Source organism: Chlamydotis macqueenii, chromosome 1 (genome assembly GCF_036417535.1).
Source record: "Chlamydotis macqueenii isolate bChlMac1 chromosome 1, bChlMac1.mat, whole genome shotgun sequence".
NCBI lineage: Eukaryota > Metazoa > Chordata > Aves > Otidiformes > Otididae > Chlamydotis > Chlamydotis macqueenii.
Genome location: NC_141556.1, coordinates 102,340,167 through 102,410,658, shown reverse-complemented (window position 1 = coordinate 102,410,658; position 70,492 = coordinate 102,340,167). Strand labels below are relative to the sequence as shown.

General features: G+C 46.2%; 4 protein-coding genes across 6 annotated transcripts; 2 read left to right on the top strand and 2 right to left on the bottom strand.

The window, feature by feature from the left end:
- Positions 1-2,942: 2,942 nt before the first annotated feature.
- Positions 2,943-21,823, top strand: GJA5 (gap junction protein alpha 5). 2 transcript variants are annotated; one of them, XM_086763596.1, is made up of 2 exons: positions 2,943-3,219; positions 20,370-21,823. In XM_086763596.1, the coding sequence occupies exon 2, from the start codon at positions 20,423-20,425 to the stop codon at positions 21,530-21,532; it is 1,110 nt and encodes a 369-aa protein (XP_086619722.1). In that variant the 5' UTR covers positions 2,943-3,219; positions 20,370-20,422; the 3' UTR covers positions 21,533-21,823. The 2 variants fall into 2 exon arrangements, with proteins under 2 accessions (XP_086619722.1, XP_086619730.1); XM_086763604.1 differs by lacking the exon at positions 2,943-3,219 and adding an exon at positions 8,298-8,488.
- A 17,693-nt stretch (positions 21,824-39,516) lies between these two features.
- ACP6 (acid phosphatase 6, lysophosphatidic) lies at positions 39,517-47,272 on the top strand. Its single transcript, XM_086739508.1, has 10 exons — positions 39,517-39,736; positions 40,459-40,587; positions 40,681-40,811; positions 41,435-41,514; positions 42,314-42,401; positions 43,983-44,115; positions 44,836-44,936; positions 46,297-46,392; positions 46,602-46,767; positions 47,095-47,272. The coding sequence occupies exons 1-10, from the start codon at positions 39,545-39,547 to the stop codon at positions 47,233-47,235; spliced, it is 1,257 nt and encodes a 418-aa protein (XP_086595634.1). The 5' UTR covers positions 39,517-39,544; the 3' UTR covers positions 47,236-47,272.
- Positions 47,273-53,207: 5,935 nt separating this feature from the next.
- BCL9 (BCL9 transcription coactivator) lies at positions 53,208-66,504 on the bottom strand. Of its 2 annotated transcripts, none has more exons than XM_086763572.1 (7): positions 66,372-66,504; positions 63,307-63,623; positions 62,191-62,380; positions 61,623-61,722; positions 58,945-61,174; positions 56,814-57,074; positions 53,208-55,396 (listed from the first exon to the last, which is right to left on the bottom strand). In XM_086763572.1, exons 1-7 carry the CDS (start codon positions 66,422-66,424, stop codon positions 54,279-54,281), a joined length of 4,269 nt encoding a protein of 1,422 aa, XP_086619698.1. In that variant the 5' UTR covers positions 66,425-66,504; the 3' UTR covers positions 53,208-54,278. The 2 variants fall into 2 exon arrangements, with proteins under 2 accessions (XP_086619698.1, XP_086619690.1); XM_086763564.1 differs by having other exon boundaries at positions 63,307-63,620; positions 66,372-66,498.
- On the bottom strand, positions 66,475-66,666 carry LOC147602237 (uncharacterized). Its single transcript, XM_086763584.1, has one exon. The coding sequence runs from the start codon at positions 66,664-66,666 to the stop codon at positions 66,475-66,477; it is 192 nt and encodes a 63-aa protein (XP_086619710.1).
- Between the last annotated feature and the right edge of the window lie 3,826 nt (positions 66,667-70,492).

Sequence of the window (70,492 nt, the reverse complement as noted above, 5' to 3'; positions counted from 1 at the left end):
ACATTGTGGGAGTTAGTCTAGCTTGTGAGCTCTTGCCAACAAAAGAAATGTAATTTTATTCTATGTCTACGTGTGTACATGCACACATGCAACTTAGTGCATGGATATTTGGTCTTCTAATAGAAAATATATCCTTATAATCTGGTTGGGCCACCAGTGTCCTCCTGCCCCCTCCATTTGCTGTAATTTGCATTGTTCACAGGAGACTTCAGACCCAGCAAACACAAATCACAAAATTAGTGGGAAGGACCATTACTCATAAATTTGTGCAGTTAATTAAGTTCTTAATTTTACCCAGGAGGTCATGTCTTGAAATGCTTTCAGACTATCACAAAAGAGAACAAGCTGGCTAGGAGGAATAAGCACCATCTGAGAATCCTCCCATAACTCAGACTGTTTACTTTTCAGTTTCACTCACCACCGTCCAAGCACATGTCTCTTTTCCTTCAAATTCTTTTACTGTTTCTTCCTTTGAAGCTGACTTACAGGGAAAGCTCTAGACATCGTAGCCTTCAGAGCAAATTTAAGTCATGATTTCTCTTCCTCCTGTGAAGAATGTATAGAGCAGGCTGAGGTCCTTCTACCCCACAGGAAAGCTAGCTTGCTTTATGATGAGACGTGTGCCTGTATTCTTTCCATACTGGCAGTATTGCTTAAGCAGCCTTTCTCTAAAGCCTCAAGCTTTAGAGCTGTGAGATCTCGCAGCAGCACAGCTATCTAATCCCACCACGGGACAGCATGTCCCAGGAACTGGGTGCTGGCACTGGCACCACACGGCAGCATGTCGCAGCCTTCTGGGGTGAAAGGTCCGCCAGCATCTATGCATTCAGCCAGCTAGTAACCTCTGTCATCTCAGAAGTTTCTGAGCAACCATATTGGTTCCAGGTAAAAAAAAAAAAAAACAGGAGCTTCAACAATCAACAACATTTTCCAGTCCATGGCATTTGTCCATAGAGAGACCTTTACCCATTCAAATGGCCCCAAGCCATAACTATATCAAGTCACTCACATGACCAAGTCTTTGCAGGATCCCAGCCTCAGGGACTAGGGAGAGTGCAACAGTCCTGAGAGACTGACAAAAAGACTCTCACAGCATACATTTGGGCTTGAAACAGTACTTACTTGAACAAAGTGCAAATTAAGTGATACCAGTCCAGATGACACAGATTCCAAGGAAGTGGTGCCAGAACACCATCATGTGATTTGCACGTGGCATCCCTTACAGCAGAGGCGATTGAGAAGTGTCTCAACTAGCTGCTGTCTGCCTCAGAATTCCCCCAGCAAAGCCGGCCTGGCTGGTGATGTAGGGTGCTTAACTTCCAGGCTATTAAACCTCATTGAAATCAATGCAACTCAAGAAAGTACTTAAAATTAAGTAAATGCCTATGGACTGTGATGAACTAGGATGCCACACTGCTCTGTGTGCTTCTTTGGCTGATTTGTTTACCAAGGAAATATCTCAAAGGAATAGAAATTAGAGAAGCCTTCTAAAAACTGTACAAATACCTTAAATAAATGCAAGATTGTTGCATTTACATTAAAACTACCAAGTTTAAGACCCAGTTTCTTAGGCCTTTCCAGAGATCACATAGTCACTTTGACCCTGTTATAAGCATTTAACCCACATATATTAAAAGGAACAAATAAACTGAGATCTTCTACCACTTACCAATGCACTACTGCCCTAGGCCTCAGAAAAAAAAAACTGTAGCTTTGCATTCCCACTTTTAGTTAAGGTAATGAGGAGAAGAAGGAAGAGTATTTTTGAGGTGGACTCTTCTTCCTTTCATCTGAAAAGCAGTTACTGAGTTGTTGACAGCTTGTGTGCATAGCTCTGCGTGCTCAGTAGCTCTCAGCGCTTGACTTTCTGGAGACTACTACTGCACCGTTGAAAGAAGAGGTGAGCTTTTCCTATATGCTCCCTGGAAGCAGGTTAAACACTCAGTTAGCAGAGAGCCCTCTGAAGAAGGGGTATGGTTTTGGATTAAGTCAAGTCTGTAAATGCTTCTCAGTTACTTGTCCTACTCTCTTCTTGTTTCCTTGCAAACGATGAAACTCCTTAGAAAGGCTTGGGCAGCACAAACACTTTCTGCTTGTGAGTCTAATGGTTTGGCTGTCCATTATTCTCCCCAGCCACATGCCAGTGTGTTTTCAGTGACTTAATGGCACTGCTACTTTGGGGTGGCTGAATGGGGAAGCAGACTGCAGCTGCTTCGAAGGATATAAATATTTTTTACAGTCGGGGGGCTCCAGCAGCCCAACAGGATCAGGGACACCTGGGCTCTATTCCTGGCTCTTCAGTAGACCTGCTGTATTGTTTTGCTCCTTTCAGTAACTCTAAATGAAGATCTTTTCCTGCCAAATTTGTAATCTTAGGTGTGAGGCTTCCATTTGAAAATGTGAGCCACAATAAGGAATTTTGGGTGATGGGGCTAGCCTATGAATGCAAGCCCAGGCATTTATTTGATAACAAAGTCCCACGAAAGCCATTGCACTGGTGAACACCACAAACGGCTCACAGGCCAACCTTACTTGCACCATTTACCAGTTAGCCATCTGCTCCCTTCAGATAGTATTTTATGGTTTTCTTTTGTTTTCACCGAGGCCTAAACAGGAATGAAATTGCGAGTCTTGTCGCTAGCCCTTTTAAATAATAGCTCTGCCATTGCTCTAATAAGTTTGACAAGTTGGTCCCAGGCCCTGGGCAGGAAGCTAATAAACTTCAAGTTGCTTTTCTATTGTTTTCCTAAAACAATTTGACTTCCTTTCTGATAGCCTCAAATTCCTTCAATAAAAATAGAGTAGCTGGGAGCCAGAGGAAGAGCTGAACTTGAGCCAAGTTGCGCTTACAATGCCGTCTGCGTAAGATCACATTTTTATCCTGATCCACGAAGACTCTTTAAAAGAGTAGCAGGCAGACAGCTGCCAGTGCATGTCAGGAACAGCCTGGGAGCTAGTCTCCCCCAGCATCGGTCCTCCAGGCTTGAGGGACTCTCCATCCAGTGATCCAGTGTCAGACCATAGCAGGAGGCTGAGCTCCTGGGAGCTGACCGGGGTTTGCTTACCCTGTCCAGTGTCCTCCCTCAGACACGGATCTCTTCTGGGAGCCAAACACTGACAGAGGTGGGCTCCAGCAAGACCAAGGGGCTGTGCTAAAGCTCACCCTTCAGTTAGCTTCACCTGCTCCTCCCTCTACCTGTGCAGGCTCAGCAAAAAGAGGTAAAGATCTGTTCTTTCTTTTCTTCTCACTTTGGGAAAAGTACATATGTATATATTTATACACAAATATATTTCTGTAAAGCAGCAATTCATCTAGCTGGAAATTTACAAGCAAGATGAATATCTGGTGGCTAGGTAGATGATGACTCCTTGCTTGAAAATGACTTGCTGATCCTTTGGACAAATCCTTTACGCTCTCCATGGTTTGGTTTCTCCACCTGTAAAGCAAGGAGAGTGTTTGTAGGAGCTGTAATTACATTAGCATTTGCAAAGCACTTCTCAGCTATTCAGAGATGCTGCAGAGTTGAGAGGTGGAAGCAGTAGCTGTGAGAGTGCTGTGCTTTATTTCCAGTAACATAAAGCTGAACTAAGCATTTACTTTGGGATAGATGGTCATTTCTCCTCAGTGAGACAAAATCCTCTTCCAGTTTTTCTTGCTGAAAACTTACTGGCACACGAAACTGACACATAGTGACATTTCACACCTTGCTGTTGCTTGTTCCTCTTTTCTCACTCTGTGCTAGTTTGGTACTCTGGGATGGGAAGGGGAAAATATCCATCTATAATGGAATAATTTGGGAATTTTTTACTAAATAAGGAACTGTGACTATAAAACTGTTCCCCCTTATTCAGGGGCCCATCGTCACATGCTACTCCTGTTCCCTTGGGAGTTTGCCTCCTGCTGTAGGATGCCTTCAAGCTATCTCCAGAGGTCTAATGTATAAAAGAGAACTTCCCTCTCCCTCCTTCTCTTTCAATCATATTCATGCATGGGGATTTTAGATAAAATGTTTCACCAGGAAAGTAGCATCCATTGGTGCTTTAGAGAAGACACTAGAGGTGCCTGTCAAGCATGGGACAATATGAAGAATCAGAATAAGTGCAGTGCTGTAGCCAGCCATCATACGAAAAGTTTATATCTCAACTGCTGTTGGGTGGTGTTGTTTTCTGAAATTTCCCAATGTTGTAAATCTGATATCCCCCCCAGCACAAAGTCCTTGGTAATGGCAGGAAAGTACAAGACATTTTCCCTTCAGATAGTCTCTTGACATTCTCAAATCTCAGGGGAGCATCTACCCGCATTTGAAACAGCCTTCCAACAAAGCCACATGCTCCAAGAATATCTGTTTTATGTGAAGAAGCTCTTTCCTATGTAAGCTCTCATCTATACTACTGCGTATTTACAGACCTTCTCTATGCATTGTGTTGGCTTGCTCTGTTTGTTTGTTTAAATCACTGACACAGAATGAGTCCTCCATTAAATATCCATGGGATCAACACCAAAAAACTCATCATACAAACTCTATTCAGGATCTACCTGGCTTTTGTGTGAAAGGCAGCAGCTCTGATAAGGCAATAAGGCAAGTATAGGAAATAGAATGAAAAAGGGACCTCTTGGCTTATCAGGTTTAATCCCTTTGAATAACAGGCAAGTACAAAACAAATGGCCTTTTCTAAACTTACTAAGCTCTGTCCTAAATCTCATTAGGTTTCCGCCCTCACTTGTGCTACTAGAATGCTGTTCCAGCACCTCCTTCTTTGCTCCGTTGCTTAGAAACCTTCTGATTTCCAACTTAAATTCATTCATGGCCAATTTATATCTATTTATTCTTGTGCCACATTGTCCTTTAGCTTATGTAGCTCTCCTCTCCTCTCTCCTTAGCACTTACTTTCCCAACCCCCAATTCCTAAAAGTATTTATAGGCAACAAATCTCTCCTCTCTTAACCTTTGTTCTGCCAGACTAAGTAGCTAAGCTCCCTTATAGTATTCACCCTGTGGGCATATCACACCGTGTTTTAATTACTTTGGGTAGCTGTACTAGCATGAAGTTCAGCACAAAATAATTAACACAGAAAAGCTGAAAGTGGTATCACATCTATTTTCAAATCAGCTCAAATATCTCTCTGCAGTCACTTCTGTGATCGATAAGTAAACATACTCTTGGCTGAGAGACACCCTCTGTCCCTCTGATCACCCCATTGCTTTTCTTTGCACCTGTTCCAGGCTGAATATCTTTCTTGAATGTGAGGGAGCAGCACTGCACACACTATTCTGGTGGGGTCTCACATCCTTTTGGATGACATTAATCTCACTCGCTGCAACTGGAAATACTGCTACATCCTGAAAGCTCACTTGCCTTTTCCAGCCCCATATAGCATCGCCTTTGGTGACCTTCACTCAGCACTTTCCCTGTCTTGGTCCTGCCAGCTAGGAACTCCCAAGAGTTGCAGAGTTGAGATGCCTGTTGCTAAGTTGCTAAGAGAGATGCCTGTTACTCTCTGAGCAACAAGTTCCTAGAGTGTCATTTTGCACTCTCCCATTTAACCTCACCTCAGTCACTCCAGTCGCAAAGAGCCTTCAGCTCTGCTAGTGCTGGAATCCACCTCTGCCCTGATACCTCTCAATTTTGTTCCATCAGTAGACTTCATTAGCATTTCTACTTTCAGTGCCAAGGTAATTAACACAAATATTCAAAAAGATCAGTCCTAAAAGCAATCTTTGAGCAGCCTCACAGATAACTTCCCTTCAACCTATTAGGGAACTGGTGTCTCAATTCTGTCAGTCTCTTACCTGCTTGAGTATTTCTCTAATAATCCCTTCTTCTTCAGCTGAATCTTCTCTAAGAATTTGCTTCTTCTGGGACACCATATCATACGCTGTACTGAAGTCTGGGTACATAAGGTCTGCTGTGTTTCTTTTACCTAGAGAGTCAGGAATCTTACTGCAAGAAACCTATTTACCTTTGATCAAAGATGGTACATGTTGTCCTATCTTCCCCTTACCTCCTGGCTTTATTTCTCCTTTCCTTCAAAATCTGTTCCACAGCACCATAAACTGTGGAGATCTGCAAGCTGCACGTGGCAAGCTGTCAGCTGTTTTCCTCATTCTCCCTGCCTGGGAGAGGACTCTCTTCCACTTGCTCTCCTCACTCAAGTCATACAAGTTTTGCATAGCAGTCTCTTGGGGAGGGGAGGAAAAATCCTTCTTCCCAGCTTACCAGTGGGCAAAACAGCTGTTTCTCTAGCTGTGGAGCTGGAGAAGTTGCCATGACACCTCTGTTTTCGACTGAACAGGGTGCAGTAGAGAAGAGAAGGGACGACACATTGAGGGGCTGGCTGAGGTATCCATACAACACCTCTACTAACATTTCTGTCTTTTGCTTCCCTGTCTGCCTTCACCCATTTCCATCAAAATTCAAATAGTTGCCACTACCACCAAAAAAAAAGTGCTCGTAACAGCTACCTCACATGCATCATGCATGTATTGGACAGAAGCCTTCTCCCCTCCCTCATTCATTCAACAGAACTAGCCCGTACCTGCTGGATTCCGAGATTAACTCTGTAGGAGAATGAGTATGCCAGTCAGGAAGAATACTGGGATAGGAAACACAAAGGAGTGAGCAGGGAGAATCAGACCTGATCACTCTGAGTGCAGCAAGGTGTCAATCACACAGGAAGGGGATTACAATTCAGACAGCTCACTCATAGGACCTGCCTCTCTATGGCACGTCAGAAACACTTGACGAGCCTCAGCTAGCCTATCCTAAAGCTATCTGTGAACAAGATCTGTAGTATTAACACCTTTTTTTGGGTATTTCTATGATGAAGTCCTTGACAATTTCACTGGCATAAAATTAACAGGAGTTTACATAACAGTGCTTTATGGAAACTACGAGAAAGATAAAAGAGCATAGTAATATTCTCCTTCCCATGAAATTCCATCACAGGTATACAACTGCCAGGCAGGAAAGGGAGAAACAAGTCCAGAAACATTCCCATTTTCTTCGAAGTCATAGAAGGCCTTTCAATAAAGTTAGAAATTAAGCAACAAATTACTAGGGATTTCTCCATACCAGGACTTTACTGAGCCACTAAGGGAATTTACTCTGCACTGTATGTCCTGCAGTAACCATCAGTAGAGGGCTCAGCCCTCTTGGAAAGGAGTTGCACTCTTAACTTCAAAGTGAAACTGTCCACATAGGAAGTGCCTCCACACACCACTGTCCCTGCGTAGGCTGGCTTTCAATCTTGTGACTACAGGTGATACTAAATTAGTGGGAGAACAATTATGAGATTAGAAGAGTTGCCAGCCATGTGTTTTAGTCTCTGGACTGCTTTTGCTTCATGATCTACACTAGCAGCTGCATAGGAACCACTGGGAAATTATGTTCTGGATAGCAGATACTCAGCCCAGGAAGGACTGCTGGAGGGACACCCACCAGAGCTTGTGCGCAGCAAGCCAGTTCTCAGGGTAGCAAAGTCTTCTGTTTAAATCTCACTCTCCTGACACTGGTTCTTTGAGACCAGCCTTTATCAAAGCCAGAAGGCATCTCTGACTCACCCGCCTCTCTAGGGCCTCATGTGCAGGAATCAGAGGCTTGACTTGACACATATATGAAATACAAGACCTTCAGACACTTAATGTGCCAAAAGCATTTTTTAGAAAGGCACAAATGCTCATCCATCAGATTCTGTGTGTGTGGGGAGGTGGCGTTTCAAAAACTACCTCTCCTGACAGGCAGGTTATTCTCTATTTATGAGTAAGGGAGCCTGTAAAACCCTCCTGAGAAACATCAGGTGCCCTTTGGGACAAGGCTGCAGCTGTGCTGGGCCTCTAGTCCAAACCAGCAGAGCAAGCCCTATGTTACTTGAAGAGGTGGAAAACCCTGTTTCCACATGAACTCTGTTTTGCCAGATCGGACTTGAACGAGTCAGAAAAAATGCCCTTTGTTGATGTCCTGCATGGAAAAAGCTTTCCAGGGTCTGGCTGGTGTAACTGTGGGGCAATCCTGTCTCTTTTCATTTAAGGAAGGCTTAGACCATGGCATGTTATCTGAGGGAAGAGGTGCGAGGAACAGAGGTAGTGGCAACTGGAAGGGACAGCGTGAAGCCAGCAGCGAGTGCATCCTGTCGGCATGGGGAGAGTGGCAGAGGGAGAGGCTGAGAATGGAGAGGGAAGAATGAGATCCATGGTCTTTAAAGAAAAAACAACAGGAAACTAGGTTTGAAAATAGAAAGATTAAGCTGGAGGGGGTGGGAGAGACAAGAAAAGTAGGTGAAGAAAGAAGAGGGGGAAAGGCAGAGAGGCAGTGGGGAAGACAGAAAGTGACACAGAAAGGGGGTGGAGAAAAAGAGAGGAAGAGAGAGAGAACCATATTAAAGGAATAAAACCAAGCAACTGAGAAGAACAAGGAATCCAACTCAACTACAGAAAGGAAAAGTGCTAAAGCAAGGAAAGGAGACAGAAGATAAGATACTGGAAATCAGGTGAGTAACCACGCGGGGGAAATAGCAGAAGCATCGATGGCAGATCAAGCTGTTACACTCAAGGGGAGAACAGCATGAGGGGGGAGAAGGACTTGGTGAGGCAGGAAAAGAAGGATGGCCAAAAATTACTTAAGAAATTTACTTTTTCTTTCAATTTCTCTCTAAGACATTCCCACTAGTAACAAAATGGGCTTGGGACATTTTAAAAATTAAACTCTTTTTGCCACAAGCAGCTACAGAAATGACGAGGAAGCCTCCCTGCAATGAACACGGATACCAATAGATTTCGGTGTGCAGGAAAGCAGGATAAGAGCCCCACGTATGCTCAGACAGTATAATGTGCAAATTGCAGTTTCTGTCAGATCCCATTTCAGCATGCTGTCAGACCGCTCAGGGGAAGGTGGTGAAGGGATCTCTTACCTATAAGAGGCTCTTAGGGTATAAACACTTTATCAGGTGTCTGCATGAACCGCCTATATTCCGAAGCACGCAGGATGGTTTCAAAACATTGCAGTTTCTTTTCCTTGAGAATACTGCATCCTGGCTGGTCTGTGACACAGAGCCTGGGAAGGAAACTCAAATATAGAGAAGTGCCTTGCTTGTATCTCCCAGTCACGCATACTGCACACGCCGTTCAGGGAATGCCTTTCTTCTCCATCCCGACACTGCCCAGGGCAGGCTCAGCAAAGAGGCACACAGACCTAAAGGGACAAACGCCCTCTCTCACTAGCAGCTGCTGCTTCGTTTTATTTGCCTTCCTAACTTTTTTTCCCCTTTTTGTACTTGGAACAATTATTCAATTAAATTTCCATAATTTAATACTTCTAGCATTGCCACTGTGTGTTTCAAAGGATAGCCCAGCCTGAAGTCACAGTACTTCTTATACATCCACCTGGAAAGAAGCAATCGCAGTGATTGTAAAGGCTGCCTGCTAATAGCCACCTCTGATCTGTGGTGACTCCTTTGATTTCCTAAAGGGTCATTTTAGTGGCCATTTATCATATCTAATGAGCTTTGTGGCGCTCTGATTTTAACAGCTCAGGTAAACTGAGGCAGTGCCTCTGTCCCTGAAGTACCATAAAAACTATCAAAGGATCATAAAAGTAGCATTTCTGGACAAATCTTAGCTAAAAAAGTCATGGGCTGAATAAGCCTTAATCATTGAACTCTTCCTCCCTGCTGATAAACCTGTTACCTTGGTGAAGCAGTATTTGTGAGAGGTTTTCCCTACTGCTGCCTATGTAATCCTCTCTTTAAGCCTAAAGAACTTAATGCATGTAATATATCTGTGCATACACGTGTGCAGCTAGGAGCAGGTTAAACTGTTATTCAGAAGCCTCAGAGTATTCAGTATTTGCATCAGAAGTCAAAATATTCTGCATTTGCTGGTCTGTTCAAAATCTAGTCTGAGAAGAACACAGATTTCTAACTTTCTTCCCCCTTTCATTGGGAGCAGAACAGTAGTTTAGGAGAATTCCTGAGGCTTCAGGGTTTAAAATACTCATCAGGCTCTGGTCACTTGGGAACTATGTTAAGTATTCCTGCTACTATAACTATTTGGGGTTGTTGGTTTTTTTCCACTCAACAGTATATATTATAACAATATTTTAGTATTTTGGGCTTTCACATGAAAAATTTAAACCTTGCCAGAAAACACCAAACTCAATACCCTAGCCTCTCTTCTCTTTTTGACCTTCAGACAGATTTCACCCATTCTGCTTGTTTGCCCTTGTTTTCTGATTTATCTCGCAGCATTGAAAATAGACGAGAAGGAATGAGTAATTCAGCACTGTACCGTGTCATTAGGGAGCACATTTCAGAGACTGCTCCACACCTCGGGTGCTGTTGTATGAGGCACGAGGACAGAAGCTTAAAATTAGAAACAGTTCCCAGGAGGCATAAGAGAAACTTCAATCTTTGGGCTAAGAATTCATGAAGAAGGGGGGAAAGAATCAATTTTATGGCTATTGATAAGCAACAGAGAGATCTCTATGAACAATATTCTAGCATGCCAGTTCTTTCATGAAACAAAGAAATATTCATGCCACGCAGTAAGTAATGAGCACAGAGATGCATGCTTCTCAGTCTCTCTAGTGTATCTTTGAAGAGGGGACAGTGGTTTTTAATGTGAGAACTAAGGGGTTTACACTTACATTTCCATCTTTCTTCATTCTTTTTGTCATTATGGACATGCCTTGAGAATGGCTGAGAATTTCCATATGAAACTGCTCTTAGAAGCAGAAAAGCTGACGGCTGCCCCTTGGTCAGGGCACAGAGTCACTCAGGAAGCGAAGCAGCCTGGCAAGGGCGATTGCTGCAGAGCTCCAGGGTTTTTGGCTGCATTCAGATGTTTGGTGAAGAAGGGAGGGAATAGCGGAATGGGAGAAAAACTGTCTTCGGTTTTTCAGATAAAGCTATCCAAGAGGACTGAAGTTAATTCTTGCTTCTTAGTCCAATTTCCTCTGTCATGATGGGGCAAATCACTTAAGCCATGTTTCTTCACAAATGCCCCCTCAGTGGTGTCTCTCATTTTCTCGATATCAGACTTCTAGATGTAGTCCAGCTGGTGGAAGTGATAAATTCTCCCACTCCAGCATTAACCAGAGAGACCTCTGCTTTGAACATACATTATATAGTGCTAAGTACACTGAAAGAAAACCCAGATTAGCAACATGGCCACACAGCTTACAAAATTAATGAATATTTTTTATTGTAATCTCTCACTGCCCTAGTTCCTCAGCTGTAAAGTTGTTCTAATACCATCTCCTCACCTCCGGGTGGTAATGAAAATACGTAAATTAATAATTGTGAAGCAATCAGATACTGTTGTGATGAAGGCCATAGGAAAACCCATGAGGAAACTAATAATTCTGTCTTTAGAATTGGATTTGAATAACATACAGTAAATGAGGCGCAGGCCACCCACTGAACAATGAGGAGAAAACAAAACATTGAATAGCTGCTGTTCAAGAAAGCCCCAGTCAGGCTGGCACAGAACAAGGCAGGCATCCTGTGCAAAGAGTGAGGTGACAATGTGAGGATGTGGTTAAAGACTCATAGCTATGAGGCACAGGCACAAAGAGATTGAATTAAGATTTCTGAGAACAGTAACTCTAGCATTTCCTAACTCCCTGCTGCTGGGTTTTGCAAATTTAATATTAGTTGTTTTTAAAGTGTGTGTGTGTGGCGGGGGCGGGGGGGGGTGATAGGGATGGTGCATATATATATATGTACAAGCACTGAGTACATAAAATAATCCACTCACAAGCTATATCAGACTTCACCCTGAATGAGAGATTAAATATTTGAGGCAAGGATACAGCCGTGCGGCTGGAGTGTGAAGAGAAACCTACAGATTTTTTGAAAAAAGGAAGAAATGAGATTTGACAAGGTAGTACTAAGTGAGAAGTAGATAGTCACAGAAAATTTCCCCTTTCGAAAGCTGAAAGCATTAGCAATCTGGGTGCTGTAGAGAGTTAAGCGGTCAAAACTGCCAAAAAGATGAGGCAAGGCTCTGCAGGGGGAGCTTGACTGTAGGAGAGCAATGGCGAAGTGATAGGCAGGGAGACACTGAGGGGAGAGAGGAGGGAAGAAAGGATGGGGAAAGTCTGAATGAGAGCCCTCTCCTCCCACTACCTCTCCAGTCTGTTTTATTTCAACACTATAACAAGTTGCATCTATGAACCAGCCTAAAATCACATGGGCAGGGGTTTTTTTTGCTGCTATATTGGGCCCAATGTGATTCCTGCCATCACTGCCACGTCTCCTTATACCAGCCTCCCCCACTGACTAAGCAGTGCTTAAGATTAGCTTCTCAGCAGCGCTCAGGAACAGCTTTACTAAAGCAGCCCCCACGTTTCTCAGCATGTTTCTGTTTTCCAGAGCTCCCTCTGCCCTGTTTGGCTGTCCCCTCTCCTCTATACAGCGCTGCCCAATTTAGCATCATCTGCAAATTCATATAGGTTAGCTTCTCCCTGCAAAGATAAAGAAACTGGAAAGATCACCAAGCTCTGTAATCCTGAACTGGATGCTCTTCATCCTGTTAGTTAAGGAGTAAGCTGAGTAATATCCATTAGCCTCTTTGCAGCATTTACATCAGAGAGAGAACTAAGGGGTTTTTTTTCCTAGCAAAAGCACATGTGAGCTTTCATTTAGCTTATTCCAAGTCTAGCTCTGTCACATTCGTTGGGCTCCCACGTTTCTCTAAGGCAAAGAGAGAGAATTAGAGAGTGCCCCCTGCATGCTAAGTGTAAGCCTGGATATCACTATAATGTAATTATTTGATGGGGACTTTTCAAACATAGTGGTACAAATTAATTCCTCAGCTTGACTCACCTAAGTTCAAGGTCTCCTGCATCCACATCAGGCAGAGCTTGGTGCTAATATTTGTATACATGAAAGCACAATTTGTCTCTGGCCAAGAAGAGGGGAAAATAGCATTAGATGCCCTGGATAGACAAATAATAAAAATTCAGCTAACTGTGAGTCTGCAGCTTCCATCATCACTTCAGATGAAAATATTCTACATAATACTGTCATCTGTGTGTGTAACACATCCCTGATGTACACACTTGGAGGTGTTGAGTGATTTCCCTCTGTCTGTGTCTCTGAGTGCGTCAGGGTTGTGTGTGTGTTCAGGAGGTGACAGGTCATTCAATTCCCTTATCTTCTCACTCACTCTCTTTTTTGTGAACTCTGAGATTTTCCCCATTTGGAGAAGATGGGAAAAGCACACCTCATCAAGGAATAACAAGCTGTCTGCAACTGTAAGCAGGGCCAGTGGTCTGCATACCAGTATGACCCGTCCAGAAATTACAGTGAACTCAGGAGGAGCAGAGAGATGAGAAACACTGCATGTCTGTCTTCTAGGACAGAAGCTGTTAACACAGAGCTCTGCATCTCCCATGAGATTTGAGCACTGGAGTCAAAGTCACTCTCCCTGATACTGGTTCAGCACAGGACTTTGAACCCAAGGAACTAGAATGGAACATATGCAAACATGTCAGGTTGTTGGGTTTTTTTAAAGCATAAAGAGGTAAAAACCTATTTAGTCCAGATCTGTGTGCAGATCAGTTACAAATTTGGCTAAAGAACTGGCCTAGTCCAGGCAGAAACTTATCATAAGCACATGCATGCATATATGAAGCCAGAGGGATGGTGCTTGGACAAAAATTGCTTGTCTACTGTAAACACATATGAAGGAGCCAAGGTCAGTAAACAGTGAACAAAAAGATGCCTGCTTAGGTGGGCTTTAGCATCGATCTATGTCACACAGCTATGAAAAGCCTCTGGAATTCAAAGCATCGTATCCACACCGGACAGTGCATTTCTAACTTTATTCATCTGTCGTAGTTCAGCCCCGATCGGACCAGACTACGCAGTCTCTCTCTCAACTCCCCCCCACCTTCTGAGAGAACAGGGAGAGAAAATATAAGGAAAAACGGCTCGAGTTTTGAGATAAGGACAGGGAGAAATCCTTAAAGTTACCGTCACGGGCAAAACAGACTCGACTTGGGGAAAACTATTCATTTATTACTACAAACAGCAGGATAATGAGACAGAGAACAAGATAACCTCCCCCCACCCCTCCGTCTTCCCAAGCTTAACATTATCTCTACCAACTTCCCCTCCCGAGTGGCACAGGGGGGGGAAGAGGGAATGGGGGTTGCAGTCAGTTCATCATACGTTGTTTCACACCGCTGCTTCACGGTCAGGGGAAGAACTCCTCACATTCCTCCCCTGCTCCATTGTGGGGTCCCTCCCACGGGCCACAGTCCTTTGTGGAACTGCTCCGGCGTGGGTCATCTCTTCCACGGGTGCAGCCTCTCCAGAACAGCTGTCCCAGCGGGCCCTCCACGGGCCACAGCTGCCTTCAGGCATCCACCTCCCCCGGTATGGGGTCCTTCACGGGCTCCAAGTGGATCTCTGCTCCTCCGTGGACCTCCATGGGCTGCAGGGGGACAACCTGCTCCACCATGGTCATCACCACAGGCTGCAGGGGAATCTTGGCCAGGAGCCGCATTACTCCTCCCCCTCCTTCTGAACTGACCTTGGCGTCTGCAGCCGTTCCTCACAACAGGCTGGTAGATGTCTCTCAGGATCTTTTTTTGCATCTCATTCACTTCTCATCTCCTCTCCACTTCTTGCAGCCGGGCTGGACCGAGTCGGGCCCAGTCGGCTGCCTGGCAAGAGGCCAGAGGGTGAGGCCTGCAAGGCCCATGAGGCCTGCGCCTCCCCCTCTGCGCCTCTGCCCCCGCTCAGCTTCTTCACATCTTCTCTTCTCTCTCTCTTTTTTTTTCTGTTTTCCCCTTCTTAAATACGTTATCGCAGAGGCATTATCAAGGGACATTCTGCTACCAATCGGCTTGGCCTTGGCCAGCAGCAGGTCCGCCCTAGGCCCGGCCGAGTCCACTGAACAAAGGGGAGCGACTTCTAGCAGTTTCCTACAGAAGCTACCACCTTAAGCCCCCCCTTACTAACAAAACCACGACATCATCTTTTAATGTTGTGCCCCCAAAATGCTTCCTGACCAGGTGCTGGCAACAAAGGAGCACTGTATATGTATGTTGAAAAGGCTGCTTCTTCCTTCTGGGCACTGATCATGGCTGCGGGCTCTGCCAGCAATAACAAGATGTTTGTCTCTTAGAAAAGTAGCCCCAAAAAAAAAAAACAAAGACAACCCTTGGTTCTGCCCGGTGTACTTGCTGTAGAAGGGTAGCAAGAGAGGGATTTCTTTCATGTAACCAAGACAGTATTGTCCCAGGGCATAGGAGCGAAGGGCTGCGGTCTGTAGAAACAGATGTTCTTGTGCTGTAGATGCAGTGTTGTGTTGCTCTTACCAAGTCTAAGAGGCAGTGCTGCATAGAAAAAAAGGACACGTTTGCAAGTCACAACCCCTGAGCTCTGTCCCCAGACTGCTACTAACACAGTGACATTGAACAAGCAGTTTGCCCTTTCTGTACCCCAGTGATCACCATCTGCAAGATAAAAATGACAGCATCTGTGCTGCGTGAGATGCTGTGAGGCTGGACTACTGCTACCAGGGGGCTGGAGATCCTTAAGCAAAACATATAGCTGTACAGCAAAGCAGCATTCACCTCCAGTGCAGAGCTGAAGGTGTCCTTCCTAAGTGAATAAAGGTGTAAGCGTCCAGTTTTGCAGTACCAGAATGACTCAGGTCTGGCTGCAGCCTGGCATTTGTCAATGCAGGGGGAAAGATCTCTGCCCTCATACCCCCACAGTAGCTATCTCTTGGGCCACATGCTTGCCTGGACCTGCTATGAGGTGACACAGCTGGAGGAAGGAAGGCCACAAGCAATTTCTAGGCACTGAGCATGCCACAGCTGGCCTGGATGCCCCACTGCACAGCACGGTCACTCCTCAAGTGCCCAGTACCTAAAGAATATGTCTGTCTCCCCATTTGGGAGCTCAGAGGGGATGGACTTGCTGCATGGCCTCTACATACAGCCCCGTGTCTGGTGTGTGAGCCTCTTCATGACATCTTGGGCCCCAGCCTTCCAGTTTGCTGGGATATCTCATTAACTATCAGATACACACATTTGTATCCAATTGAGCAAATCACACATGCAGATTGGGCAAAAATACAACAGCTTTGACTTTGTTGCTTTCCCCTTCCCTGGGAACCACATTTCCCACACACAAAGGAGCCTTCCTCTCCGTGTGCCTGGGACCTGCCAAGGGGAAGAGGTGAGCCCAGCGAGAGAGTGCAGAAGCAGTGTCATAATCAGGCTCTCCACTTTATTTTAGAAACATCCTGCAGAGATGGCGACCTCCTGTCACCTTCCTTGTGGGAAAAGTTAGCATGAAGTGTCAAGCTCAGCTATTTATATCGCTGCTGATAGTCTCGCTTGCCTTCTAAAAAGGAGAAAACTTTCTTCGTAAAAATTCTAGGGGAAATAAACTCGTATAAAGAAGAGGATTGCACAGGAATAGCCCTCCTGCGTCTTTGGTGGGAATTTCCTAGTTGTTCCCCACAGCCTTGGCTGGTCCATCCAGAACAAGCGCGCTAGCCAGAGCAAGTGGCAGAGATGCAAAATGCTCACCTGTCATTCAGAGTGCATGGTATCATGAAGAAGATATAGGCAAAACTGCTCTGAGAGCAGTGGACACTTCCCCTCATGCAGAAAAAGGTAGCGCAAAAAAAGGATGGCAAAGAGCAGCCCGTGGCTGGAAAGCCATCCTGGCATACTGGCAGGTGCCGTCCCCACTGGGGTATTTTTATCGTGGAATTTGGCAGTCACAAGGCAGCCCAGAGCTGGGCGGACTCCATGCCTGGTCTGTGGTGTGATATTCAGTTTTCCCCAGTTTTAATAGTGTTCCAGATGATGATTAAGCCAGGACGACCACATTGCTGGGTTTGTGCCAGGCTGTGCTGGTCTTTGTCACATACACGCTTCCCGGTGCCGAGATCCCATGACTGCGCCCAGCTCCTTTTCTGATCCAGGAGAAAGCTGACAGCCAAAAGCACGGCTGGGCGGCAGCACTGCCCATGGACTCTGTATGAATATGCATGACTCCGCTGTCAAGACAGTCTGCTATCAGGTGCTGAGACCCCACGAAGATACCCAGAGGTGTTTTTTGCCGAGTCACACCAGAGTGAGACAAGATTTGTCTGACTGAGTCCAAACTAGGAATATAAAAGGCCACAGACGCTCATACGCTGAGAGGTCAAAGCACACGGGGACAGCAGTAGGCTGAGAATGAGGAAAGGGAACTATATGGAAAATTCCCAAGAATAGTAAAGCCCAGAGGAGAAAGACTAGGTCAGAGGCAATCCTGCACAGCCACAAAAAGCTGTCAGGAGGTGACAACAATCCTTCTTTGCTTGCTGGCAGCAGAAAGCTAGATGCTCTCTTCTGTTATAGGAGGCTCTTGGACTGGCATTGCAAGAATCACTCACTCATAACTAAAAAACACCTAAGCCAAAAACCCTGCAGGAGAAGGGAAATGCCTTCTCTTGGTATCCAACACCTGTTTTCCTGTGGCTACCTACCCCCTTGCAGCAGCCACCTGGCTCTTTGTGGGGCTGTAGTAGGATGATTAGGAGGCATTTGGCTCTTTGGGCAGCCCCTCCTTTAAACAACCTGTGCAGGGGAGCAGCGAGCAGGAAGAGCAGAGGGAATAGCCCTAATATCTAGCCCAAGCCTCATGGCTGCCAGCCTTGGATCCTTCTGATTTACCTCCTTTTGGAAAATATTGTGCATGTGTGATGCAGGTAAATTACTGTTATTCTCACATCCGTTAATATTTTTTATTTCTTGACTCCTCTTGCACATCCGTTTGCCAAATTTGTCTTCTGTACACATTGATTTTTACAATTTGCAAGTGTCCAGATGTCCCTTCCCTGGGAAAAACAAGCCATAGTAAAACCCCAATCTACCTGCAGATGGTAGAACTGATGGGAAGAGATGCTCAGTCTGTGATTGCACACGCACATGGCAGGAAGGAAAATTCATCCTTTGCACAGCCAGGGAGAACTGTGTTCATTTTCACCCCAACAAGCAAGGTGAATCAAGAAAAGGCAGCTATCAACTGGCAACAGCAGGAGCAAGAGGGGCACCTGCAAACAACACAAACTCACCTGGAAAAATGAGGACGCACACCACTGTTTGTGCTGTCTTGGAAGGAATATTTCACACCTACAGTTGTGCTATACCATGTTGCCTTGGATGTACCTGTACAGTGAACTGTAGGTAGCTGGTTGCCTTGTCTGCACTAAAAAAAAAAAAAAAAAAAAAAAAATTAAAATTCTGATTTGAATGCAACTATCTGTAAATTCATCTGCCTGTATGTCATCCCTCAGTGCCCATAGAATAAAGCCATATGCTAATTTTTCCAGAACACAGTAACTGCACAAAAGCCATTTCAGAAGATGAGACAGACCCCACAGATTCACCAGTTTCTACCAGGACAGACAAAGAGGAGTCAGAAAGACTAGCTGATTTTCTGTGTTACTGCTCCTCCAGTTCTGGGCTGGCAGCAGATGAAAGCTTCAGGATACTTTGAGCAGCCACCAGGATCTACATCAGCACGATTGCAGCATGCTTGCCAAAGCAGGAAAGAGACAAAGCCCGACCTTTGTTTCCTGCTATGCATCTTCTCCCTCCTCACACAGCTTCTAACTGGTGGTGGGGCAGCAAGTGGTCACCTCCTGGTCCCCTACCTGGGCAACCTTCGCCTTTCCTCAGGGCAGCCCTCAGCAGCACAAGGAGTTTAAGGATTCAACTTTTGATCTTTGTCCCACCATCCTTGCAGATGGACACTGCACATAAACAAGCGATGGCATAAATCATCGCATGCACAGCTACATCAGATGATATCACCTAAATAACCAGAGGAGGGGATGTTGCTCCCTCAACAAGTGTGCCTCTCTGTTCTCCAGCTTTTGCTCACAGGAAATCTACACTATGTTGCTGCAGTAAATTTGCAGTATTTAAGTGTCTACTCTCCACAGACATTCTTTGCACGGTAAAAATAATTGGCTTTTAAAGACAAGACAAGGGACAATAAAGAAGGAGAGTTAACACTTTTGGTCCCTATGGCTTTGGGATTTACCTTGTCTAGTGCGTTTAATATTTCATTATGATGATTACAAGTTTTTCATTTATTTATTAAAAGGCTATTTTCAAAAAGAGTGGCTGTGGGAGAACATTATCTCCAAGGTAATAGCGCGCACTTTATAGCACCTGGCCTTTAACTCGTGCACAAGGGAGAGCTTTGCAGTGCCCTGGGAAGATAAGCACAGTAAGTATAACTGGATCAAACGATTGCTCAGGCACTCCCCCAGAGCCTCACAAAAGATGGATTAAACTCATCATTCTCTTTTTATCCAGGGAGGTTAAGTGACTTGGCCAGAAACAGTCTGTCAGAGTCAGAAAGAAAACTGAAGCAGGCTCTCCTACATCCTTACATTGCAATGTTACTACCAGCCCACCAAAACTTTCCTCTCAACAGACCACCTACCAAACAGCAGTTCCCAGGAGCTGCTGGTCCTTGGGAGACATTTCAAAGGAGGCTTTTTTTTCTTTGCCTGTGTCATTTGAACTGTGAATGTTGTCTCAGAGCTTAAGAAAAGAGGAGGGAGCAAGATCCACCATTTAGATTTTGCAGCAGTTCCCTCTCAGAGACATATGACAGGGTAGCAGCAGATTAGGTTTACAGGACCAGCACAGCTCACCAAAGTCTTTGCACTCTCCAAAACATTTGCAGCTTGTAAGTGAAACATGTGCAGCTGGCAACACTGCAAAATCAAAGCAAAACATACGAGCAAGAGGCACGTGGCCAACAGCAAGGTTTTCTCTGCATTTCTTTCAGTGGTGGCATTGAGCTCAGAAATGAAGCCCAGAGCTGAGAGGACTTCACGTTCCAGGTGTTGGTGCAGATATGACACAAAGGTGACATGTGAAAGTGCCAAGGCATGCTCAGACCAAGCTGTAGACTCCAGTCTGGTCTGGGGATCAGGCCATTAAGGATTCCCCAGAGCGCACTTTGCAGACAGATGAATACTGCTTTAACTACACAGTTCACAGAGGATGATACGCAGACTGCAGTGAAAGGACTTCCTGAACCAAGAAAAAATGTGGCTCACCCTCAAACTTTTGGCAGCTCATTTAACAGGTGGTAGTTGGATTGTGCAAAAAAAAAAAGATCACTTTTTGTTTCAGTAGCTGAATTTAAAAAAAAAAAAATCCAACATACTGTTTTCAGTGAATGTGAAAGTTTTCACCAAACCAGACCTCATTATTTCAGGTCAAATTAAAACATTTCCTTTGACACAAAACAAATCATTTCACTCCATGCATTCCCAGTTGGGCATTTCCTAACCCTCCCTAGAACCACTCTCTTCTATTTTCTCCCACAGAGGCTGCATCCAATTCTCCCTTCAAGACTTCTCGCCCCTCCTGGTAAGCAGAAATGGGAGACTGGAGTTTCCTGGGAGAGTTCCTCGAGGAGGTCCACAAACACTCCACAGTGGTGGGGAAAGTCTGGTTGACCGTGCTCTTTATCTTCCGGATGCTGGTGCTGGGTACAGCAGCTGAGTCCTCCTGGGGAGACGAGCAGTCTGACTTCATGTGCGATACCCAGCAGCCTGGTTGCGAGAATGTCTGCTATGACAAGGCTTTCCCCATCTCTCATGTTCGGTTTTGGGTCCTCCAGATCATCTTTGTTTCTACCCCATCTCTGGTGTATATGGGCCATGCAATGCACACAGTGCGCATGGAGGAGAAGAGGAAGATGAAGGAGGCAGAAATAGAGGCCCAGGAGATGAAAAACAATGGTGACACATACTACCAGCAGAAGTGCCCTGTGGCAGAGAAGGCCGAGCTGTCTTGCTGGGATGAATCGGGAGGCAAAATTATACTCAGGGGCAGTCTGCTGAACACCTACGTCTACAGCATTTTGATTCGCACTGCCATGGAAGTGGCCTTCATTGTGGGACAGTACGTCTTGTACGGGATCTTCCTGGAGACCCTGTATATCTGCAAGCGGGCACCTTGCCCCCACCCTGTCAACTGCTACGTTTCCCGTCCCACAGAGAAGAACGTGTTCATCGTCTTCATGCTGGCTGTGGCAGTGCTCTCTCTTTTCCTCAGTCTGGCTGAGTTGTACCACTTGGGCTGGAAGAAAGCCAAAGAAAGGTGCTCCCGATCTTACAAACCCAGCCCCAGCACAGCCCCCGGCAGATTGGAGTCTGCCCCACAAGTAGAAAGGGCCCAGATGTACACTCCTCCACCAGATTTTAACCAGTGCTTGTCAAGTCCCAACGGGAAGTTCATCAGCCCCTTCAGCAACAAGATGGCCTCCCAGCAGAACACCGCCAACTTTGCCACCGAGAGGGTCCATGGCCAGGAGGATGCTGCTGGTGAAGGGCCCTTCATTAAGTCCAGCTACACGGAGAGTCCAGAGGTGTCCAATGAATGTGCGGCACCTGCCTTCACTGAGAACTACTTCAATGAGAAACGCCGGTTCAGCAAGACCAGCCGTGCCAGCAGCAAGGCGAGGTCGGATGATTTGTCTGTGTGACCTGTCTCCAGGAGGGATGAGGAGAAGCAGTCTTGGCGCTTAGTAATACTTCTGCAAAGTGGACTCCAGACTCTTGCCACAAACCTCTCTCTGTTTTAACACCCTCTTGTTCCTTTTCAGTGAACAGCATTTTAATATTGCTGACAGCACCTCTCACAGCTTAAGGCAGGGGCAGCCACTGGGACACATGCACTGCAGAGAGGCACCAACCTCAAGATGTGAAGCTCTCAGTCATATTTTCATCACAGGACCCACAGGGACTGGCAACTTGCTGTCCTTAGCCTGGTTAGAGCGCAGGCCAGCAGACTGCTGAGGCTGCCCAGCAGTTATCCACTGCGACACTGTATTCAACAGACTGACTGAACCTCAAACCCCCTTGCATCTTCTTTGGTGTCTATTCAACATTTGCTGCATCAGCTTGGCAACAATACTGAGCTGAAGCTGCTCTCACCTGCAGGGAGCAGAAACACACCAGTAGAATTTCTGAAAGAAAAACTTTCTCATCTGCTTTGTTCTCACTCTCCCTAACCCTCCCTTTCTCTACCTGAGCCCAGACATTTTAAACCAGTTTACCTATACAGTAAATCCTACTTGAATTTTTTGACACTGTGTATATAACTCTTCCCCATAGATAAGGACGTCCGTGGTCCCCCACACACAGCTGCCTCATGTCTAATGTTGGAATCCCTTGCTCATTCCTAAGTCAGCGCAGCAGACTGGCCCTGAGGCCCAGGGAGATCGCTTAGATGATCAGTTGATGAAGACTAGGGAATGTTCCCGAGATACTTATGTCATCAATTTTAAGCAAGACATCCATTAACAGAAATAGAAGTTCTCCTGTGAGAACACATATCCCCCTAGTAAAAAAAGGAAGAATTACCATGTGGAATAAAAGTGATTTTTCCCCTTTTTAAACTCATCTTTCAAGAAACATGAATGCTGCTGAAAGGGTGCTGCCAGCTGCCAGCTTGAGAGAAAAACATCCTCTGTTTTTCTGCAGAAGAGGTACGGCCTGTGTCTTCTCTCACTAACTTACCAAAACACTTCAGCATCTTCTGCAAGCAGCAAGAGTCCTCTCCAGGTCCTGCACATAATTCAGCTCTTGGCTGCTCTCTCAAGCCTGCCAGCCAGTGCAAGCCAAGATATCTGTCCTCACAGCAAGTCTCTGTTCTGCCATCAGGTCATCTTCATCTTCACTCCATCCCTAGCGCATATGGCATAAGGAACCACCCATGGACCAGCTCTTTCCACCACTGCAGCCTCTCAGAGCAGCCACTGGGGCTCGACACTGCAGAGTGAGTCTGCTGGGTGAGGTCTGTAGGCAGCTCCCACTCCAGACACATTTTCTGACTGCAGAGTTAACATCCTTCATTTAAAGACAATCGCTAAACAGAGCTAAACTGCTCCCTGTTGTTTACTCCGTGCTGCACTTTCAGACATGGGCTACAGCTTCCCAACATTGGACTGCATGAGCAAATGGCCTGGGACCAGCTTATGAGGGGACCGAGCCATAGAAGACTCTCTTAGAGGCTGCTGCTCCCAAGACATAGTTAGCTGTGGTACAGCTCCCTGCACATATACGTACTCACACAGCAAGGGGGAAACCATTTTTTTTTGTTTGTAAGGTATTTTATATATGTGTATTTTTTAAACCTGAAAAGACCTGTGTGCTCTCCTTAACATGAGATTTTAGTCAATTGTGCCTAGGTTTCTTCTAATAAAGTTCTAACTCCATCTCTCCTCGTTGACTGAGAATGAGCTGCTAGCATCGATCAGGCTGCCCATCAGCCTCTGCTCCTCAGAGATCACAAAAATTCCCATCACCCAGAGGGTGGCAGGGGTGAGGGGAGGGCTTGGCCAAGGGGATAAATAATAAACATTGGGAAATGATTGATTGACAGGCTAACAGAAACCCCCTCCAGCTCCCCTGCCTGTCTCTGCATTACCAAGGAAGACTGGGAAGAGCTGGCCAGAGAGCAGAGCTTCCATCTTCTTGTGATGGAAATGCTCCCTCCTTGCATCCCCTAGCACCCAGAGAGGCCGCCTGCAACATGAGGCCAACCCAGCAGGAAAAGAGAGTAGCAAAACCTCTCCCCTGAGAATCTGATTGCTTGTCCATGCAGTAATAGGGCCTTGAAAGGCTTTATAAGTGGCAAGGTCTTGACAGACATTGAGAATCCACTGCTAACCAGCTCTGCAAAGAGTTCCTGTGTACTCAGCATTTTTAAGATATGGTTGCCCAGCGCAAATAAAATTCTTTCTTTCCCCTAGCTGATGCCTCACTTCTGAACTTCATCCATTACTCGCACTTTCAAACTTTCACAGACTCTCTCCTTCTGACCTTGCATCCCCTGTCTACCCAAAGGAAGTGTCCTTCCTTCCTTTCTCCACACAATCTCCTATCCCAAGGGACTCGGCAGGCTGGGAAGCTGGAGATCTGTAAAGTACTTGGTCCCAGCAAGGAGCTCAAGAGGGAGCATAAAGAATGAAACGAGAATTTGATGAGGACACCAGGACAAGGACCTTTAACTGTGTTAGAAACTGCAAGGACCATTTAACATCAAAGAAGCCTTGGCTTGGGGGCGTTCAGTCCAGAAAGATTCCTCCTGAGCACTCACAGCCACACAATGTAGCAAGGAGGCAGGATTAGTCCTAGCAGGTCTGGGGTTTTTAACTGGCACGTGCGCAGCCCTGAGTATGCCCATCCCATAGGGTGCCACCTTGCCGGGAGAGATATGCAACGAGTAAGTCAGGAGCTTATTAAAACATATTCAGAGCAGATCACTCCCCTTGGAAAACTTGGCTATTGAGTGATATTGCTGCTTCATAGGTCCTCTCAAGCACTAGCCTAGGCCTTGTTTAATAAACTATCCTTGGTTTATAATAAACCCAAATAACAGCCCAAACTTTAAAAACCTCTGTGCTGCAGGCACTCAGAAGGGTAGCATCTCTGCTGGAGAGCAAGTATAGCCAAAAAAATTAGGATAGGGATCTCTTCTGTGTCACTTCAGACCTCTATGATCCAAGCATGTTCACAGGTGGGGTTTTGGTGATCTTTGAGACCACGGGAGTACAACCATCCCAGCTCTCTGTCTCCCAGCCTAGAGAACATATGCATCAAAGCAGGTAATCTCCCTCTGCCACTCATTTCTTAATGCCTCCCAGATTGTGTCTTCTAGGTATAACAAGTGGGGAATATTTGATGGATGGATGTTTGCACTGGCTGACAGACCATAAACTTGTGATTCTTGGAAGCCAGTGTCAAGGCTGGCCAGGCTATCACACCATGATAGGAGCACACTTACTTCAGACAGCAAGCAGAGAGGCTGGCCTGTCATTTCAGACAGATTTTGTATTTATTGCTTTGTACAAGATGAATGGATGGACAATCTTACAGTTGTGATCTAAATCAACATTATATATTAAATTCAGCCCTTGGATAGGCACTCAATCTTAAAATGGCAGCATTACAAAGACAATGCTCTGAGGGGGAAAAAAGAAAACACGTGATAACTTTTCATTTTGCTCTCTTTCTTCTTTTCTCCCGAGTCTTACCCGCTGGGGTCTGCTCAGCCTTTCAAAACTGTGAATTCTCCAGTGAAACCTGGAACTGGCAATTAACAGAAACACCATCCCTAGTTATGACCTTCATCAGCACACCTCAAAACATTTCAGCATCACCACCTTCAACTGGTGTCTGAAGGAATCAGAACCCAGTTCTGATCTACAGCCTTGTGCTGATCAGCTGCCGAGCCTAAGATAGGAGAACAGGGAAACGTCTGTTTCACCAGGCTCTTAAAACAGAAATACTTAATCCTATAAAAGGAAACGCTATATTTAAAAATACATAGAATGCCAAAACTAACAAAGTAAAGAATCAAGACAAGGTCATGCCTATAGTCCCTCTCCTCTCCCCAAACAGCACAGTGGGACAGCTGAGCGGGCTGAGACAAATGAGGGAGAAATTCTTAAAAGTAATGGCTGATCTAGAGCATGTTGGTCAAGCAAGTTGTTTTCTCTTTCAGAATATGTGAGAAAGGCAATACTTAAGCAAAACCAAAGCTGATAATGTTTAAGACTTAAAAGGGAATGAGTAAAAAGATGCCAGACCACACAATCTCCCCTCAAACATTTTTCCACAAAGTATCACTGAGGCTGAGGAATTAGGAAGATCCGAAAGCCAAAGAATAAAAGCACCACCTGTTCACAGAAATGAGAACACGCTTGACTGTACTGCAAATATCCAAAGTACAAAGAATTCAGAAATTCACAATTCAAAAAGTCAGCATAGAGTAGCAGAGAGCTTGACCTGTAGCAATGACAAGCACTCCGGACCACCAACATCAGCAGGAGCTGGTGGAACAGCAGCCCTCCTGCCAACGCTGCTGCTGCTGCCTCCTGGGAAGCCTAAAGCAGGCACGAGGGCAATTGCTGTCCCCAGGAGAGCACTTCTCTGCCACTGCTGCTCCCTTGGGAGACTCTCAGCAACAGTGTAGTCTGGCCAAAAGAATGTCTAGGGTCTTCATAAGCCTGGGCTCAGCAGTGGAACTGAGGTACAGACAGCACATGATCCCTCTTATTCTGGGCCCAAGAGTAGCTGGCACCCAATTTTCTACTCAACCAAGTAAGGAAGAATGACTTTAAGAACTGGCATGAAGCTGAGAGGCAGCTGAAGGGACATATTGTCACCGTTTCAATCATAACTCATTACTGGTTTTCTCTGCTCAGTAAAGCTCCCAGGGAAGTCTGATGATTTTCTTCCGACCTGGTGAACTATCATTAGGTGCACAAAAATCAGAAATTTCCCAGTGGCAAAAACAATGACAGAAAAGGGCAGCAGCATCTTTAAACATGGCATTAAAATAAATATATAAATAAATAACCCAACCAAACAGCAAAACCAGGCAGCCCCATTCAGGGCTATAATATCAACATGGAAGTTGCTAAAGAGGAAAAAAAAAAAAAAGAGAGAGGAAACAATACCTGGGCGACGTGGGGTGTGGAGCTCCCTACTGAGTTCACATTACATCCAGCTGTCAGAGCTGAAAGAGCTGGTTGGGCTATGAGGAACATCCAGCTGTGATTAAGACTGGTTTGCAGTAAGAAACACCAGGACAGAGATCAGTCAACATTTACGCTTAGCAGTCACGCAAGAATTCAGCCTCTTCCCTCTTTCCCCAACAAAATTTCTAACTGCCCCAAGGAATTTTGGCATCTCCTCCCAGCATGGATTACAGGAGGGATCCTGTACAGGGCTGATGCCAGCTTTTGCACCCATTTGTGAATGAAGGGCAATATTTCAGCGATTAAGTGACCCGCTGCAGCAGAGGTGCAGATGGACTGAGAATGGGGATGGAGCATAGCATCTTCTTAAGATTCCCCACACTTTTTAGTGGGGAAAACTGCGACTGAGGTGAAAATTAATAGCTTTAGTTTTGCCTTAAGTCTTCATTGCTTACATGGTCTAGATGATTAAAGATCTTTCTGGGGACTACAAGAATTGTAATGCCATGTAGATAGATAGATAACATTGTCATGAAAATCTGATGAAAGAAAAAGAAAGAGGATCAAATGAGATTATAACACCCACTCTAGCCAAATAATGCAGAAATGCTTCATTTTTCCTCCAGTGAACATTGGTTTACATTTTTTAAAATGAATTTGCCGAGACCACATTCATATACCATCACTGGTTTCCCACAGACATTTGAGCAAATGAGTTTGACGGGCAACAGAGTTCTCAGAAGGTGAATGTCAGTCATGGAAACTAAATTTTAAATTAATATGGGCCAATATCCACCCCAGAGGCAGTTGTGTGTTCCTCCAGCAATCGGGAAGCACAAACAATATTGTGTAACCAATCCTGCCAATCACAAACCAAATAACACACCTCCACCGGAGAGTACATTCAATAAATACACGCCAAAATACATTTTAAAGACAGTTATGCATTAGATCAATAATATAAAACATCAGAGGGAATCGTGATGTACTGGCATTCTGCTGGTGGAAATGGTTGTTGCTTCAAACACATTTTTAGCTCCCTTCCACTAGTCCCTAGGCATAGACCAAGACATGGCTGGGAATCTTCGACGCCTGTGCAGGAACACCACAGCAGGACACATGTGGATAAGGGGCACAGAAGACCCCACTTTCCTAGCTGCTCACAAATTTGCCACGGGAAGGTTCGAGTCCTTCAGCAGTTTCCTCCACATGAACGCTTTTCACCCTTTCGTGTTCCTGCACAGAGAGTAACATAGCAAAAGCACCATGAAGGCACTATGGCATTGACATAAAACATGCTCCCCATCCTCTAATGCCATTTGCCACGCAGGCCTTTGTAGCCTACCTACTAACACAAAAGCACCAGTCTCTGGATGAATAAAAGTAATCATACTGCATTTGCTGGCAAAAAGTATTCCCCCCAAGCAAGCCAGGAAGCAAAACTCTGAAAAGCTGCAATATTTATGTACTCCTTTAAACTTATTTCTGGACTGAGGCCTGTAGGACTGCTACATTAAGCCACTTTCCTCCCTCGAGGTGGCTACATCTTATTAGCGGATTAGACACCTTTTTTTTTTTTTCTTAATTCTTGTATTAGGAACTGCATTTGGCTGACCCATGACAAGCTCCTGCGAGGCAGTGACCCTGCTTCAGCATCTGCAGGAGCAGGGCCAAGCACCCTGTAGACTACTGTTATTTTTTGAGAGGACATCTCCATCTCTTGGGGCTGGACCACAGCGAGAAAGTGTTCAGGGATTACTCTGAGCTGGGTTTTGTGACTCACTATTCTTATGCAGAAGCTCCCTTTTATTGTAAACTTAATTTAGATGAAAGCATCAGGAGAGATGTGGCCAAGTTAGACATCAAAATGGACTGTTTGGGACCCACGAGACAGTTAAGTTTTCTTGTTTGTGTTGGACATGAACCTAATCTTTAAAAGGCATGCTGGCGATGGTCAGCTATGTGACAATACAAAGAAAGCAAAAGGCACAACAAGCAATTTTTCTAGAAACTGGATAGGGGCTGCTAAGACATGACATTTTTAACGGCAGCCCCAGCAAAACCCAACACGCTCGTATTCAGCTACACACAAGGTTTCAGTAGAAATCATCTTAGCCACCAGCTCCTTAAAAGGAATTAGATTAGCAGGGAGAGGCAAGCCTGAGGTCAGAAACTTGCTGCTATTTGTTTGGGTTTGTTTTTTAACTAAATGCCATGCCAGCTCTGCAGCCTGGGAACAAAGTTTGAGGTTGAAAAGTGCTCCCAACAGAACTAGTTTGATGGGCGCCAGGCTACAGGCAAGACTTTTCAGAAACAAGTGCCTAAAATTAGCCATTGCTAAATCACGTAGTCAAGGGAAGTTCAGTTCCCACCTTGCTTTTATTCCACTTCAGCCCAGATTCAAGAAAGCACTTGGGTACACATATATAGCAGAAATTACCATCACCTTTGCTGCATAACATGAACTGTCAACCCAGCTATGTGATAGCTTGTATTTCACTGAAAAATGGGCTTTTTTTCCAATTCATTTACCCCTTACAGATCATGAGAACTCTTTTCTCACCTATTTTTCCTCTGAAATTAGGCTTGGATTATTTTCCCCTCTGTGGTCCTGTATTTTCTTAGGATACAGTTACACTTTCCTCTCCATATTTCTAGTTTCTCCAGACTCCTTTCACGCATAGCATTTCCAGAAAAATGCCAAATTTGAGGACTTTCTGAAAAGGTAATTAAAGTACCCCGTCCTAAATCAACAATAAAAGATATTAATTACATGAAAGAGAACTCAGAATAAGCCTCACTGATTCCTGATGGATCTCTCTGACCACACAAGCTCATCACAGCTCCCAGCACAAGGAGGTACCTGAGAGCTTGAGGAAATCCTCAGAAGTACACACATTGAGACACTTTAGCCCTTTTCGTCTCCCAGTGCATACCTGGGGGTAAGGAGAACAGCCCGCTTCCTGTGGTGCAAACTGGTGCTATAACTTTCAAAGCGTTTTCCTCCCCACAACTCAAATCAGGGCTGCCACCCCACCATGTGTATTTCTAAGCAAGCAGCAAGGCTGCAGTGCACACACATACGTGCATCACATCACAGCACCACACCCTCTTGGACCCAGAAACACAGATACATCTGGGAACTTGCACACAATGCCAGCTGTGGCATTAACCCCAGCATCTCTGCTCCACAGACTGGTCTGCAATGGGAGTCCACAGCTTGCTGTAGTTAATTTACCAAGACAAAGTTAAGAAGCATTTTCATCCTGATACGCAAGTACTTACAATGGGGACAACATTTCTGACCACCGATTGCTCTCCTAACAGAAGTGCTCTTTATAATGAGAACTATTATTTTAATTAACAATTGGAAAGCACAGTCTAGGGATGAGGTAATTTCTAATTATCACAATGGAGTTTTAAAAGGTATGCACAGGTACTAATAGAAGTTACTGACCCCAGTGGAAATTACTGGTTAAGGTCCTCTCTCCTACAGTAAGCAGACAGTCAGATCAGTCACCCCACCATTAAAACCTACAAATCTGTGAAAAATTCACTGTGGTTGATACACTGCAGTTCATAATGATTATTTTTTGTCCGCAGTGCTGCTGTTTGTTTCAATCCATTTAGCAATACTCATTAGCTCCCCACTTCAAATTAGGGTAATTGAGAGTAAGAGAACATGTAATAAAGTTTTTTACTAAGGAAGACGTGCCCCATTCCCTTCTCTGATTCATTTGTTGGCTCTGTTGACTCGCAGTCAAGTTTTACCAGGAATTTTTCTTCAGAAATGCCAAGTGCATTGTGAAAAACTTTGTGCTGTCCCTTTCTTACTATCTCGCTGTCACTGAAAATTTTAAATCATATGTTTCTCTTCCCATTTATTCTATCATTTTACAAGGGAAGGATGTTAAACTCCAATGCCAAGCCTATTTTGCCTCTGACCCTTTTTCATGGCTGCAATCACAGATACTAAAGCCCTAGAAAAACTCATGTGTGTCAGCAATCCTTAAAATAAATACTAAAAAACAGTCTTACGACAAAACCAATGTTAACCATACCATTGTCTGGGATACTTCAAATTCCTCCTCTCGGGGAATCTCAGTCACTCGCATTAAATGACTCTCAATTGAGACATGAGAACTGGCAGCAGTGTAAATACCCATGGAGCACTGGCTGGTACAGCTGACAGCCAGATGGGATCAGAAACAGCACCAGAAGATAAGACTGAGTCTGGACAAGCAGCTCATGCACCAGCCTGAAACTTTGGAGAGTGCCCCCAGGTTCCTACTCCAGCAAGTTTTGTGTCTGACAACAGGCAAGTCACCTGAACCTTTCTTGGCCTGAAATTCCCATCCGGAAAATGAATATAGTGGGCCTCGCCTATGGCTAAGGAGGTGCTGAGATCCTACAAGAATGCAACATCCTGAGATAGACAAGAGATGGATAGGGGAACCAGAACAAAAAAAAAAAACTTCCTGTAGAAAGGAAAATCAGTTGCAGATGGAGGAAAAGCAGGGTAAAGAAGTCTAAACTCTGTGTCTATGGAGCTACAGTAAAACACAGATATGGCTCTGTGTGTGCACCTATGCAACATGCACAAAAGCAACACAGGACCATTTCCATTTTGTAATAGCAGTGTTTTTGTAACCATGAGGGTCCAGGGCTATCAGGCAAGACCTGAAGGAAAGGTCAGATCCCTCATTCTAACAGCTACTAATATAGTTTGAAAAACAGCTGAGCTGTTGCATATACAAAGCCTTCTGCATGTACTTTGCTATCTCACAGCCTTCCTGGTGAAGCAGGGAATAAGCGTTATTCCCATCTGCCAAAAGATAATCTGAGTTTGAATGGCCTACTGAACACTGCATCTGAAATTACACTGACTTTGAAGCAGCTCAAGTCCCCAGTGCTCCCTCTGCAATTCTCATTGTGTGTCAGGACCCAGTTTCAGGCTCATTACCCTCATGTTTTGAATTAGCACCTACCATCTGCATGCAAATGTGCTGTTTGCAGCTAACATTTCAACAGCTTTCAACAACTGCGAAAACTCTCAGAAGAGACGCAGCTCGGTCCTTCCAGCACTGTTGCATGACTCAGGTTCCTGCGTGCTGTTCTCTGTTTTGCCATGGATTCACAGCATCACCAGAGCACATCATTACACCTCCTCACAACGCTGTCTCTCCTGGGTGTGCACTAGAAATCACAATGACGTGCGTACGAATTCACTGGGGAATGGTACAAATTAATGACTGTGACTGCATGGATGGAAGACACCATGGACATATGAACCATAAAGTTAATAAGGGATAACTATGTATTTCTTCATTCAAATCATCAGCTCCTGATTTGTACTGGATTTCTCTTGCTGATTGCACGTAATAGCAATATGCATGTACTTTGTTTATGAATGTAAAAAAGCCATGGTATGTCTCATCTCTCTGCTAGTTCTTGATCCGAGGAGCATTCGCCCTATAATTCCACAACTGATATCACACCAGACCTGGAGACTGCCCAGCCTCTGCCGTAATTCAGCTGGTTTTGTGCTTCCTTAGAGCTGGGGGTGAGGAGCTAACTGCTGTTGGCTCCCTACTGATTTACACCATCCAGTGTCTATGTCAGTCTGATATGCAAAATAGTTTTTCCACTTGACCATATGAAACATATTAAAGAGATTTGCCCCACATTTGCAATTAGGGACTGAAAAATAAAGTGGCAAGACTCAATGCCTGCTTTGAAAAAGCTCTGGTTTAGGTCAACAAAACTGATTTTCACAAATATGTGCAGAAAATGCTTTTTTTTTTTAAAAAAAAAAAAAAGGTTGTTTTTTTTTTTTTTCCCAGGATATGAGAGCTGCAGGACCAAGAATAGAAGGATGAGTTTTAAGCCTTTCAAGGCAGAGATTTATCATGGAAATTCTGACAACCGTCAATGTGAGCAATGCCACCAGGCACCACAGTATCTTTCAAACCTGTCGGGGGTTTTTAGAAAGGACTAAAAATAAAGGCAGAAATGCAACAATATATACACACACAGACACACACACACACATATATATATTATTGTTCAAAAAAGAACAGGTGGTCCTGCCAGCAGTGTTAAACCCAGATGACTCCTGAAAACAGCTAACAAACGCCCAGCTAAGCAGCCTTCCCTAGCCGTACAAACAGCACATTCAGAGCTCTCCTTGAGTTCTCCCAGTCTGCAAGCCATACTCATCTGGGATCCTGACTCTCTGTCATGACGAGGCCCGAGGACTTCCAAGCGTCTTGATCTCCTTCACCCAGCATATTTACGCAATTCCACCCTCTTGACCTCCCATGGATTATTGCCCTTCTGAAAATAAGACACATGGAACAGCTGGTGGGGCCAGAAATGTCTTGAATGTAAATAGCACAGGTTGCTGAGATGAGGTTTATGTCCTCTCTTCCAGCTCCCCACCATGTGATCCGACCCCTATCCTCATACAACAAAGAGGAGTGTATACCGAAAAGGAAAAAGGATCGGGGCACTATGGATAGTTCAGAAGGACAGCAAGCCTGGATGACTGCATGTTGAAACCCATCAGGTCCACCACCTGTAGGGAAGGCAAAGAAGAAAACTGGAAGCAGTCCTGGAGTCTCAGAATTTATCCTAAGCCTGCAGAAAACATAAGGATAACATTGTACCCCAGATTCCAGTTATGTCTCCCCAGCCCCCCACAGGCTGAAGTCTTAGGTCACAGGCTGTATCACACACATAATTCCTACTGCTTGGTCGCTTTTATAACTAAAGAACTTTGCTTGGAACCCACTGTAAGGCTCAACGTGATCTCCTTGTAGTCCTTGTCCCCTGGGCGCTTAGAAAAAAAGTAACTGTAATTTACACTTGCACAATCTCCTTTAATTTCATATCATCCCAAACCACTCAGTGTAATATATATTCACAAAAAGTAAAGGAGGTGGTAAAGATTAGAAGTGTCAAATGGTTAAATGATGCCACAGGGGAGCACACCTGCCACCGCATCAGAGCGCCGAGCCCCAGGTTGTAGCATCTCAGGCACGGTAAAAAACTGGCAGCTCTCTCACTGCACCCACACAGTCCCACCATGCACACCCAGCGAGTCCACCTGATGTGGCTGGGAACAGTTTATCCAGCTTGCTCCTGGAGGCTCCTACTTATCTCAGCCTTCATTTGCACAGGAAAAACACTCTTTCAAAGTTGAAGAGACAACCGGCCTGCTGTTATCCTAGAGAGGTGCATAATTGAGTCGGCATGATGCCGCAGACTACCAAATGCAGCAGATGGCTGTAGGCATCATCCAGTTTAGGATGACAAAGTTCGAACAAAAGAAAAACAGAAGGCAGGGAACGCATCTTTTGTGCTAGGTTACAGGGCAGGGGATGAACCTTCACACAATCAGTATGTCACACAGCTGGCTTCCAGCTCTTCTGCTGCCACACCAACAACCACCAAATGCCCAAGTCTGTAATTTAAAAGAGAAGGAAAATCACGTGGTCCCAGGCAAAAGGGCCTTGAAACAACTGACTCTCTGGTACGCTGTTTTTAAGATCCACAGAAGAAAATCTCTGAAAATGTCCTCATGACACCAGCCCTAAATGCCATGACTCTGACTTCCAGGACTGTCCCACATAACCTGCGGGAATTCAGAAATAAAGCAATGACCTGCAAGTATTGACACATGCCATTTCACTGCTGACCAAAGCAAGGAAGGTAAATTGCTGATGCGAAAGCACATAGAAAAAAAAGATACAAGATGTACAGATCTGTACACTATACCATGAATGGTGCCTCGTGGGGAGGGCTAGGTCTGTGGCGGCATTTAGAAGTTTATTTTTGCCAGTTCCACCCCAAAGGACCACAGAAATTAGGAGTGGAAACATTCCTTCCATTTCGCCAGGCGCCTTGCTCACAAAGCAGCTGGCTACAACATTCACGACGACAGACAGACTGGAGTAGACAAGAGTGATACAGCTCCACAGGAAGCAATACAGCACACTTGAATAATTTATAAATAAATTTCTGCTCTTTGAGAATGCAATATAGCTTATGTGCCCAGACTGACTAGTTTATAATAGCCACTGTGGTCACCGATCCTTGCAGAACACAGAGACATCATCATTAGCACTGCAGCTGGGAATAGCAAAAGCTCTTTCGGCCGCAGGGTAAAGCAGCCTGTGATTTTAAACATGAATACTGCACGTATTGTTGCCCACGTTGCAAGAGTGGAGACCTGCCAGTTACCTGAGACTTCAGTAGTCATAGCCACTTCAAGAGAGCAGCGGGAAAAGTAGCACTTTAATTGTACACAATTAGAGAGCCAGTCATGGGAACATTTGGGGGTCAAAGGGGTATTTGGAAGGGTAGGAAAACACTTTGCACTAGAGCAGAGCAGCAGATACTCCACCCAGAAGCGGCTCTGGTAAGCAGAGTACCTGGCTATTAAGACATATTCCATGTGCTCCACACAGTTCACGGAGCTGCCCCACAACAGGAACGTGCCCCGCAGGACTGGGACAGGGAGACGTCATGGTTGGCTCACTTTGGGCAGTCACACCAGCCTGGTTATGCCATCCTCCCTCAGCTGCCAGCAGCACTGCCAGGTTCCCAGCACAGCTGCAGCCTGTTTTGGATAGAGCTGTGGGAGAACATTTCCAGCCCGCTCACCTTGCTGAGCAAAAAGCACTTGGGAAGGAACCAAAGAAGCCAAGGCAATGTAAGCCTATTTTCTGACCCCACTACCATTACCAGGGGGAAAAAAATTCCATCTGCATAAGGGGTGTCTGAATTCTTTTTGTATCTTTAGTCTGCAGATATTCTGTGGTAAATCTCTGATTTACACAACAGCCATAGCCCTTTGTTCAGGGAGAAGGCAGTTGCCTAGCCCAAGAAACAATTAAAACACTGGAAGTCATCACGCTAAATTGTTTCTTTGGTGGGTCTTTTTTAAACACTACTTAATTTCAATCCATGCTAAGAAACAAAACATCTAATCATGATAGTTGGTCACAGACCTTATCAATGTACGAGCCAGATGCCTGCCTGGCTTGGTTGAACTATGAAATTCACTACGGCTCAATTTCCTCTTCAAAAAAATAGGGATGTAAAGGCAAACTTATCACATGGGAGTGTTCTAAGGTGTAATACATTTGTGAAAGACTATAAAAAGGCAAATGATAGCAACAGTAATACTTTGCAAAGGTAGTAATCATTGTAATTTGGTTAAATCTCAGCCAGGAGGAAATTTGCACTCTGCTTTCAGAAAGGAAGGTTTCCTGAAGCTTGCTTGTTCGTTAGAGTTCATTAACCTCCCCCAGTGAAACAAAGCTCACCCACAGCGGCCACTGGAATAGCCTTCTGCTCCTTGCCTGGTCATAAAAAGCAACAGAAGGGTAAAAATAGCAGGTCCTTTGAAAATGTTTCTGTAAAGATGAGGCATCTTAGAATAAATTTCTACACAGTTGGACAAAGAAAAAAAAGGGCAACACCATTTGCTAAAAAATTGACAGCCGCCTGCTATTTTGAAGAGCTCTCCTCTAATTGCAGGCACCTGCTGTGACATGGTATATTCTAAAATACATCTCAACAGTAATGCTGTTTGGCAGCAGCCAAGTCCCCCCAGGAGGAACCCTGCAGTCCCAGTCTTCACAGCTTCAGAGGAACTGGGGTTTTCTTCCAGGGTAACATTCAAATGGAAATTAAAATAAATTCACTTTAAGCCTTTTCCCTTGCTCCACCTCTGCTCATGTGTATCGCATCACCTCTCACTCTCTTCCTCCTTCCCTCCCTCCCCACAACGACCTTTTCCTATTCCCTCTCCCCCCAGCATCTTTTCCCCCCTCACCCTCCCACAACACAAGATTCAGGCTTCATTTCTCCACTTGTTATTTTCTTGGCTTCTGAAATAATTTTTCCTTCTTTCTCTGCTCTAGCTGTGCCTCTTTGTTTCACATGCTCTAAGCTCAGAAAACTGAGGTAACCCTTTCAGAACAATGCTGCTTTGAGATGCAAGGAGATCACCTTGTGTCCCCTTCCACAAGTCCTAGTGGCTGTACCAGCCTCTCACCACCTGCAGCAGCTCCTCCCTCTGGCCTCTCTGCAGGTCATCATCCTCTTCCTCCTATTGCTCCATCACCGTTGTGCTGCTCCCTGCATGCACCAGCTGCCTGTGACTCCTCCCGTGCCTCCTGCCACTACCCCTCTAACTAGAGCTCCTGTGAGCTCTGCCTGAATCAATGCTGGGTACTGCTCCTAAGACACTGATAAAGGCATTCTCAGAATTGACACTCAAGGGATTCACATTCTACGCCCAGACCTTCCTCCCAACCCAAAGCAAATTATTCAGTTGTCTGTGCCACAGATTTCTATCTGCAATGTGCTATTTGTACTCCAGAACGGTTTGAGGATATTCGCCTTTAAAGCCTGGCAAGCACTGAGCCGCTCTGGTGACAGGGGTCACAGAGGAGTTTCCAGTGGGTCCCCCTGGGAGCAGGAGATCTTGGGTCTGCCAAGCGGGCATTTGCAGGCACGCTCATTCAGCCTCTGTTGAGCTTCTTTCCCAGCCTGATATCAGCTTGGCACCTGTGCCACGTGTATCCACACAGGGCTCTTCTTTCAGGGGTGACCTCATGGGAAACAATCTCTCTTTCCAGGATTTCTTTAATTGCCTGCAGCAGAAAAAATGGAAAGCAGGACAGCTGGGACCCAGGGAGAGGTAGAGGGGATAGGATGGTATGCTGGGATGGGAACACTGTGTCCTCTTATCCTCGCTGTCCCAGCTGGCCCCAGACAGCACAGGCAACCTCCAGGCTGGCAGCACCCGCTGCTGAGCTTTTCAATTCAATGGGGCCAAGCAAAGGGTCTCTGCTGGTGTAGAGGGCGGCTGATGCCAGGCCAGCCACTGTGATGTCAGGTGAGTGTCAGGTACAGCTTTCCGATGTTTACCCTCTGTGCCACCCAGGGCGTGCCGTTGGCAACAGACCAGAGAAAAGCAGCAGAAGCATACAGATACCAGGAAGCTCAGAGTCCAGGCAGGCAACAGATCTGCACACTTCAGACCAAGCAGAAAATCAAAGTCTGAGAAGCAGAGGCAAGATCCTCTCCAGAGGAAGGGATCCTCTGGACTAGGGCAGCAATGAAGCACAAAAGGGATTCCTTTACCTCTGTAATGAACTGCACCTTATGAGGCCCTACAGACACCAATGCCTCGCTGCAGCAATCTCCGCTCAGTAGCTTTCCTGAAGGCCTCATTTACTCCCTCTTCAGCCCAGTCTCTATGGCATTTTTCTGGTGTGCTACCATTCAAGACCACTTTCCACCAGTGTCAGTGTTTCAGGGAGTGCTCCAGCTCCCAACAGACAGCACCTGCGTCCAAATGGGAAAATCGGAAAAAGGGAGATAGCAAGTGCAGTGTAGTCAGGACTGCAATTGTTTATGGGTAAATTAAAGAACAGATCTTTACAGACAGTAAAATAACTGTTTGATAGCTTCCATCAACATCCCAAAATTCTGAAAAGTTTCCCTGATCTCCTTGGAGAGTTTTAAAATGTTGGCACCCTGAAAGAATAAAGAGAAATGGAGGTGAGACAGAGAGGACAAAGGTAACCAGGGCAAGGAGAGCACCAAGAACCATCAGCATAAGTGAGAAGAAAGAGGGAGGATAAAAGAGCTCCTGGGTAAAGTAGGGACCTAAGCCTCAAAGAAAAGGAATACTAGGGCCTATAACATACATAATGAGGCAGGATGGCAGGCAAGGGGGAACACAGGAATCCCCAATAAATATAAGTCAAGCAGATGTGGTCTAAGGAACAAGCAAACTGCCTGTTCCCTGATAAAAATATTACTTATGCAAAAATTAATGTCACCAACAAGTCTTGAATGAGAATGTTTATAGGAACCTGTCGATCACTTTATAATGTCCAAGAGAGGCTTTATGAATGCACAGCTCTCTAGCTTTCACATATATCGAAGTTGTTAGCCACTATATTTAAAAGGCACTAAATAGCATTTAACAGTTAAGTTGCACAGATTCACTGGTCCTCCACATGATTGCCAGGAAAGCTGAAGGAAGTTTGAAGAAACGAGGAGTAGAGATGCAGAGAGGCAGCTGCAACGTTACAAACAACCCTGAACCCCTCCAGGCGACACCAGGTACCTAGGCGGCGGGGCCATGCTTTCAGCCACCTCACTGCAGCCCATCTCCAGCCTTGCTGACGCCAGTGTTGTGTCAGTTCCCGACGCCGCGCTGGGAACGAGAGGCCGGGCACGACCGGGGCAAGGCCCATGGCTCCCTGCCCGGGCTGTCTGCACTTGCGCATCCAAACTGAAAATGACCTCGTTTAGCAAACTCACAGCGGAAAAAGCTCTCATTTAGACAACAACAACCACCAAAACGCTAGCGCCATGTTTAGCGCCCACCTTGCTGGTGAGGCTAATAGGGCGACCGAGTATGGGTAGGGAGAGAAGGAAGCTGCAGGGATAAGAAGCTGTTCTCCCCGTCAGCAAAACGTTGCCATTTTGATACGAAAGGGAGGGAATTTTCTCCTGCCACATCCACGCAGGCCGAGTGAAAGAGCCCAGCGCTGCCCACGGGTGCCCGGCCCACACACGACTGGAGCTGAACCCAACCTCCTCCCCTCCCCACAGTTTCCTTCCTAATCAACGGCTGCTAACAGGGGGCGCAGGCAGACAGCCAGATGGGAACAAACCCTGTACGAACACTGCAGGCACCGCTACGCCCCACCCCGGGCTGCGGCTACCGGGCGGTCCCGGGGCGGAGGCGCCGCAGGCCCCGCCCGGGCCACGCCCAGCCCCGTGTGCCGGCGCACAGCGGCGAGCCCTCCCCCCGCGGCGCGTTGCCCGCTGGGAAATGTAGTTCACTGCCAGAGCCCCGCCGCTAACCGGAGCCAGGGCAGGGACTCCGCTTCCCGTCGGCCCCCGCGCCCCAGGTCGGTGTGGCGCGGCGCGGCGGTGCCGCCGGGTGCCGGCAGTGCCAGCGCCGCCGCCGCCATGGGCTGGGGCACCCGCTTGGGCCTCCTGGGCGGCCTGGCCCTGTGGGCGCAGCGGCGGCGGGCAGCGGCGGCCGCCGCCCAGGACGGCGACAGGGAGCGGCGGGACGGGGACCTGGAGCTGAAGCTGGTGCAGGTGGTCTTCCGGCACGGGGCGCGCACCCCGCTGCGGCCCCTCCCGGGGGCAGCGCCGGTGAGGAACGGGACGGACGCGGGGACGGAGCGGAGTGGGGGCGGCCTCACCCCCCCCCACCCCCCCCCGGCAGCCGGGCTGCCTGTAAATGGGGTTGGTTGTTTTTTCCCGTCCCAAGGCACCACCGAGAGGAAATTTGGGGGAAAAAAAAAACCAAAAAACCGGGAGGTGAAGTGGAAGGGCGATGGCACGGTCCCATGGTGGTGGCAGAGGGCGCAGACCCCCCCCCCGCCCGGGGCTGCGGGGAGCCCTCTGCGCAGGGACACAGGTCGCCGCCGCTCCCTGGGACTTCGCTCGGAAAGGCCCGGCGCCGAGCCCTTCCCCCGCAGCACCACGCGTGACGACAGACACGCGGCACACGCCGCACGTGCGCTGACTCGCCCCGGTGTCACGGCCGTGGATCCGTCTGCCCGCGGCCTCCAGCGCCGGCAGGTGCTGGTTCTGGGAGCTGCCCACAGCAGCTTTTCGGCGAGTAAGAAACAGCAGCAAGAGCGGTTCCCCACCCGTCCCTCTCCAGGGGGAGAGGGAAGTGAGTACTGCCTTTCCCGGGCATCGTCTGTGCGCGCCGGGCGGCAAATCCAGGATGGGGCACTGCTGGCATTTCTGTACGTGCCCTGCGAAGAGATCTCCTTGGCTACATGTTGTGTTAGTGGCAAGGCAGCACGGAATAACAGCCCCGCATTGGTTTTCCACTGAAACGCTGTTTCTTTGTTTTTAAACAGGCAGAATGGCATCCCACTCTTCTAGATGTTCCTCCTCAGACAAAGTTTGATTACATAGTGACTGACCTAAATGGAGGACCTCAACCTCCCTCACCCTATGATGAGCAATACAAAAAGACCACATTCAAGGTGAGGCTATCTTTCGTGGTGGTTTCATGTTCCGTCTGTAGGCTTGCTTGTTTTCATATTCCACTGGAGACCCTTCCTTTTCTTTGCACTTAGGGTGGTGCAATTGCAGGACAGCTGACAACCGTAGGCATGCAGCAGACATTTGCCCTGGGGGAGAGGCTGAGGAGAAGCTATGTGGAAGAAGCCAACTTTCTCTCACCAACATTTAAGCCTGCTGAGGTCTTGTGAGTCTCTCATTTCCCTTCTGGACCTTCCTTCGCTTCCTCCCTCCTAATGAGTAGCGCTGTGCTAGGGAAACTTCCTGATCAGCATGCACTTCTCTATGCTGTAGCAGACTGGCTGGCCCCTGGGCCTTCCTCTTTGCTCAGCCTGCAGAGCCCGGTACTAGAACTCACTCGTGACGCAAAGCATCCAATTCCCCACCAGCCCCAGGGACACATTCGTCTCACCTAGGTTTAGCCATTGGCACTGGTATTATACACCTTTATGGTGAGTGAAGAGAAACGGGTATTTCTGGAGCACAATTTAACTCGCTATAGATTAAACAGCTCAAGTTCAGTGAGATGAAGCACACCCCTGCTGTTCACATCACTAATGCTGGGAGTGTCTGGTTTAGGATGAGATAAAAATTACATCAGAGAAGTGCCAGTTTGTGAAGGGAAGTTAATCAGCAGTTCAGATGTAGGTGTCTCTTTAAGATAGCTATAGCGAGGCAAAATGAATCTCACCACAGGTTCCAAAGCCGTGGTGAAAGCAGAACCCTCACTTCCAGCAAGTCCTCCCCAGCTGCAGCCGCGTCCATGTAAAGGAGAAAGTGGTACCTCATGCACTGCTTTCTCTCTTTCAGCATCCGCTCCACTAATATTTTCCGGAATCTGGAGTCCACACGGTGCCTGCTAGCTGGGCTGTACCAACAGCAGAAAGAAGGTTGGGGAGACTTCTGACCAGTGCCTTGCCTTTCTCAGTCTTCCCTAGATGCACATACCTCGCACATCCCAACTCTTCCTGGCTGCTGGTTGTTACTTCTTCCCTGATTCTTTGTGTCTGGCCCTCTTCCCCATACTCTTCTGGTTCTGTATGTTGTTTTATCAACTTGTCACTTGCTCCTTCTCTTTGTGTAGCTTTCTGCTGGTGCTCAGCTTGGATCTGTTGCCATGAATGCTGCAATTTCAGATCTACTGAGGAGGTTAGCATTAACCAGCTTCAGAATCAAAAGGGCAAAAAGTTCCGGGTCCAAGGTTAATGAGAGATTTCTCAAAGGAACCCAAGTATCGCAGACAAAATCCTTTACAAGTTCAGTATCCGGAGTAACTTTCAGCTGTATCCTACCATTGACAGCTACTTGTATGTCCTAGGAATATGCTCTGGGTTTTGAAAATCTGACCTCTGCTCCCTCCGTATTCAGTTCCAGGAACAAAAAGAAGCAGTGACTTGCCAGAGCTCCTTACACTTAATGACACAGAAACTAATTTTTGGCACATATAAACACTAGAAAAAAAAATAACACAACTAGAAAACTTTACAAGGTGCACAGCAGACATCCCTGTGGAATTAAATGCTGTGTGCACAGAAACAAGCACAGTGGCTTGTGTAGCAGGTGATAGCTCAGGGGGAATTGCTAGTTGACAACAATGGACTTGAGCACAAAGGCTGTGGGAGTGATTAAAGCAGTCTAAAGACATGCAGATGCAGTAGTGATCACAGAAGCTTCTTTCTCTTTCCACAGGATCTATTGTCATTGTCACTGATGAAGCAAGCTCTGAAATCCTCTACCCCAATTACAGCAACTGCCAGCGCCTAAAGTGCTTGAGCAGGTAATTGCCAGCCCTATCTCCCCGTATGATTTCACTGCTGTTTCGTTTCAGCAGTAGTAATTTAAAACAGCATGTTTTCTTCCCATTTCCCAATTTCTTCCCCTGCCACGTACTGTTCTTTGGGAATGGTTAGCTAGTTGTATAAAATACTTGGAGAGAGGGGAGTCATACACCAAGCAGTGGCACCAGAAGAAAAATATAGAGACTTTTTCTTGAAAGACCAATTTAATTTAGTCTATGTCTAGCAAACACTCATTACTAGCTAATGTACAGCTATTCCATGGCATTGCTGCAGGGCAGAGTTAATGTCATCTACATCCCTTAACAAGCCTTTCAAGCGTGAATATATTTGGCCTCCTTTTTATATTCAGCTTCTGGTTTGGGGGTTGTTACAACATTCCTGTCACATTTATACCTTGAAGAAACTGAAATATACTCAGCCTTGACACATTTTAACAAAGACTAATGAAGCAAAATAAGGAACATCCTACATAGAAAGAACACTCATGTTTGCAGAGTCAAGTACTCTAAATGCCTGTGCCAGGTTGGGCATGGGGTGGAAACTGAACAAGAGAGGGAAATGTAGTACAGTTTGATTGGATTATACATTAGCATATTTTTGTCCAAAATTCAAGACTTGTCAGAATTCACTTGCAAAAGCTTATTGTATAATGCTTGACACTGCAGGCAAAGGGTTGTTCTTGACAGCGGTGAGGTGACAGCCCATAGAAGCAGTACGTTCAGCCTCCCCTAGTAATATCAACTGTCCAAAAAGGGAGTAAACTGCAAGCTCATCTGCTCCCTCCGCCCCCAACCCACTAACTGAGCACATTTTGTGACCGTGTCAAGGTAAGGTTTTCTTAAGCTGCAGTAAGAAGCACTGCCTCAACTTACAGGCTACCTGTGCCTAAACTTTTAGCACACTTGTTTTCAAACAAAAACTAGAGCTGTTCCTAAGAAAAGTAAAAAGCAAACTTTTTCTACCTCCTCCCCAACAGATCAGGGTCAGAGAAAGAAAAAAACCTAAGCAACATATTTTGCTTGAAGTACATGGCCAGCATGGATATTCCCAGCTAGACAGTATAAAGAGGCAAATGGCTTCTAACAAAGCAAGAGGCAAATTTAAGCTACAGCTGGGTATCTAGGTGTTTCCCTTTTCCCACACCATACAGCAATCAGTTCAAAGCTTCTACCCTTTCTTTCATGAGGTAGTTAAAGGCTACTCCCTGCAGACACAGACTTGTACTGTTCAGGTATGACCAGATCTGTTAACTGATACACAGCCCTTGCTTATGGGAACCACTTCTGAGATGTTCACATCTCATCTTAATTTTTTTCTCTACGTCTGTGAGAGCAGATAGCCAGCTCTGATCCTTGACATCTAGACGCAGTGTCTACCTGCTGTGCAACTTCGGCTCCCAGCATCAGGAATCCCTCAGTATCCTGTGGTACTTCTCTTTTATGCCTCACTGATGTGAGACAACTCCACTGGGCGGGGGTCACAAAAAAAAAATTGAAAGATATAAAGTCTGATGTGTGAAAAATGTTTTGGTTTGGTTTGTTTTCTTAATTACCTGACAGGTATAAGCTGAAGAATGCTCTGCAACAGCCAGGTGTCTCTGATGACTTGAAAACAATTAAGGAGAAGATGGGTATTGATGGTGATAAGTCCGTGGATTTTTTTCTCCTCCTTGATAACATCCTTGCTGAGCAGGTGAGCTGAGCAGCTCTGTTGCACTGTCACAGAAAGGAACATCCCTTTACTGTACATATGGAGGAAACCATGGAGTGCCAAACATTCACTGATACCAGTGGATGCCCCAGTACATTTCTATTCAATCCAGAAAGTTTATAGAAATAGCATGGTTTCTTTAAAAAGCAAGAGGTGGAGTCAGCCTTGCTCTAGGATGGATGAAGACATCCCCAGTATGTGTTCTTACCTTGAAATCCAGTATCTCTTTCAAGTGTAGTGAAGTAGAGCCAAGAGAGCAGCTGGGCCTTGCTTACCCCATTATAAAGTGCTTTCCCTCTTTTGGCAGTCAGCACCTAATGGAGTCATCTTAATCCTGGTTCCAGCATACTACGCTTAAGCCAGATTGCTACTGCTACTGGAAGGGAGCTGGGCATATTTGTACCCCACTTGGTACCTCTTTTTTGCTGGAGCTAATGGTAATTGGTCTGGCTGTCAGTTGGATAACACTCCCTTCACATAAAAATGTATTCTCAAGAACATCCATCCATCCTTTTGGTAGGCAGAGCAAGTCTATCTGTTTAAAACCATCCTAGACCTCCTCACATGAATGCTGTAGTACAATACTGTAGTACAAATGCTGCGACACGAACAGCTGTTTTCTGTGGGCAGTCATCCATGTGTCTTTGGGCTGGGTTCAGAAAGGGTCAAACCCTACTGTTATGCTACATCTTCTCCTTCCAGGTGCACAATTTGCCAAGCTGCCCTGTGCTGATGAACTTTCAGGAGACAGTTGAGCGTCGATCTGTTGACTCGCTGCTTTTCCTTCTGGAAGACAGTTCAAGGTGATTGCCTGTATCCATGCCTCCAGCCTTAGGAGTTATCTTAGGCTTACCCCAGGTGGACAAGCTACACCAGCTTACTGCAGCAGATAGAAGTCCTTTCTAATCTGCTGCATTCTCCCACCAGACGCTACTGTCCTCTCATGAGGTTTGCACCTCAGCCATCTCAGTGTAAAGTCCAGTGCCTTGAGTCAGGAACTAGGAAGGAAAAAGTATACTACAATGAACTAGGAAAAAGGAGTCCACACTGAGAAGGCCAAGATGGCCTTAGGGCCTGTTTTGCTGCCAGTTCTGGAGAGACTAGTCTGAGGAACAGTAGTAAGCCACTGAGATAGGCAATGAATGCCTCAGTTGCCACGGTTGTTTAAGTGAAGCTGTGTCAAAGACAAAAGCAGAAGAGAATATAGGAGATGCTTCCCAGCCTGAGCACTGAAGATGCAAGGCAAGGCTGCCCTTGCAGATGCACAACTACAATCTGAATTCCAGCCTGGGAAGTTTATCCCAGGGATGGCTCCTGCACAGCTGGGCTGAGAAGTGTTGGTGGTAGTGGGAAAGGTGATGCCAGGCCCTGCACACATGTAACTACTTGCAAAAGAATCTGCTGCTCCATGCAGTTAATTACCTCCTCCACAGTTGTTTGTAAAGGTGGCTGAGGTGCTAGCCTAGCAGCCAGGTTTCCTTTCGGATTCATTCACAGCTGCCATATTCACCACCTGCTCTCAGGTAGTGGGACAGGACTGCCTTTTCTTTAACTTGTGTTAGAGATTTCAGGTACTGAAAGACTCATTTCCCCCACACCACCTGCAAGAGCCACAGTCACACTCATCCTCCATTTCCACTGATTTATTCATTAGGTAGAGGGAGTTTCTTCACACCAGAAGTTGTCTAAAGATATCTTTGTTCAATACAGGGATAAAACCTAAATTTTTAAATACAGCTGCCATCTTCTAGAATCTTGCTCCTCACCTTTCCACCAAAGACCCAACCACCTCAGTTGCTGTTTTGCAGTCAACTAAACTCATCTTCTCTAGCTGAAAACCATGCATCCAAAAATCACAACTAGTGAAACAAAATATCATAGAGAACATCAAGGAGTTTCTAGAGTTCCCTTTATGTGGGCCACACCTCATGAGACTGCTTGTTAACACCTCTCCCCTCCCAAACTGCAATCACATTACAATCTCTCTAGTGACTATGCAACTGCTGAAATAAAAAGTAACTATGGAAATTATATTTAATAGTTCTTAGCTACACTCAATATGTTATCAGTTTGTAAGACAAAAGCATGTTCCCAGACACGCATGTGAAATTATTTAATTTGAAAGTTTAAAACCTAGTAGATTTATTTCTCCTTCTTTCATAGGGAAGTTCTTCAGATGAGTGTTGGTCTCCTTTTCTATACCTTACAGAAGAACATTATGGAAGCAGTAGATCCCTCATCTCCAGCTGAAAAGGCCAGGTACAGGGCAGATTTCTTCCTCTAATCGTTACAAATTCTGACCTGCTGTCAGTGTGAAAAGCTGGTTCAGAAAGATGTTGAATATGTGGGGTAAAGAGAATGAGGGCTCATCCGCTAGAAAAAGCATGAGTGCTACTGGCTATGCATAGAGGAACACAGCTAACATTTTAGGTTTGTTTTTTTGTTTTCCCTCCTTCTCTTTTTATCAGAAAGCTCATTCTCTATGCTTCTCATGACATTACCCTTATTCCTCTCCTCGTGGCACTGGGCACCTTTGATCACAAGTGGCCACCGTATGCTGCAGATGTGACCCTGGAACTGTATCAGCACCGGCAGTCCAAAGAGTGGTTTGTTCGCACGTCTTACCGTGGAGAGGTAAGAGCCCAGGGGAAGTCCATCGTACAAATCTTGGGCTTTTGGTTTTGCCATGCATGCATGTAAAGCTGTGAAACAAGACTTGTTCCGAGCATACCATCAAGCCAGATAACCGAGTAAGACACCTACAGGACATCCATGGTAGCCAAGATATCTTTTCTGTTGAGCTGGCTACTGATCTAGTTTGAGTTTAGGCAAAGAGTTTGAATCTCTGCCTGTGTCTTTGCCTCAACTAGCATATTTCCCTGCTACAGAATGCATCAATATCAGCAAAAAAGGGCTTTGGCAACACACAAGATCTGTGATTTTGTCTCTTTGCTTTTGCAGGAGCAAGTGGTGAAAGGATGTAGAGCAGGTCTCTGCCCACTCAAAGACTTTCTAGAAGTTCTTTCACAGTACTCAGTCAGTCCAGAGAAGTACAATAACCTCTGCTCCCAAATGGAGGAGAATCAGCAAAATGACTCATAAATAAGTTGTCTTAAATTAAAATTAGTTTATTATCACAGTCTTTGACTATTTTTCTTTATATTCTTGCCAGCCTTCCCTATTCTAAAGATAATTGAGATGAGGGCACTTTTTCCTACCAGACACAGGGTGGCACAGTGGCACTTTTCACGGTTAGCAGCAAGATGAAAGAAGCCATGTAACAGAATGGCTCGAGTTCACTTCTGAGGTAGCCACACAAAAGCACAGAGAGCCTGACAACAGCAAGGGAGAGAACAGACCTTTTTAAATTGCTCTGCTGCTTCAGGAATATGAGAGAAAAACATACCTGTTCCTCATATGCTGGGACTATGGGATGAAGCCCAGCTTGCTCTGTGCTACCAGACTTGAGAGCTTTGACATAACAATTGCTTTTATGTATGGTGAACTGCAGAAACCGCTGTGCCTTTCCCTTGCTTTTGTCCTGTTGGAGGGTTGCTCTGCAGACAGAGGAATCTCCCAAATTGCATAGCATTTAGTTACCCCATCTTTTTGAGGGCATTTTTGTGCACGCAAAGCCTCTCCAAAGGGACAGAAAGCCTCCAAACCTCTTTTCCCTGCACTCCTGTAATTATGGAAATTCTGCTCCTAACATGCAAAACAACCACAGTGGGCCAAGTACAAGAACACGCACTCTTGGTGAACTCTGCTTAATGTACTTTAAACAAGGAAGTCCAAGGAGCTGCTACTGACTTCAGCTGTGTGCAGCATTGCATCTATTTTGCATTTGCTGCAACAGGAATACACCAGTTTAGCCAACAGAAGTACTTCTAGCTGAGATGGTGACACTTTTTTCGTGTAAGACAGTATTAAGGATCACTATGTTGCCAAAATCTCTGTTTTTCAATCAGTGAATAAAACTTGGATCCTGACCCGCTTTCTTTGGGATATCTAAAAGCAGAAATAGGGAGACCACTTATTAAAATGGCCCTGCAGTTTTGGTTCTGCGTTACTCCTTCACACTTAGTGAAAACAGACTGCAGTGATGTTAATATAAGTCATTGACAGATATGTGACTGGAGGCACTACAGTGCCTTCCCCCTGAGAAGTGTGGGCTGGATTTACCTCTACTCTTTCATTAGCCTGCCCCCACCACAAATTACGTGTTGACACCACGCACAGTGAACAGAATAATTTGAATACTAAATGCATTGCTGGAGGTCTCACTGAACTGCTACTAGAAGCTGTCAAAAAAAAAAGCAAACGAGTCATTGTTATTTTCCACCAAGTTTTTATACAGCCTAAAACCATAATGCCATTATATATTTAAAAAAAAAAAAAAAAATCAGCGGCCTAACCTTCCTTAAGAACAGTGCGTTCTGCACTGATCAAGCTCTTTCTTATGCACGATACAAAGTATTTGGAGAACCAGAATGGAAGCATTAAGCATATGATTGCAAGTTATTTGTGAGGCATGGACTGCTTGGGAAAGGGGTATGACAGAATGGCACCAGAGGCTTTGGCCATATCAGGGGACAAAGGGGAAATTCACATATCTTCTCCTAAAACGAGAGCAAGGAGCATCTCCCCGCAAAACTGGCCAGCAAACATGTTAAAGACTGTAACCCACTCAAGACCCACAGAACTCGGCGGTGTGAGCTGTCCTTGTGCGCGTAAGATTGTTACAGGGCAGTGCGTTCACACTGTTAGAATAACCAAATCACTCCAGGCAGGGTAACATATGTTTCACTAACACTGGAAGACACTGGCCGGCTTCTTGGCAGCGGCTAGAAGCAGCCTCTGCTGCGAACACGTTATTTTGGAACTGTCTCTTAGGGGTCTTCTTCAGTGCCCCCTGCACCATGCTCTGGCCTTACCCTTCCCTTTGGTGTGGAAGTGGCTGGGCCACACATCGGTGTCATTCCACTGAGCAACTCCATGGTAGTCATCGCCTACGGTACGAAGGACGAGCTATTTCTGACCAAAAGTAGCATAAATAGTGATTTCAAAAGTGGATTGGTGGGACAGTGGAAGAGTTTAAGACCAAAGGACGCGGGTAAGTGGGAAGTGCCAAACTCCAAACACAGTGTGGAAGAACTGAGCCATTTCTGAGAACGTGGAATAAAAATTTCCAGAAATCAACAATTTCCCAAGGAACCAGTGCATTTACATGAACAGGCCTTACTCTTTGCAAGAACTGAGAAAGGCACAAATCCAAGGGGACAAAAAAGAAATCCAAAGCTTTCTTACCTTGGGCTGTTAATATGAGAACTGGTGACATGAGCAGCTAACATTAAACCTCAGGTTCCCTCATAAAATTGAACCAGAGCCACTAACCCAAGTTAGTCTGCCTCCCTTGCTGTTTTAATCTAATGCAGTTAATTCAGGTTGGTCAACGTAAACCTACAAGGCTTTGTTGTTTTTTTTTCATTTTGCATTACAAACCTATCCTCATATACCATGTTTCATTTAAGGCAATGTTCGTGTATTAGGTAATTGGCAGGAAAGATGTCAACTTAAATTTAGGGGTTTGGTTTTGTCCATGTAAAACATCCTCTTTTAAAGAGATTCCAGGATCCCAAAAACACTTTTCTTTCCTGCCTTGTGCTCTGACTCAAACAAAAACAATCCTAAGTTTAAAACCTGAGTGTGTAATGAGTCATGAGGACCTACATCTCTCCATGAAGCACTACAAGCACATAATGGAAGGTTGGCTGCTAGAAAGTCAAAGGAGATCAAGGTGATTATGAGCTTAGTATACCCGTCAATAAACCCAACATAATAAAGCCAGCAGTTTGGGGTTGAGGTTTTTTAAGGCCTGAAGAGCACTCCAGATAGTGTGCTTTAATCTTAAGCAGAAAGAGCATGATAAAGCTAGGTGTTACACATTTATCACAAACAAACAGCATTAACAGAACTAATGTGGCCTGGCTAAAAACTCAAAAGACCTTTCAATTAGAGGCCACCTTGTCAGAAAGATCATGCAACACATGCAAGACCAAACTGACCTTTTTTTAGGTTAAGAATTACTACCAGCCAATACAGTGAAGTGCGTTCTACTAAATAGAGGGCTACATCAAACATGGATCATTTCTCCTTGAGAAATATCAAATTAAGGAACAGGTTTCAGCCAACAGCCTGCCAAGGCTTCATGAGGAAAGCATTCACCATCGTGAGTACAGATGAGCGCAACCAAACATAACCTTGTCTGCCACCAGAATGAAAAACAGCATAGTAGATGGTCAGCATGCCAAGCACCGTAAAATTAAGCTGTGTATTCCATATCTGTAATAGCCCCAACACTGTAGTACAACACATGTTGTGTTCCAATAGCCTAAGGAGTGGGCTTAGGATTCACACTCGCCCTCAGGAAGAGTTGGGCATCCATATCTGCTCCAAGTCAGGATACATATACTGTACCAGAAGCACCACGAGCATTCAAATCCCAACCAGGACTGATGCAGATGAGATCTCCACATATAGGTCTGTCTTCTGAAATGTTACCCATTAGATACCACCAGGAGGTCAGGAATAAACTCATGAGGCTGGCTACTTGCTTGTCATGTTCTGTGGTAGATTAGCTAACCCATGAAACAGGTACAAAGCTCCAGTTTATTTGGACAGTGCTCAAAGCTGCCAGTGTACTTCACAGATGACCTGTTTGCAACAGTCTACTACTTTAAAACAAGCAGATTTCAAATATTTTAAACTTTTGATTTAGCAGGCACATTACTTTGTGTTTCAGAAGTTCACCATCTGCTGAGTTTACCTTTTAAGTCTCTCCGCACTCCGGCTGCGCAGCCATCTGGGATGAGATAATTTGAACAGCAGACTGTTTCCTCCCATGTTACTAGAGAGGAAGAGCAGCCAAGCATGTATGAATAAAGTCTATTTCATTCTTTCAAACAAAGGTGGAGGAGGATGATTTAAAAGATAAAAAAAAAAAAAAAGAGGGGGAAGGGAAGAAAACTAAAAATGGCAACCTCACTTTCTGTCTTCAACTGCACTATGACTACCAAAGCTGAGTCACAGTTACTATTGATTATAAATAAGCAGGAGAGAACAGAGCCTGACTTACGGATCCCAAGGTGAATTTGCAAGGCTGGCAGCTAGAAAGCTTTCTCATTTGCGAAGCAAAAAGGGGAGAAGTAGAATCAGAGCAAAACAAAGAAGCTCAGTCTACATCTAACAAGTCGTTCTTCCGACTGGAGCCAGCTAAGGCATTAGCATCACTTGTCCGTCAGCTGGTGCAAACCAGGCAATGCCACTCTGGTTGAGCGCATCTACACGGACTCCGGAGAATCCACATCTGCACTTTCTGTAGGAAAAAATCTCGTTAACATGCCAAATATCGGCATCTTAAGTTAGACAGACACAGAAGGAATTTTAACTATCCAGAATCTTTAAAAACGCATCCTTTCACTATGGAGTGGCTTTGAAACAGTGAATCCCCTGTGCCAATTTTTATAGAATAAGTTGCAGTCACCTCAAATCCTTTGCTATTCAAAATATCTCAACAGGCATAGGAGGCACTGAGAAAGACTGTTAAAAAAAAAAAAAACCCAAACAAAAAAACACCCAAGCCCTCCAGGTTATTCTTATGTTGATCAAGCAGTTTGCTTTGTTCAACACAGTAAAAACAGTCAGGAGTCGTGGGAGAAGTGGCAACACTTAAAAAGGTTGCTCTGTGACAATTCCTGTGCAAGGTCCTAAAAGGGAGCTGTGCAACCATTTAAAGAAGAGGTAACTCCACTCTACAGAAATAACACTTACTGTGTCATTGTCAGCTCTTTCTAAAATCTTGACAAGCCCATACTTCAGGCACGCTGCTTGTCTTGTTAGAGGGAAGCACCACAACATACATCCTACACTTTGTCAGAAGAGTAATTCTCACCCAAAATCATTGTAAATTTGCATGACAGCACAAAGGTGAATTTGGAAGCAGGCAACAGAAAGCTCTGAGGCTTGCGTGCCTCCAATGGTGCGTGGCTTCACTCATTTTGTAACACTAGCAACGAAACATTGGTAAGCTGGCTATGAACAGCAATTTGTTTTCTACCTATCAGTTAACTCTGAAAAACTCTCACGCACAAGCATATTGAAAATACTCCTTCTCCACATGAAGGGTCACACTAATAGCCAGCCCTTTGAGGAAACTACTCATTGAAATAATTTCATGTAACAGTAAGTGGAACGAAGAGGAGAGACTACACGCTCCACATACAGTGCTGGGGAACCAGAGAGCAAACAGCCACAGAGCCCACTCCCTGCCCTACCGATCCACATCTGGCTCCTCCTGGTCTTCTCCAGGAGCAGGGCCAAACTCCCAATCCATGTTTTGGCATCCAGGCTTTCAACTCTTCATAGACAAACCATAAAACCTTCTTGCTGAAATTCTCTCAAAAGGCAAGTGTGAAAAGACAGAGGATTAGGAAGCAGTTGATGAGAACTACGGCAAAGCAGCAATTTACCCAGCAGGGCTGTCTTGATAAAAATCTGCTCACTGACTATTTCTCTTTCACCTTTGTTATTTAAGTTCATCCGTTCCCCACTATCTCAGTCTCTGAGCGACAGCAGAGACCCTACCCAATCCAAAGCCCCCACGCCCCGCACAGCGCTGGACTCCGGCACTCAGACAGACACAGCTGCTTGGGGAAAGCTCAAAACCACGGACCTTGTAGTGCTGCAAACACTCACCAGAAGGAAGTGACAGAGACAAGTTTCATCTACTTCTTGACCCTCAACAAATTGAGGAAGAAAGACTGTAAACTACTGTCCCTAGGGCTTTCTGAAATAAAACCTCACTCCAAGGAAAAACAAACTCAGTTCAGGATTAAGCAGACAGAAGTGCCTTGCAAGGAGCATGCAGCTGCCTGCAGACCAGACTTTTAGGAGCTGCCAAAGCTTACCCCACCTGGCCTCTGGGCTGACTGTGATCATAAGGAAGAGCAAACAGGCATCTGGCCAGCCATCTGATGTACACAGAAACAACTGGACTGGATAAAGAAGACAGTTCATTTTGTAAGAAACAATATATTTTATTTTTCTGACACCACAGCCCTGGCGAGTGGTTTTGTACCAAATTTAATGGAGGTTACACAGAACGTCTTACGCTGGGGAGGAAAAAAAAAAATAACCACAAAAAAAATCCTGGATAACTTTTAGTGTCTGTTCCACTCCCACATTAATAAAATCACTTGGGGTTTCTAAGAAAAGGAGAATAGGAAACAGTGAGAGAGACTACTGTAGGATGTAACAGTGTCCAAGTCCAGCCCCTTCCTAAAAGTGGGAAGAGTCCCCACATGAGGAGAGGCTCTCCTAGATTTACTCCCCAAAATAACACAATGTATTGCAGCTGCCATAGGAGGAGACAGAAGGGGGACGGAGAGAGAGAAGCCTATTTAATAAAGAGTGGGAGGGAGAGACAGAAGGTGCTGGACAGCACGCCATAATTTGAAAAATATGTCCTTAACTTATTATTTATTTTTTTTAAAAGATTCCCCTCACTGAACTTAAGTTCCTTTTTGTGCTTTTCATTAATACTCTGCTCTGAGGTCGTAGTTTGGTTTTTCTATACATTGGAGTTGAAGGAAAATAGTCCGAAGTTCTGAAGATGGATTCTCCACCTAAAGTAAACAGCCTAAAATCCCATTCTCCTCTCACCCCAAAGACTAAAGTCTCTGCTAAAATCCCTTTTACAATATAGTACAGTACACAAAAAACCCCAAAAATAACCGAGAGTCCTGGGAGAAGCCAGTCTGAAGGACGTAAACATACAGAGAATGGTGCAACTTGTGACAAATGGCAATTCTCAAAATACAGCTACAGATTCTCAAAGCAGGTGCCGTCACGGGATACCCAAGTCCACAAAAATAATTTTTAAAAAATAAATCTTAAAAAAAACAACCTGTTAAAATGAATTTTTTTTTTTCAGGTAATTCCATACATTCGAGATTTCCCAAAGCGTCCTCTGGTCTCTTTTCACCTATTGCATGGCCAAACTGTACTCCTGAAGCTCCCAAAAAAGCCCTCAGGACTTGGAATCTCATCTTGACAAGGATCAGAACATCCAGTCTTATGGTAGCAGCTTAAAACATCATGTTCCCTGGGTTTCCAGGGCCTTGGCTAAATCCTCCCATGCCAACGTCAGCAGCCATACCTCGGGGCCTCATCTGGGGGGGAATCATGATGTTTTGTTGGGGTCCCATCATGCCCTGCATTGACATCATCATACCAGGTGACCCTACAGGTCCCGGGTGGCTGTACAGCCCCGCGGGGGCTCGGTCCTTGCCTGGGATCATGCCCACGGCGGCCACGGGGTTACTCATTAGCGCGGGCTGGCCAGGCATCGCCGTTTGTGCTGGTGACATCATGCGGTGGTGTGGCCCCATCATGCCTTGCTGCAGGAAGGCAGGCGGTCTCATCGGGTTATGACCTGGCATAGACGGAGCTGTCCCAAGAGGGATGTCCGCAGTTCCCACTGGCCCAGGGCCCCCCATGCCAGGCAACGTTAGTCCCATCCTCGGGGTCTGCTCTCCTATCATCCCCTGCATGTGGGAGAACCCAGGCCCGGGACCCTGCGGCTGCTTGCGGCCTGGCACCTCCCCACGAGGGAAATACTGTAGTGTCTGGCTGGGCTTCTCCGACGGGATAATCCTGGACAGGTCAAACTCGGGTATTCCCGTGGCGCCAGGACGGATCACCTCCTGCAGCTCTGGATCAGTGAAAACCGAAGGCATATTGTTTCCAAGAACAGTGAAGGAGTCTGGACCGCCAGGGCCTCCAGTCTTGCAAAGTGCTGGATCTGTCGAACTTTGGGGCAGGTTGGTAGGACGCCCCAGAGGTCCTTCTCCGTGGAAGCCCATTCCCGCTGGGAAGTTGCCTTGTCCACCGCTGGGCCCGTTGTGTGGAAATGGCACCTGCTGTGGAGGGGATTGTACGGGAGGGAACCCCTGTGGGAAGCCCAGGCGTCCTTGAGGTACCATTGGAGACTCCTGGGAACCATGCCCCATCATCGGGTTGTGTGACATCAGGCCAGGTCCCACGGGGACCCCATGAGGAGGTATATTGGGTCCCATAGCATTTGGAGAGGGCATCTGGTTATTATGGGAAAGAGGCTGGGTCATTCCCATTGGGCTAAGGGTTGGCATTGGACCCACTGGGTTTGGACCTGAAATTCGAGGATTCTGAGAATTAATGCCCATTCCTAAGGAAGAAATAAGGAAACAGATTTAGATAACAGACAATAATAATCAATAAAGCCATCAGTGAGCTTTCTGCAAGGTTACCAAATACACACCCACCAAAAAACCCCAGTGATAGTAAAAAAAAAAGCAAAACAAACAAACAAACATACATCCATCCATAGCAGCTCTGGAAAATGTTATTTTATCAAAAAAATTTATGCCATCTGCACAGCAGCCTCCCTAAGCTTGCCACTGCCCTATCAAAAAGCAACTAAAGCCTGCTCTGTAAGCAGGATCTCAGTCCAACCCATACCTTTACTGCTTGCCCGGCAGTCTAGATGACGCAGGCAGTAACAAACATGTCTGTGGCACACTATCAGCAGATGGACACTTGTCCACTGGGAGGTGACTGCACCTCGTTTCAAAACTCAAGAAGTGATAAATCAGGTAACCCTTATAAGACTAGGATGTGGCGATCAATGAGGTTAATGAGCTATCATCGTGAACTTATTCAATTAGGCAGCTTCCCCAGGTATATTCAGCCACTCTGATCACTACTGCGTGAAACAGCAAAGCTACAGGTAAACTCATCAAGAATTCATTACCAGTTGCCGCTTTCATGAAACATCCACTCATCTTCTCTTTCAACTATGTCAAATCAATTGGGTGGAGGGGCTACAGCCTACTGTTTTTATTAAATACGCACCCACAAACATTAAGCTATCAGTAGGGATTCAATTTCTCATATAAACATGCTCACCCACAAGAGAGCCCAAAAGGACAATGCTTTATTTTACTTTTCCTTTAACTCTTAGGTAGGGACCAGGACAGTTTCCCTCAGTCCTGGCTGAGGTCACCTGCCATTACACATTGCCTAAATGAAGAGAGATGCATGTTTTGAGAAAGCACTGTAACTCTTCTGTAACAAAGGCAATCCACAAAACCCAGGAAAAGACCAAATGATTCAGTGTCTCCCCCCTCAAAAAAAAAAAAAAAAAACCCAAAAAAACCCAGCACCCAAAGGAAAACAAACCCACACCAAACAAAAAACTGTAAAGCTTCTATGACACTGCCTTAAGACAGGGGAAGAAAGGTTTCCTCTGGATAACGTGCTGTAGGTCTGACCCTTATTCAGGCTTTCACTCACACAAGTAAATCCAGTCTGCCTGAGTGGAAATCTCTCTCATACATAAGGTTCTTCCAGGTTAGACACTTTGTGAAGATGACACTTTCTAGACAGAAAAAAATGATTGCAAGGAAAATTTTCATCTCCCCATTTCAGAGAATTGCACCTGCCTTCCTCAAAAACAATCCACAGCTATATGTTCAAGGCTTTTTCCCCTCTCACCATCTTCATCTGATGAAGCTTCCATAAAAATCACCCACCCGCACTGTATTGCCTGATAGCTTGGGTTTACATCACTCTGAGTTTCTTACCTGGTACGCTGTTCATTGGTGGCAAGTTTGGGGAGCGTGCTGGAGGGGAGTCATCATCTGAGCTAGCCACAGTTTTGATGGCATCATGATAGAGCGGTGTAGAGCTGGGCATGGCAAATTTAGACATCCTGGACATCATAATGGAGAGGGGATTCTGGGAGAGGGTCGGCTCTGGTGGCATTGTGTAAGGACTGCTAGAGGGAAGATTTCCAGGGAGAGTCACAGGAGCAGACTGGCTGACTGTGGAAGGAGGTGGACCACCTTAGTAAAAAAAAAAAAAGAAAAGAAAAAGAGAGAAAGAAAAAAAACTTTAATTTTTTTTTCCTTCTTACCATTTTTTCCCTTAGATCACACCCCTTTCTCCTAGAAATCTCAAAAACTAGAAATCCCATTTCTTGCAAGAGGCCGCCTGACTAATGCAGTCAGTGCCTGTGAAAGGTAACCAGAAGAACAAGCCAATTGGTCAAGATGGTTAACATTTGTTATCCTGGATTCTGCTCTTCTACTGGAACTACCTTGAGCCTCTACAAATCCACATGAAGCATTATCAGGTAAGTCTGAAAATTCTACTATTCAACTTCCATGTGAAGACCAACTCAGGTACCAAGTCTAGCCACAAAAATCGGAATCCACAGTCAGTTAGTTGTTCCCACACTCAACAAATGCCGACTGTAACTTCTTTCCCTTTTTCTTCAGGAGGCATCAAAGAAGCACAAAAGACAGAGGCAGCACAAAAGCTGTAGCAGATATGCTGAGACACATGGGCAGATTTCTGACAAGCTGCATCAGCAGCTACAAGTAAAATTCCTTGTTTATATTTCATTTCAGGGTTTGTATATACCTATTTACTACTCATTCCAGTTAAAGAAGCGTTCTCTTCACTTATTAGCTTAACATCATCCTTTGCTCTCCCAAAACTAGAAATAACTTAACTGTACTTGCAATCTCCTTTGTTCTTCACTGATGAAATTTCATGCCACCCAGACCATATTTAAGGAAAGACGCTAAACCAAACTTGCACTATCACTGAAAATTCACTGCACATTCCTCAGCCTCCTCACCAGAAAAAAAGAAAGAACAGAGAATACAAAAATCCTGCAATGTCAAGACATTTATGCTTCAGAAGAGCTGCATGTAAGAGCATTTGTTAAGCACAGTGTTAGGCACGGATTAATGCATTCAGTTCCGACTTGTAGGTGCTCGGGCTCACGCTGGGCAAGGCCTCAGCAGCCACAACAGACCCTAACATCCAGGCTCCCCTCCCGAGTGCAGAGACCCAGCCAGCAACCCCACCAGCTGGTGCGAGGGGTCACCCTCCCCGCCACCGCCGTTACCGGCAGCAGCACTAGAGGGCAACATGGGCAAACGGCTCCTCTCCGGGCCAGGAGACCTTCCCAGGAGACTGGGAGCATGGAGTGGGAACAAACGTGCTCCGGGGAGGGTTTGAGAGCAGGAAGGAGAAGGCAGAGGCCACAGCCCTGAGACGTTCAGGAGCAGATAGGGCAGTGCCAGCTCCTCCGCCCTGAGGTCCCGGGGCCTGCGTGGCTCCAGCACGCTACCAAATGCTACGTACTGTGGTGTTTAGCTCCCTCCAAAATGGCTGAAGCCTGAACAAATGTTAGCACACCTTCCTGTCTGTGGTGGTAAACGTAGAAAGCCATAACCATACCCGAACCATATTTAGATACACGACTGGCTAACTATGCTCAGCATGCATTTGTAAGAGTCTTTATTTCAGAGCATTTTCATAACATCAGCAGGAACTTCTCCACAAAGCTACAGTCACCAGAAGCTATGGCAGAATGGCCAAAAACACTCCAAGAGCCTTCTCCCATCAACACAGCACATCTTTTCACACCTCTTAGCCCCACCCTTTCACTTTCATGTCCTCCAAGTGACCAGCTCTCACCCTGACACACAGAAGGCATGGTGCAAACCTACAAATACAGCAGGAGCAGGAAAACCACTTGCACTCCACTCACGTAGTCACCAACCAGACCCCTGGGCAAAGTGCCGTCTAGCTTCTGCCACCCTGCAAGAAACCTCTTCCCCCTCCTTGCTGCACACCTCACGTCGGGGTAGCCCAACACAAACCAAAAAGCCAAATCCAGCTAGCAGAGGCAGCACTCACCCGACTCTACGTTCCCCAGCATGGCTGGAGAAGACATAGTGAGAGACGCTTTGTGATTCGGGGGAATCCCAGGGCTCTGCAAAGGAGGCTTTGGAGACGAAGTCCAACCAGGAGAAGGTGCGGGAAGAGATGGAGACTTGAGGTGGACAGGTGAAGCAGCAGCAGACCCCAAGACGGGAGGGGACTTGATGGAGGCAGCGGCAGCCGCAGCAGTGGGGCCCGCAAGCATTCCTGCCAGCTGGGAGGGCGTCTGAGGGGACTTGAGGTTCCCGGAGGGAGACCCCATCATGGGAGACTGGACCTGGCGCATCGTGGGGGACTTCAGGGGGTTGATTCCTGGCGAATGCACCTGACCAGCTGCAGAGATATCCAAGGGCTTGCGGCCGAGGCTGCGCTGCGCAGGGGGAGCAGTGTTGAGGCTATTAGGGTTACTGGTGGGATTGAGAGGTAGTGGCGGCATGTGGCTGAGCCGGTTGTTAGTCCTTTGGTCAGGCCCGATCTGTTCTCTGAGATTTCTGAGACCGACTCCTGGGCCCTGAGGCATGGGAAGGAAAGGCCTGGGACCCATGCCATACTCCTGCTGCGGGTGCTCCCCAAACGGCAGCGGCACCATTTTCTGCTGAGAGGAGAGCATCTCCGAGACACCAGGGCGCAGTTTCATCATCTCTTCTGGCCCAACTCCTGTCTCCCTCAGCTTCTGAGGGACCAGAGCTGGGTTGGAGCCCATGCTGACATTCATGCCCATGTCCCCTTTCATGCTGCCAGGGCCCATCCCAAACTCCAGCTCCCTGCTAGAGCCCATTTGTGAGGGTATTCCTTTCGGGAAGTCCCCCCTAGAGGGGCTCATTGGCCCTTCCACTGGCATGCGAGGGAAGATGGGGTTGTTCCCAGGCTCCATGTGTCTCTGGGAGGGCATCATTCTGTTTATTTCCATGCCTGGCCTGATGCCTTCCATGTTCAGGCCAGGAGGGAGGCCCATCTGTTTCTCAGCCAGCTGCTGCTGATAGAGCTCTTCAGGCAGGCCCTGTGGATTGGGGAACCGCTCCCCTCGGCCAGGGCCACTGAAGACACCCTGGCCAGGAGGGAAGTTTCGGCCATCTGGGATTTTTGGCACATCGTCTGGCCAACTAACTCCCGAAAGCCCAGGCCGGGAGGCAGGATTTGGGACACTGGGGCCCTCCATGTCAGGGTTCATCATTCCTGCAAAACCAGGCAGGCGCATCTGGCTCCCAGGCATGTTGGGATGAGGGGCCATGCCCCTGGGGGGCAGAGAGTGCGATATATTCATGCCTTCAGGGAAGGGCTCTGGACCCCCAGGTCCCCAGCCCTCACCAGGGGTCATCTGATAGGGAGGGGGAGGACCTCGGACCACCCCACGAGGCCCATGCTGATGGACCATCATGTCCTGTAGGGAACACTGCTGCACAACCACCTGCTCTTGCTTTCTTCTCTTCTCCTCATAGAACTCCTGCTGCAGCTTGAGCCAGGCCACCTGCTCAGGAGTCATGTGGTCCAGGTGGTCTGGGCCTATGGGTCCTGACTGAGAGTTCATTGGTGGCGGCCCCATTTCATCTGGGGAAAAGGGCATGTCCCTGTGTCCTTGAGGGCCAAACGGAGCCCCTCCATCTGTCCGAGACCCTGACCCTTTGCCTAAACTTTGGGATTGAGCCATCATGGCCTGTATCGGCCCTTCAGGTTTCTTCTGGGGACCATCCAGCACCCCAGCATTTGGGGTTGGCCCCCCACTTTGCCCTCCCGCAAACTCCTTCTCATCAGGGAAGAGCATGCGCTGTATGTCTCTCAGGGTCTGCAACGAGCGCTCTCGATGCTCCAGCTGCTCCTGTGACAGTCCATCTGGATTCTCACCCAAACTGGATGGGTCCCCACCAGACACCTGCTGGGGAGGACCTTTGGGGTCTGCAGCAGAGCTATTGCTACCTTGGGAAACGGGGCTAACTGCTCGATTATTGGGGGTTGAGCTCTGCCCAAATCCTTCTGTCTGCAAAGGGGTAGAGTTGGCAGGGCTGCCCACAGACATCACTTTGCTTTCCACACTGGGGCTGTCCTGATCTATGGGACACGTGGGGCCAGTGGATTTGGATACTGGTGCTGACACGGGTGGAGTCGGCTGCATTTTGGCGTTCTGGGGAGGGTTCTGGTCCTGGGCAGAGGAGGGCTGCGGCTGCGGCAGGGGCTTGGGTTCAGTCCGAAGTGCAGTGATCTGGGGGTTCTGCAAGAGAAAGCCATGCTGTCACTTGCTCATCTTACAATCGTGTCACATAGGCAGAGGAAGCGCAAACATGTCCTGTCTCAACCCCACCAGCCCACACTTTGCAAGGAAGGGCAGCCTCCACAGAATTATTGCAGAGCACCATCTTGGCTATGCAGAAACCTATTCTGCTCCAGCATTACAGAAGGTACTCCTTGCTTCTGCACTAGCTCTGCATGAGCAATGGGTCAGAAATACACTACCCAAGTATTGCAAGACTCAAGCTCTTCTTCGGATAATCCAAGACATTTATTTGCAGAAGGCTAGGATGACAACTCTCTCTCTTTAGGGTGTTTTTCCACCCTACAACTTATTTCAGAGTGTAAATAATCATCCATCTCTCTGAATCATACACACATATGAACATATTTACCATTTCCCTTCCCACCCACATGCAGATATTCCCTACCAAGGGTACAGTGTTTCGTTCTGCCTTGTTGTTTGAGATGTTCTGGATATGAAAGGACACAATGGTTTCCACCTGTCCCTTCAGCACGGCTTCTGCAGCCCTGCAAAGACAAACAGATGCATATATCCAGCTGAAGCTAGGAATCAATTTTTCTTAACCACCCTCCCTTCTAGCCTTCAGTTGGCAGAAGGGAGAAAGACTTAACCACACATATTTCACTCTAGATGAGTAGCAAAAGAAGAATGCTTACATCTACAAACTCATCAGCATTCAGGGTTCATGTATCAGTTTACGCCATCCCGGCTGCTACTCACTGCATGGATTGCAAAACAGTATCTACCAGCATTTGCCAAAAAACCCCACACCTCGGAGGAATAAATAATCACTTCTCACAGGGCAAGAGGTAGTGACATTCTCCACTCCAGCCCCTTCAGCGTCCCCAAAACAAGTAACAACTTTTCACTACAAGAACGCACTTGTTAGAGAAAGGGCACTTGAGAATCTCTTAAAAAGGGAGCACAAATATAAGCCCTGCTCCCTGAAGACATCCAAACATCTATCTACTTACTTGTTGGCCATCTCAGTAGAAAAGACGTAAACCACTTTGGATGGAGTCTTCTGCCCGCTTGCTGGCTCCAAAGCAGCAGTCAGACCATGGGAAGGTGTGGAAGACCTTGGGGCTGAAGCATTTGAAGGAGTCATGGAGTGTGGTGTGTGCTGAGAATCCTGGGACTTCACATGATCAGCAGAATTGCAGTCTAGAAGGGGAGAAAGATGAAAAGAGGGCAATCGCTACCTTGGGAGCTCTTTGGAAACCATTTCTGGAAACCGGCCAGAGCTTTTCCTCCTCTGAAATTTCCTGCTTCTCCCTCAAGCACCACTAAAGGCAATTCTTCTGTTACACCATGCATCTTCCCTCTAGTGCTGTGCTGCCCTACAGACACTGCTAGGAGAAAGCTCATCTTGTCCCTTTCCAAGGCAAGTGACAGTTCCCAGAGCTGATCCCTTTGAATTCTCTAATGGTCACACAGAATAGCAGGAAGTCTACACACTAAAGTGAACAAATATAAATATTTCTGTGCCCAAGGAGAACATTCTGTGCAAAACTTTCCTTTGTAGTTCATTTGTTATTAGGTCACCTGGCTAAGGTGGGTGAAGGGGAAAAAAAAAAAGTAAAGACAGACAACTGCACACCTAGTCTGTCTTTGCACTGCCTCGCAGAGGCAGCATTGGAGCCAGGAACAAAACACAGAAATCCCAACTCTCTGGCTTGTGATACCAGTCAGGGTGCTACAGGTTATGCATCTGTGTTGACAAAACATGCTTGCATATTGTTCAAAACCCCAGTTACAACAGAGCAGTTCCTGAAAGGCCAAAGGCCAGAAGAAAACCAACAGGTTGCATTTGTACTTTCAAATCCTCTGGGGGAGTCTCAGAGTTACAAAGGAACTTTCCCACCAGAGTCAGATCTGCACTTTAACTGAGCGTGAACAGGACATTTACTGACACCAGCTAGGACAACCTCTCCTCTTCGCCTGCTCTCAGGACCTTTAGACTTCTTTGGCTGGAACTTACAGAACCCTAGACAAATAAATATTTTGCTAACACTTGCATAGCAATTCTCCATCTCAGAGAGGACTCAGATTAATTGTCTGCACTTTCGCACGAATCTTAGCAAACATACCTTTGATTTCAGGGTCTTCATTAGGAGTCCCAGCTTCCCGCTGTTCAAAGGAGTCTGCTGAAATGCTCCTCTCTCTCTTCCCCTTCCCCTTGGCACCATTTCCAGCCCCATTCTTCAGCCCCATGCTCCCACCTGGGCCAGGGAGCACTTTGGGTGGGTGACCTCCACTTTTGGGGTCACAGGGAGAGGGCTGGGATTGGCTGGTGGAGCCCCCTTGTTTGCCCTGGTTGGAAAATTTGGAATCCAGCTGAGGGTTGCCAGACGGGGACATCACTGTAGGGGGACGGACCATCACCTCCTGCTTTGATTTGGGGCTACTGGGGACAGAGGGTAAAAAAGGAAAAGAAAAAAAGTGACAAATCACACCATGGATTCATTCAACCCTGTAGGAACAGCTTAGAGAGAAGCAAAAACAACCACTGCCACCTTTGCAAGGTAAGACAATTACTGACAAATAAAAAATACCTGCAAGCTTGGAGTCATGTAGGTGCTTTTTTGAACATGCCCTGAAAGGGTTATGTGGTGGGCTGACCCTGGCTGAATTCCAAGTCCCCACCAAAGCCCCTCTATCAGTCCCCCTCCTCAGCTAGACAGGGGAGGGAAGATGTAACAAAAGGCTCATGGGTCAAGACAAGGACAGAGATCGTTCACCAATTACCGTCATGGGCAAAACACTCGACTTGGGGAAATCAGTTTAATTTATTACCAATCAAATCACAGTAGGATAATAAGAAATAAAACCAAATCTCAAAACATCTTCCCCTCATCCCTCCCTTCTTCCCAGGCTTAATATCACTCCCAAATTCTCTACCTCCTCTCCCCCAGCAGCACAGGGGGACAGGGAATCGGGGTTGCAGTCAGTTTATCACACATTGTCTCTGCCACTTCCTCCTCACACTCTTCCCCTGCTCCAGCATGGAATCCCTCCCACGGGAGACAGTCCTCCGCAAACTTCTGCAGCATGAGTCCTTCCCACAGGTGGCAGTTCTTCATTAACTGCTCCAGCGTGCATCCCTTCCACGGGCTGCAGTCCTTCAGGAACAGACTGCTCCAGTGTGGATCCCCCATGGGGTTGCAAGCCCTGCCAGAAAACCTGCTCCAGCATGGGCTCCTCTCTCCATGGGTCCACAGGTCCTGCCAGGAGCCTGCCCCAGCACGGGCTTCCCACAGGGTCACAGCCTCCTTCAGGCTTCCGCCTGCCCCAGCGTGGGGTCCTCCACAGGCTGCAGGTGGATCTCTGGTCCTCCATGGGCTGCAGTGGGACAGCCTGCTTCACCATGGGCTGCACCACGGGCTGCAGGGGAACCTCTGCTCTGGTGCCTGGAGCACCTCCTCCCCCTCCTCCTTCACTGACCTTGGGGTCTGCAGAGCTGTTTTCCTCACGTATTCTCACTCTTCTCTCCAGCTGCAGTTTTCTCTCATACAGGGTGGGGGTTTTTTTTCCCCTTCTTAAATATGTTATCACAGAGTTGCTACCACCATTGCCACCTGGCTCGGCCTTGGCCAGCAGTGGGTCCGTCTTGGAGCTGGCTGCCATTGGCTCTGTCAGACATAGGGGAAGCTTCTAGCAGCTTCTCACAGAAGCCACCCCTGTAGCTCCCCCACTACCAAAACTTTGACACGCAAACCCAATACAGGTTATTATCCAAGACGGGATCTCACTGCTCCAGAAGGCACTATGGCAAGCTACAGACCTGCCAGATCCCAGGAACTGCTGTCACATGAGGACCCAGCTCTGGGGCTTCTGTCAATAAAGACAACTGTTTCTATGTGCACAGAGAAGCACCTCACACTAAGACCAGCTCAGAGTAAACAAAAAAGGCACAATAAAGTTCACCTCACCACTCCCAGGACCCCAACTATACATTGAAGCTCTGATCAGAGCAGATCCCCCCTACTCCCTCCCTTGCACCTCCCTATCCAGTTCTACAGGGAGCACAAGGAAAACCCAGCATTACTGCAGCATTCATCATACATTGGGGCAAGCTGCCAGGAAAACACAAACCTCTGACCGTGAAAACAATTAAACCAGCTACAACCTGCCCCTGAATAAGGAAAGAGAAGGATACCATCTCCCTGCACACTCCTGCAAAATGGGGCAAAGCTTCTTTAATTTGCAAAAGGAAATTTAGAGTCCTTTCCTTCCCTCTTCCACTCAGCAAATTGCATCCTACAAGTATTTTGTTCCTCTGGGTTTACACACATATTATCCACCCCTTTCTCCTCACCCTCCAGATACTCCGTTGCTATCTGATCTTCTGCATTTTGTTTTCCCATCATCACTGCCACTTCCAACAGGCAGTGCTTGCTAGCATCCTCAATGTGGGACTCGCAAAAGCCACTTCCTCCTTTGGACAGACATCTCGCTCAGAGGCATTTCCTCTGAACTACTCTTAAGCTCCAAATGACCTCTAGGAGTAAATAATCAAATTCAAGAATGCTGTCAATCGGACCATTGTAAGTCCCTGGACACTGTTTCACTTCCATATTTTTCCCCTTCCAAATTAGTGGAGGAGAGATGCTGACCTGCTGCACTAGCAGGTGAATGACGCAGAGGATCTCAGTGCACAGCTGATCAGTTCTCCAGATTGTTCAGGCCAATAATATAGAGGAAGAGTTTTGTGTGAAAGTACTGACAGAGAGAATTTGTGCTGCCCAACTACCCCTCAGGGAAATAGATAATTAGAAAAGGGGAAAGGAAAAAAAAAAAAAAAAAAAAACCAGAACAGATAGAAACAGCATGTTCACTCTCCTACAGCCTAATCAGACACCTGATGGGAGGGAGGACGGCACAAGGAACGCAGAATCTGCACCTCACAGATTTACAGCTTTCGGCTCTTTCTGAGCCTAGCAAACACGGAAGCTCGTCAGCACTGTGCAGCCAGTGCTCAGATACTCAGCGGGTCAAATGGGAGCACAAAGGAGGACCAATAAGTCACATGCAGCAGTCCTTGGCTCATCCTGGAGCGGAGCAGGGAAAAAAAAAAAAAAAAAAGTAAAGACAGACAACTGTCTGTGCAGCATGCACCAATCCAGAGCAGCTGACTGTAGGCTCTTTTCCTTACCTCTGTGTGTTGCCTGACGGGGAGTTCCTCACTTTGGGGTTACTGGAATGCATTGACAGAAATCCTGAGCTCACAGTCTCACACACACACAGATGGGCTCTCGTCAAGTTCCTCTGGGGAGTGTGCTGCCAGAGGCAGCGTTGAAGCACTTTCTGCCACCCGCTTCTCTCAATGCTGGCTGGCTGCTTGCCTTTTTTCTCTTTGCTCCTCTCTGGTTTTGCACTGGGCACTTCCCTCCTGCAGCTCCAGCATTCTCTAGACGCGTGCCTCCTGCTGCCCAGGGGAAGTCTCGCATCTCCAGGGCACACTGTTAAAACCACCCCACAAAAAGAGAACAGAAAAACAGTGAGGAGCTTCCCAAGCAGATACGTCTGGTGTGAAGCAGTAAACGGCAATTCTTCCCCCATTACTGAGAAGACAAAGGAGAAGAGCTTTCAGATGGCTCAGGACAGCTGTGTATTTCAAACCAGAGGTAGCTCTGGCTGGCCATTCAGTTTGAAGGCTTCATCCAAAGCAAATCACTCTGGAGTCAACAAAACAGGGAAGCGCCTAGTATCTGGACACTTTGATTCCACATCTGTGCTCAGCTTGAAGACACCTCACAGTAAGTCAGTAGGAAGCCAAAATTACAAATCCCTAACATGACTCAGCTATCCAGAATTCCCCTATGAATGGCCATAATCTGATATTTCTTAAGAACATAACTCTGCTCAAATCTTTTCTGTCTCCTTGGTCCAATATAACTAGACATATGTTCAATGATGTGCGCTAAGGGTTACACAAAAGGGAGGAAAATAAAATAAAATGCCTTCCTGACCACCTGTAAGCAACCGGCTATGCTGTGATTAGTCTGGAAATACCAGAGGCTAGTCACTCATTATATTTATTAGAAAGTCCAAAAGACCACTAGAGAACTACCCCTCTAAATTTGCTCAACAACACTATACAGACTATAGAGACTTTAAAAAAAAAAAAAAGGCACTTTCAGCTTCTTTCTAAAAACAATAAGCATGACACAGGTAATAAGGCACATAAAACTGTTTCTGGAAGAGGAAACTACTGAACATTACTGTTTACGTCCTTTGGGCTAAATTATTTTGGAACAAATTTCTGTCTTGTTTATGTTTCAACAAAATCTCTCCTGTTCATCTCACCTACTCAGATGCAAATCCACTTAATTTAGAATCTAACCAAGATTTATTGTTAATGTATTAAGCATTGCTAGTTAAATATTATTCAAATGTAAATATTCCCAGTATTCTTTCTCAGCACCAAAGCACTAGTTCCTTCTTGTGTACATCAAATGAAAGAAAATAAATCTCACCAGACTGGGATTATCTTGAATTTCATGAAGAAACTACTGTTCAAACTGCATTTAGAAAACAAAAATAAGTTTGCTTACATGCTGACACCAGAGGACTAAGAAACACGGACAATATATGATCACATCCGGCCAAGGAGGGTTATCAGCAACTTGTGGCATTGAGCACCATGATTTTCCAGTTCCCCAAATTTATCTTGTATTGAGGTTGCACAATTACACTTTTTAGTGACTTTGCACTGCTGTGCAAATATGATAGTGCTCCATGAAGCTCTGCATCATCTCCAAAGATTCTCCTCTCTAACACATGCCTCCTTCATGAGCCAGAGGAATCACCTTGTTCTCACATCCACTGTGCTGCACAAACCCATTAGCGTGGGGAACATTTCTGCAATAAAGGTCTCATTTTTAATGCCTCCTATTAGGCAGAATCAGATGAACTCCAGTCTGAGCCACACACTCTACAGGATCCACACACCTCTCTGGAGCCATCAGCTAGTTATCCCACACATTTTGAGAACAAAGTTGGAGTTACTCTATTACTATTGTTACTACTATCATGCTGTAATTGGAGCTGGTGCTATACAGATACAGCAAAGACAAGAGAGGACGTCTTCACAAGTATCTAAATTGTACCAGCTTTGCATGCAAATTTGGTTCCTATGTCTGTTTTGACAACAAAACTGTAACATTATCAACAGCACAGAACTTCACTTTGCAAGAGAGATTTATGCATCTGTAGAAGTCAGTGGAACTCAGTGATACTTCAGGGTCCTCACTTAAGATGAAGGTGTGACTGAAAACACAGTGAATTTCAGGTTTAAAAATGGAAAAATAGCATTAAAGTGAGCAGAGCTCAATGCTAAAAGCAGGATGCAGATGCTTATGTGATAACTAAGTATTCTAGTTGTTTAACCCTCTGCTTCTCCATTTTTGATATTTATGCATTATCATGTTACCTTTTATTACAAGATTATAATTTTCTCAGACTCCCAGTCTTACACAGTGCAATGAGAAAATATGAAGAAGAACAGAATCAGGATCACACCAGCTGCACAATATTTAGAACTGCAAAATCATAGAATAGTTTGGGTTGGAAGGGACCTCTAAAGGTCATCTAGTCCAATCCCCCTGCAAAGAGCAGGGTCATCTCCAACCAGATCAGGTTGCTCAGAGCCCCCTCCAACCTGGCCTTGAATGTTTCCAGGGATGGGGCCTCCACCACCTCTCTGGGAAACCTGTGCCAGTGTTCTGCCACCCTCAGCGTAAAAAAAATGTCTTACTTATATCCAGTCTAAATCTACCTCCTTTAAATGGTTTTTAAAACCACTACCCTTTTTCCTAACACTACAGACCCTGCTAAAGAGTTTCTCCTCGTCTTTCCTGTAGGCCTCCTTTAGGTATTGCAAGACTGCTATAAGGTCTCCCTGGAGCCTTCTCTTCTCCAGGCTGAACAGCCCCAACGCTGCCAGCCTGTCCTCATAGGACAGGTGCTCCAGCCCTCTTATCTTCGTGGCCCTCCTCTGGACTGGCTCCAACAGGTCCGTGTCCTTCTTATGTTGGGGGCTCCAGAGCTGGATACAGTACTCCAGGTGGGGTCTCACCAGGGCAGAGTAGAGGGGGAGAATCCCCTCCCTTGACCTGCTGGCCATGCTTCTTTTGATGCAGCCCAGGATGCTGTTGGCTTTCTGGGCTGCAAGTGCACATTGGCAGCTCATGCAGACCTTCTCATCCAACAGTATCCCCAAGTCCTTCCCCTAAGAGCTGCTCTCGATCTATTTTTTGCCCAGCCTGTATTTGTGCCTGGGATTGCCCTGACCCATGTGCAGGACCTTGCACTTGGCCTAGTTGAACTTCATAAGGTTTGCATGGGCCAACCTCTCCAGCCTGTCAAGGTCCCTCTGGATGGCATCCCTTCCCTCCAGTGCACCACACAGCTTCATGTCATCAGCAAACCTGCTAAGGGTACACTCAATCCCACTTTTCCCACAGCAATCTCATTCAGCTGGATCCTACACATATTTCTGACATCACCAAACTTTCAAGTACTTCACAGGGTAAAAAAAAAAAAAAAAAACCTCCAATTTTTTAATCCTACTTTTTTATTATCCTATATACACTTATCTTCCATCTATTAGAATTGATACACTCTGCAAGGGAACTGTATTTTCCAGTCTCAGTTTAAATTTCTTCTCACCACAGAGAGCTATAAAGGATACATCGATATATTCCTTGGTGGAACAACAGCAACTCAACTTCCTCAGCTTCTCATTTCTGCACACTGGGAATGTACCATCTTTTACGATGTGAAATGGAATGCCTCATGATTTTTCTAAATACGCTTCTAACATATGTATGCCTTGGAATCTAGGGTTCAATAATGAAAAAGCTCTAGAGAAATGTATTTTTGCAGCTGGAGTCTGCCTGCCATAGCAAAGCCTTTATCACTGCTCTAAAATTACAGGTAGTCTCACTGACAGTGAATGGTCAAGCCAGTTTTCAAGACATTTTGGCAAGTTACATCTAAGGCTGTATTTTCAGCATTGCTTTAAAATGCGCCACGCAAAGGCTGCAGGGAAAAGGGATTGTTCAGCTGTCTACTCATTCTCACTACCTCTCTCCTGACCAGATCAGGGAAAGAACTGAATGGGAACTAGCCCAAGGGAAACAGCAGAAACCTCTATTCAGCCGGATCAGTCCCCTGATCTGGTTGATCACAAAACCACATCAGTGTCACTGCAAACTCAACGGAGGAGGTGAGAACAGGTGAAAAGTAGCCTCACCCCGCTTGGGTGCAGCT

Excerpts from the sequence above, each read along its gene's own strand:
- ACP6 (XM_086739508.1), top strand. The coding sequence starts at position 39,545 with ATGGGCTGGGGCACCCGCTTGGGCCTCCTGGGCGGCCTGGCCCTGTGG. Across the intron at positions 39,737-40,458 it reads CCCTCCCGGGGGCAGCGCCG|GCAGAATGGCATCCCACTCT; the intron begins GTGAGGAACGGG and ends GTTTTTAAACAG. Across the intron at positions 40,588-40,680 it reads ACAAAAAGACCACATTCAAG|GGTGGTGCAATTGCAGGACA; the intron begins GTGAGGCTATCT and ends CTTTGCACTTAG.
- LOC147602237 (XM_086763584.1), bottom strand. The coding sequence starts at position 66,666 with ATGCGAGACTTCCCCTGGGCAGCAGGAGGCACGCGTCTAGAGAATGCT.
- BCL9 (XM_086763572.1), bottom strand. The coding sequence starts at position 66,424 with ATGCATTCCAGTAACCCCAAAGTGAGGAACTCCCCGTCAGGCAACACA. Across the intron at positions 61,723-62,190 it reads TCTACTGAGATGGCCAACAA|GGCTGCAGAAGCCGTGCTGA; the intron begins GTAAGTAGATAG and ends TTGTCTTTGCAG. Across the intron at positions 55,397-56,813 it reads ACCAATGAACAGCGTACCAG|GAATGGGCATTAATTCTCAG; the intron begins GTAAGAAACTCA and ends TTTCTTCCTTAG.
- GJA5 (XM_086763596.1), top strand. The coding sequence starts at position 20,423 with ATGGGAGACTGGAGTTTCCTGGGAGAGTTCCTCGAGGAGGTCCACAAA.